The sequence below is a fragment of the Oncorhynchus masou genome, chromosome 24 (assembly GCF_036934945.1).
Source record: "Oncorhynchus masou masou isolate Uvic2021 chromosome 24, UVic_Omas_1.1, whole genome shotgun sequence".
NCBI classification, from domain to species: Eukaryota; Metazoa; Chordata; class Actinopteri; order Salmoniformes; family Salmonidae; genus Oncorhynchus; species Oncorhynchus masou.
In genome coordinates this window covers 49,336,689-49,393,763 of record NC_088235.1, presented here as the reverse complement: position 1 = coordinate 49,393,763, position 57,075 = coordinate 49,336,689, and the positions used below count along the sequence as shown (strand labels likewise).

The window sequence follows — 57,075 nt, the reverse complement described above, 5'->3', positions numbered from 1 at the left end:
GCATTAAAAACAACCCAATTTGGGTTACTTGGTAACACAGGGCTGGGTAAATATTGTACAGAACATATGCTGGGTTATTGTGACCCAGCCATTTGGATTGCGTAATCAAGCCTACCACTGTAGTGTCGACTGCAAACTTTATGATTGAGTTGGAGGTGTGCATGTCCACGCAGTCATGGGTGAACAGGGAGTTCCAGAGAGGGCTGAGAATGCACCCTTGTAGGGCCCCAGTGTTGAAGATCACCGGGGTGGAGATGTTGTTTCCTACCCTTACCAACTGGGGCGGCAGGTCAGAAAGTCCAGGACCCAGTTTCACAGGGCGGGGTCGAGACCCAGGGTCTTGAGCTTAATGACGAGTTTGGAGGGTACTATGATGTTAAATGCTGAGCGGTAGTCAATGAACAGCATTCTTACATAGGTATTCCTCTTCTCCTGATGGGTTAGGGCAGTGTGCAGTGTGATTGCGTTGTCTGTGTACCTATTGGGGCGGTAAGCAAATTAGTGGGTCTAGGGTGTCAGGTAGAGTGGTGGTGATATGATCCTTGACTAGTTTCTCAAAGTACTTCATGATGACCGAAGTGAGTGCTACGGGGCGATAGTCGTTTAGCTCCGTTACCTTAGCTTTCTTTTTAACAGGAACAGTGGTGGCCCTCTTGAAGCATGTGGGAACAGCAGACTGGAATAGGGATTGATTGAATATGTCCATAAACACACCAGCCAGCTGGTCTGGCCAATGCTCTGAGGACGTGGCTAGGGATGCTGTCTGGGCCGGCAGCCTTACGAGGGTTAACATGTTTAAATGTTTTACTCATGTTGGCTGCGGTGAAGGAGAGTCTGCAGGTTTTGGTAGCGGGCCGTGTCGGTGTCACTGTATTGTCCTCAAAGCGAGCAAAGGAGTTGTTTAATTTGTCTGGGAGCAAGACATAGTGCTGGACAGCTGTTTGTTCACCTGCACCCGCCCGCTATTGCTAATAACCAATCCGCAACCGCACAACTAGCCTATATGTGATAAAGTGAAAATGTGAAGCCCGCTCCCAACACGAACACACTAATATAGAAAATGCGCTGTAGGCTACAGTCAGATGGCGGAACATTTTTTGTTTCATTTATTATTTCTGACATTCTGTGAAAAAAGCTGTGAAAATGGCCCAACGTGTTTCTGATAAGATTACAGTTCGGCTTGGATGCATAATTTCTGATTGAAATAATATCCGTTTTTATGATGCTGATAAAGATCGCACCTCTACAGATGGTTTGTAACTGCGTTTGCATTATCTCAAAGAAAGAGCTGAAAGAAAGAAATCATATTTCTCCACTCCTGTTTCCGAGTCAAAATGTAGCTTACATTTGGTGTATCATTTTACTGCCAGAAATGTTTAAAACTGCAGGAGTTAATATTAAAGCTACGTGAGAGGTTATAGACCTACAGTCAGTGTCTAGAATTCAATTTCCATTTAAATCAAATTTTATTTGTCACATGCTCCGAATACAGTGCAATTCTTACTAACAAGCCCTTAATCAACAATGCAGTTCAAGAAAGAGCTAAATAAACTAAAATAAATGTAACATAATAAAAATAAGAGGCTACAGTGGCAAGAGAAATTATGTGAACCATTTGTAATTACCCGGATTTCTGTATAAATTGGTCATACAATTTATACAAGCAATAGACAAAAGGCTGTTTAAACTAATAACTAAACTAATAACGCACAAACAATTATGCGTTTTCATGTCTTGATTGAACACAACGTGTAAACATTCACAGTGCAGGGTGGAAAAAGTATGTGAACCCATGGATTTAATAATTAGTTGACCCTCCTTTGGCAGCAATAATCTCAACCAGTCGGGAGGTATTTTGGACCATTCGTCTTTACAAAACTGTTTCAGTTCAGCAATATTCTTTGGATGTCTGGTGTAAACTGCTCTCCTAAGATCATGCCACAGCATCTCAAATCGGGTTGAGGTCAGGACTCTGACAAGGCAACTCCAGAAGGTGTATTTTCTTCTGTTGAAGCCATTCTGTTGTTGATTTACTTCTGTGTTTTGCGTCGTTGTCCTGTTGCATCAGCCAACTTCTGTTGAGCTTCAATTGGCGGACAGATAGCCTAACAGTCTCCTGAAAAATGTCTTGATAAACTTGGGAATAAATTTTCCCATCGATGATATCAAGCTGTCCAGGCGCTGAGGCAGCAAAGCAGTCCCAAACCATCATGCTCCCCCCACCATACTTTACAGTTGCGCTGTGCCTTTTTTTCTCCACACATAGTGTTGTGTGCTCCTTCCAAACAACTGTAGTTTCATCTGTCCACAGAATATTTTGCCAGTAGGCTGTGTAACATCCACGTGCACTTTTGCAAACTTCAGACGTGTAGCAATGTTTTTTTTGGACAGCAGTGGCTTTTTCCATGGTGTCCTCCCATGAACACCATTCTTGTTTAGTGTTAAATATATCGTAGACTCGTCAACAGAGATGTAAGGATGTTCCAAATCAAATCACAACAAATCAAATCTTATTTGACACATACACATGGTTAGCAGATGTTAATGCGAGTGTAGCGAAATGCTTGTGCTTCTAGGTCTGACCATGCAGTAACATCTAACAAGTAATCTAACCTAACAATTTCACAACAACTACCTTATACACACAAGTGTAAAATAATGAATAAGAATATGTACATAAAAAATATGAATAGTAGATGGTATTGAGTGCAGTATATACATATGAGATGAGTAATGTAGGGTCTGTAAACATTATATGAAGTGGCATTGTTTAAAGTGGCTAGTGATACAGTTATTACATCAATTGGGAATTCATTTTTCCGTTGATGATAACAAGTTGTCCAGGCCCTGAGGCAGCAAAGCAGCCCCAAACCATGATGCTCCCTTCACCATACTTTACAGTTGGGATGAGGTTTTGATGTTGGTGTGCTGGGACTTTTTTCCCTGGACACACATAGTGATGTGTTCCTTCCAAACAAGTACATTTTAGTTTCATCTGTCCACAGAATATTTTGACAGTAGCACTGTGGAACATCCAGGTACTATTTCGCAAACTGCAGACGTGCAGCAATGTTATTTTTTGGACAGCAGTGGCTTCTTCCGTGGTGTCCTCCCATGAACACCATTCTTGTTTAGTGTTTTACGTATCGTATACTCGTCATTAGAGATGTTAGCATGTTCCAGAGATTTCTGTAAGTCTTTAGCTGACACTCTAGGATTCTTAAGCTCATTGAGCATTCTGCTCTGTGTTCTTGCAGTCATCTTTGCAGGACGGCCACTTCTAGGGAGAGTAGCAACAGTGCTGAACTTTCTCCATTTATAGACATTTTATCTTACTGTGGACTGATGAACATCAAAGCTTTGAGATACTTTTTTAACCCTTTCCAGCTTTATGCAAGTCAACAATACTTAATCTTAGGTCTTCTGAGATCTCTTTTGTTTGAGGCATGGTTCACATCAGGCAATGGTCCAAATTTTGGTCAAATTTTGTGAGTTTTTTTATAGAACAGGACAGCTCTAACCAACATCTTCAGTCTGGTCTCATTGATTGGACTCCAGGTTAGCTGACTCCTGACTCCAATTAGCTTTTGGAGAAGTCATTAGCCTAGGACAGCCTTTCTTAAAGGACCTGTTAATGGTGGGTCATGACATGTCAGAGTACATTTATACTTATTACATGAATTACTGGAATTGATTTGGTCATGTGCATCTGTGCTCTCTGCTTAGCAGTGGTCTCTGCTCAGTTTGAGAGGGAGATGCCCGTGTGCTTGGCGGTTTAACAGATCTTTTTTTCTGCAGTGTTCTTGAAGATTACTCCGCGACACACACAATGCAGCACTGTCATTCAGCAGCAGATGTGCTGTCTGCCACTGACTTGTCATTCCCAATCGCCATCACTCACCTCTGTCATGAAATGGATTGAGCTCAATTGTCATGAAACGCATATACCGTGATGAGTTTCTCTCTATTTCTTACAAACTTATAACAAGGAGCGCCCACAATGTGTTTTGTGCGGGAAAGTGTTTAGTATTGAGTCTCTCATAATGAACAAATTAATTAAACAACACGTCCTAACCAAACATACACAGCATGATGGTAAACCCAGGGAGTTCTTTCAGAATAGGGCAGAATGATTCAGGAAACAGCGCTTCGACATTGGAAAAGTCCGCTAGCAAGGCATTGTTGTCATTTTATAAAAGGTGATGATGAGCAGAATAAGGGAATACTAACTAACTGTCATAGTAGTAGATGTGAGTTTCTCTTTCAAACAATCCCCTGGCCTTGTACACAGCTAATAGCTAACATTCGCCAAAGCACGCTAGCTACTGATAGTGCAACCATAGTAACAAGTACAGATGAAGATGAAAAATGATCAGGCCTACTGTACATCTTACTGTAGAAATTATTGTTGAAAACTAGTCTAGGTTGGAACGGTTACTGTTAAAATACAATAATATGTTTTATTCTTAACTGGAATAAACTGATTGAAGCAAGATGTGTTTTTGAGGCAAACCCACTCACACAGTTCTAGGTTGCTCATCTACAGTAGGAAGCAGTCTCCTGCCTGAATGAGAAATCAGTAGATGTTCTGGTTCAGTTAGGCACCACATACCTATGCGAGTCAGGGTTCTCAACTCTGACATACTTAACTCTAGGATATGTGGGACGGTAGCGTCCCACCTCGCCAACAGCCAGTGAAAGTGCAGGGCGCCAAATTCAAAACAACAAAAATCTCATAATTAAAATTCCTCAAGCATACAAGTATTTTACACCATTTTAAAGATAGAATTATCGTTAATCCAGCCACAGTGTCTGATTTAAAAAATGCTTTACAGCGAAAGCACCAAACGATTATGTTAGGTCACCACCAACTCACAGAAAAACACAGAAATACTCATCATAAATGTTGATGAAAATACAAGTGTTATACACGGAATTAGAGATATACTTCTCCTTAACTTCTTCGATATAGGGGGTGCTCTTTTAATTTTTGGATAAAAAAACGTTCCCGTTTTAAACAAGATATTTTGTCAACATTAGTCAGAAATAGCATTATAAATATTCACTTACCTTTGATGATCTTCATTAGAATGCACATTAGAACACACAGTTCGTATAACTCTATTGTGTCTGTAAGAACTGAAAGTGGGCCTCTGGGCGACTTAATGCTGACAAAAGATTTACGATACTTTGGGTGATAAAACTAACAAGAACACATTCCATATCATGAGTTGGTGTTTCTGTTCTATAAGGTACCAGGTAGAGATGGCTCGGGCCAGACCCTGATTTTTACACAATGAGAACAGTTTTTAATAGCAGATACTGTCTGCTGTGAATTATAAGTATCTTTCATACAACTCTTAACCTTGTAACCCATTCCATACATCTGTTTGTCATGTAGACTAAAGGGAGTGAATCTTGGCTATAAAAGCTATAAGAGCTTCTTTTGTTGGCACTCCAATATGTCCCATAAACATCAAAATTGGTCCTTTTGTTCGATTAATTCCGTCCATATATATCCAAAATGTCCATTTATTTGGCGCATTTGATCCAGAAAAAAACAGCTTCCAATTTGCGTAACGTCACTTCAAAATATCTCAAAAGTTGCCAAAACATTTCAAACTACTTTTGTAATACAACTTTAGGTATTTTTAAACGTTAATAATTGATAAAATTGAAGACGGGTCTATCTGTGTTCAATACAGGAAGACAACAAAGTATTGCGCAACTCTCAACAGTGTTACACAGTTCCTAGATGGCTATACTTCTTCATTGCACAAAGGAATAACCTCAACCAAATTCCAGAGACTGGTGACTACCAGTGGAAGTTGTAGGAAGCGGTTTCCCAATGAGATCTCACTGAACAGACAGAGACCTCAAAAATAATTTCTGAACGGTTAGTCCTCTGGGTTTTGCCTGCTACATAAGTTCTGTTATACTCACATACATGATTCAAACAGTTTTAGAAACTTCAGAGTGTTGTCTATCCACATCTACTAATAATATGCATACCTTATAGTCTTGGCATGAGTAGCATGCTATTTATACAAAAGTGAAAATGCTGCCCCCTATACCTTAAGAAGTTAGCAAGTAAATTAAGATTTAGTTTAAGTATGACTCTGACTTGTGTGATAAGTTTGTCTCTCATTTGATAATAAAGAAATGATCTCCACATTTGCCGACAAGGATGGGATGTGAATCTTCACTTGGTGACCGCTCCTGACGACCTGGGTAAATAGTGCACGAGGGATCCCTCAAACTTGGTATCTCAGGGAGACCACACCTAGGGAAAGGAGCAGATGGACCCACCTTTGATCTGAGAGGCAGCGAGCCGAGTGGATACTCGGCTCACATCCCAAACTTAGTTTAAAAAAAGAAAGAGGTGAGCGAACACAAAAACTCAACTTTTTAAGAAAAGCCTCTGTTACGTAGGCTCTGAGTCTGTATTCCTATGTGAGGGGGGCACCTTGGAGGCGTAAACAGGGTAGAGTCAGTGGAGGATGATCTGAGAGTTAGTCGACTCAGACACTTATCATTGGTTCGTTGCGGGTGACATAGAGCCATTCTGACACTGAATTGATCACAGTGGGGATTGGTGTGGTCTGTAGGGGTGAGAGGCCAGGGTGACTGTGGGTTCTGTATGAAACACGGTACTTGGTGAATCCCTATTAGGTTTAAGTTGGTCCCTTTATTAAAACTTATTCGGGATTGGTGTACCATCCACGAGACGGTTGAGCTCACGCGATTAGCATGTGGTTGTAAGTAACAACAACATTTCCCAGGACATAGATACATCTGATATTGGCAGAAAGCTTATATTCCTGTAAATCTGACTGCACTATCCAATTTACAGTAGCTATTGCAGTGAAATACTACCATGTTATTGTTTGAGGAGAGTACACAATTTTGAACATGAAAAGTTATTAATAAACAAATTAAATGATTTGATTTGAGAGTGCACAATTTTGAACATGAAAAGTTATTAATAATAAAATTATGCACATTTGGGCAGTCTTGATACAACATTTGCATTTCTGTTAATGGTTCATTGGATCAGTCAAAAACCTTGCACATACACTACTGCCACCTAGTGGCCAACATCTCATTTACACCATAGCTGGAATAATACATTATGGCTTTTCTTTTGCATTTCATAGATGGTACAAAAAAAATGCAAAATAAAGTTTTTTTTTCTTTGTAGTGTTTCCTTTCAAATGGTACCAAGAATATGCATATCCTCACTTCAGGGCTTGAGCTACAGGCAGTTAGATTTGGGTATGTAATATTAAGCGAGATCCTGAAGAGCTCATCTTTGAAATAAATTAGAAAGGCCATAACGTATTATTCCAGCCTATGTGCAATTTCGATTTTGGCCACTAGATCGCAGCAGTGTTTGTGCAATGTTTTAGACTGATCCAATGAACCACTGTTTTTTTGTTCAAACTGTTGTATCAAGACGGCCCAAATGTGCCTAATTTGTTTATTACTAACTTTTTATGTTCAAAATTGTGCACTCTCCTCAAACAATAGCATGTTGTTCTTTCACTGTAATAGCTACTGTAAATTGGACAGTGCAGTTAGATGAACAAGAATTGAAGCTTTCTGCCAATTTCAGATAAGAAAATGTCCCAGTACATTGACATGTTACTTACAACCTTATGCTATTCGCGTTAGCATACGTTAGCTCAACCATCCCTGTGGATGGGACACTGATCCCGATGAAGATACATCTTCTTAGGGCTAGCCCCCCTTTTTTTAATTTTCTCCTCAGGCCCTGAAGCAAGGATATGCATATTCTTGGTACCATGTGAAAGGAAACAGTTTGTGGAAATGTGAATTGAATGTAGAAGAATATAACACAATAGATATGCTAGAAGAAAATACAAAGGAAAAAACCAACTGTTTAAAAAAATAATAATAATTCTACCACGATCTTTGAAATGCAACAGAAAGGTTCCAAATCTAGCCATCACTCTGGTTGTAATTCCGATAGTGTCCACAAAAGGGCAGCAGTGTATGTGCAAAGTTTCAGACTGGTAACTTGAAGTATGAGCAAGCGAAATAACATTTGGTGTGAAGTCACCCAGGTATATTTGGGCAAATCGTGAAGGACACAATTACATTTATATTACATTTTTCTGCAAGAATATCACCAGCATCTGCATACTTGGACTTTGAGCTTAGCTTTTCCAGTATTAGTAATAGACATAATGTAAGTTCAACACTATTAAAACACCCAGTGTTCAAAACTAAATAATTCTCCATATTCTTGTAGTTTTTGTACAAAAGCAAAAGGCTTGCTGTCGCACAAGGTTAGCAGCAAAAAGTGTGAGAGATACAGGGTTTCCGCATACTCCCGTAAAGCCCAGCTCTTTGGCAATCTAGCTAGCTGTTTGACCCCGATTGGTGCATATTTGACAAAGTTACAGTCGATCAAGTGAAGACCGCCCACGTCATTGGCGCACCATGAAGGAGTAGCGCTCTGACCAAATTTGGTGTCCTATAGGATATACTACACTCCTAATGATAAAGTGAAGTCTGGTTACTTTGTAGGATCTCTGAGGAATATAGTTGAAGTCAGAGGTTTACATGTCAGAATAATATTAGAGAATTATTTATTTCAGCTTTTATTTCCTTCATCACATTCCAAGTGGGTCAGAAGTTGACATACACTCAATTAGTATTTGGTAGCATTGCCTTTAAATTGATTAACTTGGGTCAAATGTTTCGGGTAGCCTTCCATGAGTTCACCCAAATAAGTTGGGTGAATTTTGGCCTATTCCTCCTGACAGAGCTTGTGTAGCTGAGCCAGGTGTGTAGGCCTCCTTGCTTGCACACACTTTTTCAGTTCTGGCCACAAATGTTCTATGGGATTGAGATCAGGGCTTTGTGATGGCCACTCCAATACCTTGACTTTGTTGTCCTTAAGCCATTTTGCCACAACTTTGGGAGTATGTTTGGGGTCATTGTCCATTTGGAAGACCCAATTGCGACTAAGCTTTAACTTCCTGACTGATGTCTTGAGATGTTGCTTCAATATATCAACGTAATTTTCCTTTCTCAATATGCCATCTTTTTTGTGAAGTGCACCAGTCCCTCCTGCAGAAGGTAAAAATCTGTCATTCTGCCCCTGAAAAAGGTAGTTAAACCACTGGTCCTAGGCTGTCATTGTACATAAAAATGTGTTCTTAACTGACTTGCTTAATTAATTAAAGGTTAGATAAAAAAATAAATAAAGCCTCCATAAAAACATGGTTGTTTTCTTGAGTAAGGCAGCTCTAAAATGCAGGTATTTCAGCCAAGCTCAGTGCTTTCTGTGGTGATGGGGCAGCCAGAGGAAAATGCAGAGCGCAGGGGTTGGTAATGTTCTCTAGGTGCACCATGATTGGCTCAGTGTCCTGTCACTTATGGGGACACTATGTCATTGCCAAATCTAAGGGTAGAGCTTGAAAATTCAAGCCCCTTGGGTGCTGCCATAGAGTTACATTAGAAGTGCCCATCCAAGAAGGCTCAAGGTCATTGGCCACAGATAAAATGTCAAATCACGTTATATCTACTGCAACTTTGATTGGACTGATCATGGTCAACATCATACTTTCAAAATCTTAGCTAGTTTTCATCATCATGTATCAAGTCGACAATCAACTGGCAAATAGTTTTTAATCCTTGTCATTTGAAGAAATATAATAAAGAGAAATGATAGATAATGTATTGTTGCTCATCGGCCATTGGACATAAACATTACACAGCAAGTTGGAGATCGCAAATTCAACAATGAGTGGTTTGGAAAGAATTAGTGGCTAACTGCAAGCATTGCAAAGCAGTCACAGGCCTGCTAGTCAGTGGATTGGGTGTGTGGCCCCAGTTCTTGGTTTAAGGGTCTCATTTCCAAGCTTAAAATTATAAACATTCAACATTGGCCATGCTGTCAATCCAGAATGATTTCTGCCGTGCTCAAAACAAATGTTAACTCGAAACTGTGAAATATGACTTCAGTGAGTTCAAGACAGCTGGGAACTCTGGAAAAAACTTGCGCCAACTGGCAAAATAAGTTTTGAACGGTCATCCAACTCAGAATTGTAAGTCGGAACTCAGGCCTCTTTCTCGAGCTCCAACCTGAAGATCACTGATGTCATCATGATTCAACGTAGTTTTTTCCCCCTGAGTTCCTAGTTGTCTTGAAAGCACCATAAATCCAGAAAAGGCCAGACTTTGATGACAAAGTTTAAAGACAAAATTTGCCCACAAAAGACCACCCTGCCACCTTCCTGTTCAAGTGAGCACAACAAGGTGAGTCAAAAACATGTATTGTATCCTGCTGCATAAATTATGTAATGTGGAGGGAGATATGTATGCTGTAGTTAAGAAAGTAATGCTAAGTGTATGTTGTGTAGTAAGCTATTAGTAGGCCATGTGCCTCACACTATTAATTTGGTGTATTTTCCTCTCTTTATTTCAGCTACTATTCTGATTTGGTAGTGCACATGTCTAAACCTGTTTTAGAGAAATGTAATAATTTGATTTGTCTTCTGACAAATCAACTGTACATTTCGGTGTTCCTCAAGGTTCCATTTTAGGACCACTATTGTTTTCACTATATATTTTAAATCTTGGTGATGTCATTCAGAAACATAATGTTAACTTTCACTGCTATGCGGATGATACACAGCTGTACATTTCGATTAAACATGGTGAAGCCCCAAAATTGCCCTCCATGGAAGCATGTGTTTCAGACATAAGGATGGCGGCTAATGTTTTACTTTTAAATTCGGACAAAACAGAGATGCTAGTTCTACATCCAAAGAAAAAAAGATATCTTCTGTTGGATCTGACAATTAATCTTGATGGTTTTACTGTCATGTCCAAAAGTTTTGAGAATGACACAAATATTAATTTTCACAAATTTGTTGCTTCAGTGTCTTTAGATATTTTTTGTCAGATGTCACTATGGATTACTGAAGTAAAATTACAAGCATTTCATAAGTGTCAAATGCTTTTATTGACAATTCCATGAAGTTGATGCAAAGAGTCAATATTTGCCTCTCATGGGCTTGTCATCCACTTATGCCATAATTTGGACATCTCCATTGTCAGTAGAAACCACATTTGTTTAAGCAAGTCAGCCAGGCATTCCGTCAACGGGACAGTTGTAAATCATGTAGCGCCGTGTGTCATGATCACACATTTTAGAGAAACAACAAATGTCGGTACATATACAGTGGGGAAAAAAAGTATTTAGTCAGCCACCAATTGTGCAAGTTCTCCCACTTAAAAAGATGAGGCCTATAATTTTCATCATAGGTACACTTCAACTATGACAGACAAAATGAGGGAAAAAAAATCCAGAAAATCACATTGTAGGATTTGTAATGAATTTATTTGCAAATTATGGTGGAAAATAAGTATTTTGTCACCTACAAACAAGCAAGATTTCTGGCTCTCACAGACCTGTAACTTCTTCTTTAACAGGCTCCTCTGTCCTCCACTCGTTACCTGTATTAATGGCACCTGTTTGAACATGTTATTAGTATAACAGTATACGGGCGGGCCAGTCCATAGCATCAATGCCTTCCTCTTGCAGGAACTGCTGACACACTCCAGCCACATGAGGTCTAGCATTGTCTTGCATTAGGAGGAACCCAGGGCCAACCGTACCAGCATATGGTCTCACAAGGGGCCTGAGGATCTCATCTCGGTACCTAATGGCAGTCAGGCTACCTCTGGCGAGCACATGGAGGGCTGTGCGGCCCCCCCAAAGAAATGCCACCCCACACCATGACTGACCCACCGCCAAACCGGTCATGCTGGAGGATATTGCAGGCAGCAGAACGTTCTCCACGGCGTCTCCAGACTCTGTCACATCTGTTACGTGCTCAGTGTGAACCTGCTTTCATCTGTGAAGAGCACAGGACGCCAGTGGCGAATTTGCCAATCTTGGTGTTCTCTGGAAAATGCCAAACGTCCTGCACGGTGTTGGGCTGTAAGCACAACCCCCACCTGTGGACATCGGGCCCTCATACCACCCTCATGGAGTCTGTTTCTGACCGTTTGAGCAGACACATGCACATTTGTGGCCTGCTGGATTTTGCAGGGCTCTGGCAGTGCTCCTCCTTGCACAAATGCGGAGGTAGCGGTCTTGCTGCTGGGTTGTTGCCCTCCTACGGCCTCCTCCACGTCTCCTGATGTACTGGCCTGTCTCCTGGTAGCGCCTCCATGCTCTGGACACTACACTGACAGACACAGCAAACCTTCTTGCCACAGCTCGCATTGATGTGCCATCCTGGATTAGCTGCACTACCTGAGCCACTTGTGTGGGTTGTAGACTCCGTCTCATGCTACCACTAGAGTGAAAGCACCGCCAGCATTCACAACTGACAAAAACATCAGCCAGGAAGCATAGGAACTGGGAAGTGGTCTGTGGTCCCCACCTGCAGAACCACTCCTTTATTGGGGGTGTCTTGCTAATTGCCTATAATTTCCACCTGTTGTCTATTCCATTTTCACAACAGCATGTGAAATTTATTGTCAACCAGTGTTGCTTCTTAAGTGGACAGTTTGATTTCACAGAAGTGTGATTGACTTGGAGTTACAGTGCCTTGCGAAAGTATTCGGCCCCCTTGAACTTTGCGACCTTTTGCCTCACTGAGCTCGAGCTGTTTTGCAAGGAGGAATGGGAAAACATTTCAGTCTCTCGATGTGCAAAACTGATAGAGACATACCCCAAGCGACTTACAGCTGTAATCTCAGCAAAAGGTGGCGCTACAAAGTATTAACTTAAGGGGGCTGAATAATTTTGCACGCCCAATTTTCCGTTTTTGATTTGTTAAAAAAGAAATTTCCAATAAATGTCGTTCCACTTCATGATTGTGTCCCACTTGTTGTTGATTCTTCACAAAAAAATACAGTTTTATATCTTTATGTTTGAAGCCTGACATGTGGCAAAAGGTCGCAAAGTTCAAGTGGGCCGAATACTTTCGCAAGGCACTGTACATAGTGTTGTTTAAGTGTTCCCTTTATTTTTTTGAGCAGTGTATTTATTTCTATGCATAAGACTTGTATCTTTCATCAAAGTTTATGATGAATATTCCTGTAAATTAATGTGGCTCTCTGCAAAATCGGAGGCGAAGCATTACTGAACATAACGCTCCAATGTAAACTGAGATTTTTGGATATAAATATGAACTTTATCGAACAAAACATACATGTATTGTGTAACATGATGTCCTATGAGTGCCATCTGATGAAGATCATCAAAGGTTAGTGATAAATTCTCTCTTTATTTCTGCTTTTTGTGACTCCTCTCTTTGGCTGGAAAATTGCTGTTTTTTGTGACTAGGCGCTGACCTAACATAATCGCATTGTATGCTTTCATCGTAAAGCCTTTTTGAAATCGTACACTGTGGTGGGATTAACATGTTTATCTTTAAAATTGTGTATAATACTTGTATGTTTGAGGAACTTTAATTATGAGATTTCTGTTGTTTGAATATGGCACCCTGCACTTTCACTGGCTGTTGTCAAATAATTCCCATTAACGGGATTTCAGCCATAAGATTAAGGACAACAAAGTCAAGGTACTGCACCATGATCTTTAAAAAAGAGCAAATTGCTCATGTGCATACTTTGCATCCTCTTCTACCACGGCGGTCAGGGATATTTTAGGACTTTCCTGGGGGACCGCAACATATTACACTTACTATAAGCATACAAATTGGCATAATATGGGCGTGAAGGATACGACAGAACAGTAACGCACAATAAAATATCTTTGACAGTCAGAATCTACAAAAAATGTCTCATTGTCTATGTCAAATGTCTCAACTGCTCACATTTACTTACCAACTGCAATGAAACACAGACAAGTGGTAGCAAAGGCAAGTTTGCTCCTCTGTCCCTTTATATTGAAGTGGGACATTAACTCATTGGTCATCAATCTCAAACATTTTAAGAAAGAGGATATCAAAATTAGACTGTTGGTGGATAATGGAAATGTTCACCAGTGTTGGAATACCTGATGGTCCAATGCCGACCTTTCAACCTCCCAAGGGAGTTTTTAGCTGTTATCGTGACATTCCACCTCAGGTCAAGAAACATGAGACATAGGTCTGTGATACAAAGGTTTAATCTTAGTCACATGTAAAGTGGGATGTATACATTGGGTGTGGGGCAACAGAAGGTGAACAGCAGAGGGGGTAATTATCTTGGTTATGGGGAAAGGGCCAATAAAACGAGGGGAATGTTTGCAGGACTCTACCTGGAGGGGCAGATCCTGAGTGGACAGCCATACCTTCTGCCCAAGACTATAGCGGGGAGTGGTCCGCCTGTTGACGATACCTGGAGGTGGTCTTGAGAAGAGCAGACCAAGCTCTCTTCCAGGTACGCTGACAGAGGTGGACAAATATCTGGGCAGATGGTATGTTGACCTCTTGCTACGGGACGAGTGGGGGCTGATAAGCTACAGAGCACTCGAAGGGCAACAGTCCAGCGGCCGAGCAGGGAAGGGTGTTCCGAGCAATCTCCACCCACATGAGTTGCTGGCTACAGGTGGTGGGGTTGGCCGAGACGAGGCACCAAAGTGTTGTCTCCAGGTCCTGAATGCCACGCTCCAACTGGCCATTGGATTGGGGATGAAACCCGGAGGCTGGCCGACAACCCAATGAGTGTGCAGAACACCTTCCGCAACAGGGACTAGAAATGAGGACAACGGTCAGAAACCATGTCCACCGGATGTCCATGGATCTGGAAGACGTGCTGCTCCATGAGCTGGGCCATCTCCTTAGTAGAAGGTAGCTTGCGGAGGGGAATGAAATGGGCGGCTTTGGAAAACCTGTCCACCACTGTGAGGATTGTGGTGTTTACGTCAGACGGAGGGAGACAATTGGCGAAGTCCAGGGATATATGTGACCAGGGATCGGTGAGGGACAGGAATAGGTTGAAGGAGGCCAGCCGGAGCTTACCGTGGAGTCTTGTTCTGAGCACAGATGGTGCAGGCGGCGACGAATGCGGAGACGTCTGGAACGATGGCGTGGTCGCACAAAGGCGAGGGTCCAACAAGACCAAGGGTGGCAGGCAAGCCTGGATGAATGAGCCCATTCCAAGTCAGGGGAGCGGCCAGCATCTGGGACAAACCCCCACCACCCGGGCTCTTGGACCTGGTTCTCTATTCACCAGACGAGGGTAGCCACCAGGCACAAGGTAGGAAGAATGGTCTCGAGGGTGTAGAAGCGGGGAAATAGTGGTGTGAAAGTGCGTCCGGCTTAACATTAACATTCTTAGACGCACTGCTGACAGCGGTGTTACTGGGGGGCTGGAAGGCTACTGTCGTGGCCAGCTTCCTCACAGATAATCCACGGAATTGCTGCAGCAATGTATTCAAGGCACAGTCATGGCGTTCTGCCAAGGTCTGGAATCCGTCCAGAAGACCTCGAAGTAACTCTTCGTGTTTACCAATGGTGGCTCCTTGGGAGGAGATGGTATTACGGAGCTGGTCCGAGTCTGCTGGGTCAGCCATGGCCACACTAAGTTGTTACTTTGGTGAGTAAAAATTAATGCTTCCTAACCTTTAAGCTAGTGGGGTCTTTTTAGGACAAGCATGGTCAATGATAAAGATTTATGACAGGACTGTCAACACAACATTGGTGGCCAATGAATACCTGTACAGACATGGGTGCTCCACAACATTCCTTGAAAACCACAGGAATGAAGCCTCCATATCTACGTTTTAAGTGCCAAGTCTAATTTCTCTATTCTCTATTTCTCTATTCTGTGCGCCCGTAACAGATCAGTTAGTATATATCATATCAGGTGATGTGCTTGAAAGAGCTTTCAGGTCAACACAAAACAAAGCTCAGCCTCAGACAGTACACTCTTACAAAAAAGGTGCTATCTAGAACCTAAAAGGGTTATTCGGCTGTCTCCATAGAAAAACCGGTTGAATAACCCTTTTGGGTTCCATGTAGAACTCTTTCCACAGAGGCTTCTACATGTAACCCCAAATAATTCAAAATGGATCCAAAAAGGGTTTGACCTGCAACCACAAACGTTTTTCCTGTGGGGACAGCTGAAGGAACCCTTTTGGAACCGTTATTTCTTCGTGTAGTCTGAATCGAAAAATTAACATCATACAAGTTAAGCGCTAAAATGTGTGTGTGTGTGTGTGTACCAGAAGGCTCACTTTGGTCAGACACAGGAAGGTATTCTATTGGCATAGGATGTTGCCACTTAGTCTGGTTATCCAAGGTCAGTCATGACTAGGGCTGTGGTGGTCACAAAATTTTGTCAGCGAGCCACTGGTGCTTCCTGCTTTAGTTTTTGCTTGTAAGCACAAATCAGGAGTATATAATTATGGTCCGATTTGCCAAATGGAGGGTGAGGGAGAGCTTTGTATGCGTCTACGTGTGTGGATTAAATGTGGTCTAGAGTTTTTTTTCTCCTCTAGTTGCACATGTGACAAGGTGGGAGAAATTATGCAAAAAGGATTTAAGTTTGCCTGCGTTAAAGTCCCTGGCCACTAGGAGCGTTTCTAAATGTGCATTTTCTTATTTACTTATTGCCTTATACAGCTCGTTGAGTGTGGTCTTAGTGCCAGCATATGTTTGTGGTGGTAAATAGATGGCTACTAATAATTTAGATGAGAACTCTCTTAGTAGATAGTGTGGTCTTCAGCTTATCATGAGGTATTCTAACTCAGGCGAGCAATACCTTGAGACTTCTTTAATATTAGACATCGCACACTAGCAGTTATTGACAAATAGACACACACCCCCGCCCCTCGTCTTACCAGACATAGCTGCTCTGTCCTGCCGATACACAGAGATGCCAACCAGCTCTATATTATACGTGTCGTCGTTCAGCCATGTCTCGGTGAAACATAAGATATTACTGTTTTAAATGTCCCGTTGGAAGGATAGTCTTAATCGTAGATTGTCCAGTTTGTTTTCTAATGATTGCACGTTGGCCAATAATACCAAGGGTGTAAACCACCAAACCACTTGAACTACAATAACATTATCAGTAACAGTTACATAATTTTTTTATTCTTGCTTTGACTGTGATATGTGGTTGTTTATCTACCTTAGTTGAATGCACTGACTGTAAATTGCTCTGGATGAGTGTCTGCTAAATGACCAAAATGTAAAGTAAAAACAAACAATTGCAAAGCATGCTGGTTATTATTTAATGTCCTCCACCCCAAACAAGTACAAATGTGACCGACCTGTTCGATTCGGTCTTATGTAGCAAAATTTGAAATCGTTTTCTTTTTTACATTGTATAAAAGTAAAGAAATGGCTTATCATACACTGTTGTAGAGGAACAATGGAAAAGTAATTCTGCTTTGAATGTTCAAATGTGTAATCACATGCTTCACTAAGTCAGTTATTTATCTTATAACTTGTCCTTGTGGTAAAAATTATGTGGGTAAAACAAAGCACAAATTAAAGGTATGGTTTTCAGAGCATCATAGCACCATTAAGTGCAACAACTTGACTTACCTAGTTGCTGCCCACCTTTTGGAAGAAAACCACTCGATTTCGTCCCTACGTTATATTGGCATCGCACATGTCACCCTCCCTAGGAGAGGGGGTGACCTCGACAATTTATTGATAAAACGAGAGGCTGCCTGGATCTTTAATTTAAAAACTCTTGCTCCCTTCGGGCTCAACGTAGACTTTGATCTGAAGCCATTCTTGTGATTCTGCTATTCATTGTAAATGTTTGTAGGCCTATGTAGAAAAATTGTATCTATGATCGTATGCTATCCATTCATGTTTTAAGTATGTTATTTTTATATCTGAAAATGAACCAATGATATCAGGCCACACCCGGCCATGACTACAGACACCTGTGTGTGTCCTTTGACACTATATACTGTAAACTTGTCACCCCGCAGTGTTTGTCATTATACCCCGATGAAGACAGCTTTCCTGTCGAAACGTTGGTTATTAGGTTATTAAATTATTGCCTCTGAGCTCCTAGAGTGTGCGGCTCTCCTTTAATTTTTCAAACCTTAGCTTTTTAACAGTACACTTTAACTTGCAATGAAAATGACTTTCTGACTGAATATAAACGTACAATAACTAAAAATGTCGCTACCTAGACTCTCTTACCCATATACATGGATGAACACTTCTCCCTCTGTCACGGATGCCATGGTTGCCCTTAATTTGAAGATGTATAAAACACCCGTCTCCGGATTACAACAGCCTTCTGTGTGTCCTCTTTTCTAGTTTCTCCACATATTTGCAATCAAACGCCTGAATTTTCTCCACCTCCTATCATACTCTGCTTACATTCCAACCCATCCATTATCTCAGCCAATCATGACTAGTGGGAAGGTTCATGTCTTTTTCCGTGGCTAAACCAACTAGGCTCATAATTTAACAATTGTATTCGTATTTACAGGTTTGTTCTTAAGGCACATGAAAGTTCACATGTTCCAGAATAATTTCTGCCAAAAACTAATTTTGATTAAAAAATATATATATTTACGTTCAAATGCCTCTCATGTGAAGTAGTAACGCGAGACATACGCCTAGGGTCCTGAAACATTGGGGCGGCAGTGTAGCCTAGTGGTTAGAGCGTTGGACTAGTAACCGGAAGGTTGAGAGTTCAAACCCCCGAGCTGACAAGGTACAAATCTGTCGTTCTGCCCCTGAACAGGCAGCTAACCCATTGTTCCCAGGCCGTCATTGAAAATAAGAATGGTTGCCTGGTTAAATAAAGGTAAAAAAAAAAAAAAAAAAAAAAAAAAAAAATCACAAACGTTCATCAGTCCGGACGAGACGAAATCTAGACTAATCATAAATATCTAGGCTATGTTTCACAAGTTTGAACAGCACAGTTTAGTACAGTTGAGTACAGTACGGTACAGGACAGTAGAGTTTTATTTAGCAGAGTACAGTACAATATGGTACAGTACAGTACAGTAGAGTTTAATTCAGTAGAGTACAGTACAGTAGAGTTTAATTCAGTAGGGCAGAGTACATTAGAGTAAAGTAGGGTACAATACAGTTCATTATTCTGTTCCATACTCTCCTGTGCTGTACTGTACTCTACTGTACTGAACCATACTTTACTGTATTTTCCTTTACTTTTCTGTTCTGTTCTCTACTCTACTATCCTCTACTGTACTGTGCTGTACTGTGCTGTCCGAACTTAGACGTCTATGTTTGTGACTAATCAAGGCCAGCCCACACTGGACCTAATCTGAACCAATTATAGACGTCTATGTTAGGGCCAAATATAGGCTAGTCTAGACTGGACGTCTGTGGACGTTGAAATTAAGGCCGGTGTGGACCGCACAAAATAAATAGCCTAAAAAAAGACTTCCAAAAGACGTCGACATTGGTCCGTGCTTAGTGCATTCTGTCATAAGGGAACTACCCTGTAAATCATGACTTTTTCTAGTACATTAGCTGATAGATTATTTGAGTGAAAAAACAGCATACATGCACTGTCCTTCTTTCACTAACCCTCATTCTCACCTCCTCTTTCTTCCTCTCTCTGCCTCCCCTCCTCTCTCTCTTTCTCTCTCCTTCACCTCTCTCTCTCTCTCTCTCTCTCTCTCTCTCTCTCTCCCAGTATGTCCAGGATGGAGTGACGGTGTTTACCGGTATTGAGCAGCCTGCTCCAGACTTTCTCAGCCCATTGTGACTTTTACACATCCATCGGTGATGCTCCGCCCTCTCCTATGAAATAGAAACCGGTTTGGTCTGCCCTTAATGCCCCAGTTTGGTCTGCCCTCACTGCCCCAATGAAATAAATTCTCTGGCTGTCTGAAATGTCAAGCACATACTGTGATTGTTATCTACTCGGAAGTTGAATTATACAGTACACAATGTATTCCTTATCTCTATGTGTATTATTGGTTTAGATAAACTTTAAATAAAGTTTGATAATGTGTGTGTGTATTTTCCTCCCTGAGGTCACATGACAAATCTGTTGTGCACAGAGAAAGACTTCACTGAAGGATTATATCACGGCAGAGGAGAAGAAGCTGAAGCAGGTCAAACTGTGAGTGTCCGGACACACACACACACACACACACACACGCACACACACACGCACACACACACGCACGCACGCACGCACGCACGCACGCACGCACGCACGCACACACACACACACACACACACACACACACACAGTTGCTGAATTGCGTCTCTTCTCCCAAACCCTCTCCTAGGTGGGCAGAGAAGCTGGATGTGGCCATGCAGGATCCCGAGGGCTTCCTGGGACACCCGGTCAACGCCTTCAAACTGATGAAGAAGCTGAACACAGAATGGGGAGACCTGGAGAGCCTGGTGCTGAAGGACACCACAGACGGTTAGACATTATTACACAATGAGGGTCACATTAGAAGGGATGAAAAGGATGTTGAAAGTAGTCACAAAGCAGCAACGACAGATAAGTGTTAATCTTAGAGATTTGCTGCAATGTTTGTTTGTCTTTTGTATACTCACAGTGAGCATCCTCATCAATGAGGATCTCTATCTTTCTATCAGGCTTCATCTCTAACCTGACCCTCCAAAGGAAACACTTCCCTACAGACGAAGACCAGACAGGCGCAGCCAAGGCCCTTCTCAGACTGCAGGACACTTACAGGCTGGATACAACATCATCTCTACAGGAGACCTGCCAGGTAAGGGGTTAGGGAGTGCTAGAGAGAGAACTTGAGGCCTTTTATAATTTGTACATTTGTAACCACTGACTCATCCACAGGAGTGACGCACAAGAGCCCTATGACGGTGGAGGACTGCTTTAAGCTGGAGAATATTGCCTACAGCGAGGTGGACTACTACCACACTGAGCTGTGGATGGAACAGGCCCTGAAGCAACTGGACGAAGGAGAGGAGTCCACCATGGACAAGGTTACCGTGCTGGACTACCTCAGCTATGCCATCTACCAACAGAGCGAGCTAGGCAGGGCCCTGGAGCTCACCAAGAGGCTGCAGCCCTAACATGGCTCAGAATTAAACTATGCACACTGGGGGTGGGGTCAAACTTAGGACACACAAAGAATGTTAAAGGGGTGAAAATGAGAGCACACTGAAGGACCTGAACTGTTAACAAGTTCTGAGGGAATATGATGTCCTCCAGGTGAATCATTGAACAACAGATACTGTCCTGTATGCCCAGCATAAACTGGGATAGAGGATTACTCATAAAATGTCCCAGGTGGCAGTAGGATCTGAAGTTAGACATCCAGATAGTCAGTAGCGCTGAGCATGAATCTTAAAAATGAGATGAAGTTTTCCTTGTCTTGTTACTGTATGAGCATCAGCATTTCATCTCACTGTCCCCTCTCTCTCTCTCCTCACTCCAGACCCGGAACACCAGCGTGCCAACGGCAACCTGAAGTACTTTGAGTTTCAACTGATAAAGCAGAGGAAGGCCCAGGCCGAGGAGGCCCAGAAGGCCCAGAATGAGGGCAAGGGGCGAATGAAGAGACAGATGAGTGATGCCTCCAAGGAGAAGATGCGCTTCCTGGAGCCTGTCCCAGAGAGGAAGATTTATGAGATGCTCTGTCGTGGGGAGGGCATCAAGCTGTTGAGGAGGAAATACTCATACACACAGTGAAAGGTTGAGCTCATATAAATGGGTTTAGAGTGTGTCATGTGGTTGTGCATATGTGTGTGTGTTAGTTGAACACAAGTTGTCGTCATCAAAGAGTAAAGTCCAGTTTCTAGCTCCATATCTTCTTATGTCTTTATCTCTATGTCAATCTATCTGTCAATCTATCTGTTTTCTTACCTCCACCCTCCCCATCTCTGCCTTGTATACCCCCCGCAGACAGAGACGGCTTTTCTGCCATTACTATGACAATCACAGTCACCCCAATACCTGTTGAGCCTGGTGAAGCAGGAGGACGAGTGGGACCGGCCCTACATTGTCTGTTACCATGACATCATCTCTCACAGCGAGATCAAGAAGGTCGAAGAGCTGGCCAAGCCCAGGGTCAGTTCCACTCTCTGTCGGGTATGTGTGTGTGTGTTACATTGAGGTAATAATGGTTCAGAAGGGTGTCATGGCCACACAGAAGTGTGTGATGGAAGGGTTTCATGGTCCTACAGAAGTGTAATTTCTGTGTCGTTGCTCTAGGGTAATCAAGATACTCATACTAGTAACTGTCTGACCAGCTGCAGCTGTGTATCTGCAGCTTCGAGGCCATTGGAAGGCAGAACAAATGGGCAATGTTAATGCTAAACATAAACACTCTTGACACAGTATGCATTGATCGAGTCAATGAGAATTGAGTGGGAATAAAACGGGAATAAAACGTATGAGTGTAAAGATGTAGTTGTTTATATTAACATAGTTGCTTTTGGCCAACTAAGGGTGCATCAGGAGCAGTCCTTTCACAAATCCTCTGTTCCTTTTATCACTAATGTAATCACTAGTTTAGCATTCTCCTAATCTACAGCATAAACCATTAAGTCATACTAACCTTGGGTGAAAGGACTGGCACTGAAACAACCCCTGGCATAATGTCGGAATAACATTGACCAGATCTGCTTATCTTTCTCCTCTTTTTGTTTCTTTCACTTCCCGTTTCCCTCTACTTCCTATATTGTTGTGTTGTGTATGTTACACCTCTCTCCCTTTCTTTTGTTTCCTTCCTTGTTTTTTCTTGTGCCCGGGGAACTAGCTAAGGCGTGCCACAGTACATGACCCTCTAACTGGGAAACTCACCACGGCCCTGTACCGAGTCTCCAAGAGGTAAGGGGTCAAAGGGCACAATACATTAGGGGCTCCAGAGACTCCCCATCGCCTCTGGTCTCTATCCATCTCATACCACCCTGACCTGCATCCCCAGCATGTCCTATCCAAGTTTCGGCAGGTCTTTGAGTATATAGGGCCACCTCATCACCTTTTCCTGCAGTGAATCTCTCTCTCTCTATCTCTCTCTCTCTCTCGTATATATACAGTGCCTTGCGAAAGTATTCGGCCCCCTTGAACTTTGCGACCTTTTGCCACATTTCAGGCTTCAAACATAAAGATATAAAAAAGCAGGCCCAAACCATGATGCTGCCACCACCATGTTTGACAGTGGGTATGATGTGTTCAGGGTGATGAGCTGTGTTGTTTATAAGCCAAACATAACGTTTTGCATTGTTGCCAAAAAGTTCAATTTTGGTTTCATCTGACCAGAGCACCTTCTTCCACATGTTTGGTGTGTCTCCCAGGTGGCTTGTGGCAAACTTTAAACAACACTTTTTATGGATATCTTTAAGAAATGGCTTTCTTCTTGCCACTCTTCCATAAAGGACAGATTTGTGCAATATACAACTGATTGTTGTCCTATGGACAGAGTCTTCCACCTCAGCTGTAGATCTCTGCAGTTCATCCAGAGTGATCATGGGCCTCTTGGCTGCATCTCTGATCAGTCTTCTCCTTGTATGAGCTGAAAGTTTAGAGGGACGGCCAGGTCTTGGTAGATTTGCAGTGGTCTGATACTCCTTCCATTTCAATATTATCGCTTGCACAGTGCTCCTTGGGATGTTTAAAGCTTGGGAAATCTTTTTGTATCCAAATCCGGCTTTAAACGTCTTCACAACAGTATCTCGGACCTGCCTGGTGTGTTCCTTGTTCTTCATGATGCTCTCTGCGCTTTTAACGGACCTCTGAGACTATCACAGTGCAGGTGCATTTATACGGAGACTTGATTACACACAGGTCGATTGTATTTATCATCTTTAGTCATTTAGGTCAACATTGGATCATTCAGAGATCCTCACTGAACTTCTGGAGAGAGTTTGCTGCACTGAAAGTAAAGGGGCTGAATAATTTTGCACGCCCAATTTTTCAGTTTTTGATATGTTAAAAAAGTTTGAAATATCCAATAAATGTCGTTCCACTTCATGATTGTGTCCCACTTGTTGTTGATTCTTCACAAAAAAAATACAATTTTATATCTTTATGTTTGAAGCCTGAAAGGTCGCAAAGTTCAAGGGGGCCGAATACTTTCGCAAGGCACTGTGTATATATATATATAAATATATATATATATATAAATATATAAATATATGATCCTGTTGAACAGTGAGTGCCCCCTTGTGGAGATCTAATACACACACAACCCAAATCTATGGTCAGACTACTGATTGTACAGGAACATGCCAGTCTTAAGTCAAAGAAACTTAAAAAAACTTCATCTTTTTAATAATTGAACCAACTATTCCACCACCCCACATCACTTTGTTTTTTTTGTCCCTGCCTATTACTGCAAATTAGTGCTTATTTGTGTGTGTGTTTGCTAGAGTGTGTGCATGTGTGTGTCTGTCGGTGTCTGCTTCTGTGTGTACATGTGGAAGTATGTGCAACTGTGTGTGTGGTGAACTGAGCGTGAACCTCATTTGAATTGACAACGAGGTCAAAGTGGGAAAGCAGTCATAGCAGGGGAGAGAATTTGTAGGAAGAGAGCCTTTTTGACCTAACCAGCACTGTATCATGTCCGATTAATTGTTTTACTGTCTTCACTCCCCCAACAGCAACTTCTAATGAATCAATTTACTGAGACATCACATAGACTAACACTCATCTTAGTTTTGATTTTCAGTATTAAGTAATACAGACAGTGTATTGCACTGGGGAGGATGAGTAATTTTATTGGCTGAGAGATTCAATAATGTATCTAATAAAAATGTATGGTGTGTGGAGAACAGATGTCTGAACCCAAGCCTTTGGCCTGGACCTCATCCCGATGCCGTAAACTCAAACTCCAGCCTCCTGGCCTTGAAAACATTGCGACCGCAATTGCTACAACTCTCACTTCACGCAGTGTATGGCAAAACTATTAAGCAGAGAATCCACCATTTGAACGCTATTGTCTGTGGTTTTACCATTTTTATTTGCACACTGAGGCTTGTGGTGCATGACCCAGAAAAACAAATTTTTTAATTTTACCTTTATTTAACCAGGCAAGTCAGTTAAGAACACATTCTTATTTTCAATGACGGCCTGGGAACAGTGGGTTAACTGCCTGTTCAGGGGCAGAACGACAGATTTGTACCTTGTCAGCTTGTGGGTTTGAACTCACAACCTTCCGGTTACTAGTCCAGCGCTCTAACCACTAGGCTACCCTGCCACCCCATATAATGTTGTGGACCATAAAATGAGAGATCTAAGAAATGGTGATGTCTTCATATGATACATGAAAGAGGTCATTGCCATTGACACCCAGTCAGAATGGCTCTCTCCCTATTGGAGTTTGCAGTTTAAACTACTGGGCCTGGGTGGATGGTGAAAGACTCTCCTCTGGTGCCCCTTAAGTCATCAACCAAACCTGTGACCTAAAGAATTGTCCCAGGCCACATTATTTTTTTTATTTTTTATTTAACTAGGCAAGACAGTTAAGAACAAATTCTTATTTTCAATGACGGACTTACCAAAAGGGAAAAGGCCTGATGTGGGGACGAGGGCTAGGAATCAAAATAAAAAATACTATAAAAATATAGGACAAAACACACATCACGACAAGAGAGACAACACAGCACTACATAAAGAGAGATCTACGACAACAACATAGCAAGGGAGCAACACATGACAACATGGTAGCTACACAACATGGCAGCAGCACATCATGGTAGCAGCACAAAACATGGTACACACAGCAGCACAAAGGTCAAGAAGGTAGAGACAACAATACATTACACAAAGCAGCCATAACTGTCAGTAAGAGTGTCCATGATTAAGTATTTGAATGAAAGGACTTCTCACATTATGACTGCAAACTGAAAGCTTTGACCTATAGAAGGCATACGTTCTTGAAAGTAGATAAAGAAACACATTACTTTATTTAGTTACTCCTAAACTTCAGACACTCCCACCACTGTATGCTGAGCTGATTGGAGACTGTCGGGCTGCTTTCTCAAGTCCTTCCTCTTCCTCTCTCAACGCTCCTCCCACCGCTCATCTATCGAATGCAAGTGACGCATTAACCTACTGTAGTTTATATATTTCCTATTCAGCAGTAGCTTGCAGCATGGTTTGTCTAGTTTCTCTCTCTTCTATACTGTTCATCAGTAATAACTGCTGTCCTATAGTGACTCTACTGCCCCCCTGTGACAATTTATATACCCTGTATTTGACCTGTTTTCCATGAACCCCTGTGTCATTCCCCTGTCCCAGTGCATGGCTGACAGGGTATGAACACCCATTGATTGACCAGATCAACCAGCGGATTGAGGACCTCACAGGACTGGCTATGGACACTGCAGAAGAGTTGCAGGTAATATGTGTTTGTTTGTGTCATTGTTTGGGATTGTTGACGGTTACTTTTCCAAAATTAATGATCTCACGATTCAAATTTTTGTTGCTTTTCAGGTTGCAAACTACGGTGTGGGAGGGCAGTATGAGCCACACTTTGACTTTGAACGGGTTAGTATTGCCCTGCAGCCCTGATTTATAACTGGACACATTATTGCTGTAAGACGTTTTTGGATTACACATAGGATGTGCCATTTTTGCTCATATTGATCATGTCATGATAACCTAGTCTCTCTCTCTCTACAGAAAGATGAGCCTGATGCCTTGAAAGAGCTGGGAACTGGAAACCGCATAGCAACCTGGCTCCTCTATGTGAGTATCTCTATATGCATGGGACTGCTTCCGTCTTTACCCCCACCCACCTAAAATAAATACATTAGGGAAGATTCCAATAAGATAACAGTGGATGACTAGTTCTTGTTTTCTCGATTCTAGATGAGTGATGTGGCAGAAGGAGGAGCTACAATTTTCCCAGATGTGGGTGCTGTAGTATGGCCGAAAAATGCTTATGAGTGTGTATATTTGCGGCCAATGTGTATGAGCGTAGTTACATCATTCCCTGTAACCTCTCTCTGCTGTGTGTGATGTATTACAGGGGACTGCAGTGTTCTGGTACAACCTGTTTCCCAGTGGAGAGGGAGATTACAGTACTAGACACACAGCCTGCCCAGTACTAGTGGGCAACAAGTGGGGTGAGTTTGTGTATTGAAACCACCTAAATGAATCTCTGTAAGTACTGTAGACATTTTACCAAACCAGGCTATGGCAGCTAACATCTTTCTCTATCCTCCTTGTCAACCTCAGTATCAAACAAATGGATCTATGAACGAGGGCAGGAGTTCAGATGACCCTGTGGCCTGAATGAGACTGCATGATGAAGGGTGAAGGCTTTCCTTCCACACCCCTCCTCCTCTTTCCTGCTCCTCTTGAACCCCGGGACCTGAGAACACTTCTGCTAACACTTCAGTCTATGAAGAGGGCCATGGGCATCCCTCCTCCTCCTCTTCCTCCCTCTCTCATTTGCTCCTTACCCCCACTCTGTTCCCCTCTGAGCCCAGGATGTTTCGGGGCTTGCAGTTTGGACAGTATTAGTGGTGTTCTGACTGACATGGTGCCCTCAAGGCTGTTGGATATGTCTCAAATGAACACGTTGTGTGTTCATCCTTATGACTTTGTTTGCACTCGTTATGGACTCTGTGTGTACACAGCTCAAATGGTTATTTCAGAGTGAAGGTTCTGGAGATGACTGCAAGTCTAGCTCTGTTCTAGTGTAATTCATATATAGTCTCTGCTCCTCTCTTCGTGAATTAGTCCATAGTAAGCCATGGACTTTTTTGTCAATTCAGGTCAATGTTCATTCAACGTCTTATGTCAAGTCACTCCAGTTTGTACTAACATAACTCTTTCACAAACACAGCACACACACAGACATACACTCCAACACTCCCACGTACTATACAGACAATCTTATCTGATGTTTATCTGTTTATAGCTTGGGGTGTAATTTGTTTATAGTTTTTCTTTATGCAATACTATCCGGGGGCTTCAAGGAAGAAAGATTATATCTATATCTGATACAATTCACCCATTTTGTGTTTGTATGTCCTTTCAAATGTGCAGGAATCTTTTTGGAAGTGTGAAATTAATGTTTTCTACAGAAATCAAGTATATTGCTGCCCACCTGAGTAATGTTTTTATTTTTTGTTCCAATTTGTTGACCTGGGTATTTTGTAGGCCATTTTCACTCAAATACCCGAAATAAGTTTGCTTTGATGATTTATAAAAGCATCTCTGGATGTGAGAGATGCTATGTACTCTCTCATGCAAAGAAAGTGTGTGTTTAGGGCCTCCTGAGTGGCACAGGGGTCTAAGGCACTGCATCGCAGTGCCACTAGAGATTCTGGGTTCGAGTCCAGGCTCTGTCGCAGCCGGCTGCAGTGATATCAATTCGCACTATCGACTCCTGTGGCGGGCCGGGCGCAGTGCACGCTGACACGGTCGCAAGGTGTACAGTGTTTCCTCCGACACATTGGTGCGGCTGGCTTCTGGGTTGGCTGGGCATTGTGTCAAGATGCAGTGCAGCTTGGTTGGGTTGTGTTTCGGAGGACACATGGCTCTCGACCTTCGCCTCTCCCGAGTCCGTACAGGAGTTGCAGCGATGAGACAAGACTGTAACTACTATCAATTGGATACCACGAAATTGGGGGGAAAAAAGGGGTGAAAAATGTGTGTTTACATGAGAGACGTGTTTGTTGTCAGCTGTTGGAACACGGGGCCACGTCAGAACACTGGCCTGCTTGATTGGAAGAGGGGATGCTTTTATGGAACAGTTAGGGAGGAGGCCTCGCTGTGCATTTGTGAATGAGAGATGTTTGGTTTCATCAGAAATACATTATTGTGCATACGCATGTGTCACTGCTAGGACCTGCTTGCAGAATCACCAGAATCATATTCCTTAGGTCTCCAATGTTGGAAGTAACAGTGTCCAAACCTGGGAATCAAATTCCAAGAGCAATGTCTTCTCATCCTAATGACTTCAGTTATGCTGTGGTGTCCTAGAGCACCTCTGTGTGTACTCAGATGTGAAAGCACTTATTGTTCCAGAATGTATTTTCACGGATGATAGCATTTGAAACTCTGAGTTATCATTACAACAATATAACTATCCATCTTACAATCATACTGATATTATATTAATGAAACAAATACTTATCTGCCTGCCTGCGGCGCGCTCGTGCCCGTGGGTCTGTGAACAGTAGAGCAGTGATACAGTAGAGCCCTGATACACAACGCGCCTGTCACGTGACCTGTCAGTACTAATTGATATCAGCACTTGTCCGGCTGTGGCAACTGTGGCCAGACAGAACACAGGCAAGCGTGAGTGAGAGAGAGAGAGGGAGTGAGCTAGAGAGGGAGAGTGGAAGTTACCCATCTCAGGTCAATAATTCAATTATCAGAGTCAAAACACATGAGGATATTGGAAGACAAAAACGCAGTGAATTTGGGGAAATAGAAATACTTAGGACGCAATGATGACCCAAATAGAGACGACGGTGCATTATGATAACGGATTCGGAGATGAGGAGGTCTACATGATACAGGAGGATGAGTGGGACAGGGACATGTTGCTGGACCCTGCCTGGGAAAAACAGCAAAGAAAGGTAAATCGAGAGAAGATGACGACATGCACATAACCAATTCAACAAATTAACTTTATGCACTGCAGTACTTTATGCACCGGTTTGGGAGTTTACATGACAGCAAATTAACATTTGTTTGCATTTCCAAATGGTTTGATAATTAAATATTAAGTTATTCACGTTGAGCTCAGACTCCAAATCTTCTCTGGTTCCTGGTATTGGGTTCAGACGGAGCCAGGGATCTGTCTTGGCTCAGGTTGACGGGAATATTGACGGACAGATGCGATGGGTACCAGCTAACAATAGCTCAATGAGCGGCTCTCGAACTGCTGCCATTCCACTGATACGCGAGGAATGTGAACTGTCAACAGATGCTTCTTAACACACGATGACATGCTTTGGATTAGAATGGATGCTATATCTAATTTTAACCTCGACACCAAAAGGCATTATAGTGGGTTAATCAAGTGTCCTTGGTGTGGAATTAATTTGTATATAGAAACCACAAAATACTGTACCAAGCATCTGAATATTGGACCCCAACTCAGTAGCCTATCTGTCAACTGGTCTAATACAGAAGGAGGTTACAGTATGTCTTTTTTCAGAAATGCTCACACTTTATTGTCATGGAAGAGGTTGAACAGTGTCTCAACTATCTTCATTTAACAAGGCAAAGCAAATATTTTTGGGGTGGATATTTTAGGTACATGCTAATTAAGACCTATAGGCCTACTGGGTGCCTTCTGCATGGTATAAGCATGGTATAGTTGGATAGCAGTGTTGACCACGTGAGATTTGTTTGCAGATCTCAATAACTTAATTGGCATCTTAATTAAGGCTCTTTATGAGCTTTCCCTCCACCTTAATCCTATTACCCAGTAAGAGCCACCAGGGACGACAGGGCTGCCATTGAATGAGACCTGCTGGCACACTGAAATGTCCTTACCTTTGTACACTAACTTGCCAATTAGGCTACCATGTTCTAGCACAGGCTAGGTGTGCCACCTGACTGTACCAGGTGCCAACTGATTCAGCCGGGTTTGGTGAACGGAGGCAAGTTGGGCATGATTCTTGGAACCAAGAGTGAAAATAATGAATAAACAACCTTCAACCAGTTCATAGGTTTGAACACCTCCTTCAATAACAGGGTTGGTCCCTATTGGACATGGTTCATGTATATATTTATCTCTGAATGTTAGGGCTGTTGGAGGGAGGAATGAGGTTGGCGGGGTTAGGTCTGGAGGACTAGCCATGTTGAACGAGGGGGCAGCAGTCCAATGTCACATACACTTTGGTCTGTTTTGTCATGCTGCGTCCTTTGTTCCAAAGCCTCTAATATTCCTAATTTAGACCGGCATTCCACCGGGCAACCTCTCCAGGCAGGTGGCGTTAACCCACAGTCCTCTGGGGGACCAGGTTAGATACTATAAGAACTTAAGGTTCTTAAGGGCCAGAGGATCACTCCCCCAGTCATGCTGTGTGGACTGGAATGGCTTGAAAATACATGTCTCTGACACATACAAACATTCTCTGTGTTTATGCACAGTACAGTCAACATTGTGTAGATGAGAGCTGGAAGCAGATTGACAGATCACATTCCTGAATGGATGTAAGGAGTCTAATTGAGGCTGATCCAGTAAGGCATTTTGAGAAGGGATGTTCAATGTATCCCATTCAATAAACTGTAGATCGCTCTCAGTTTGTAACACGTGCAAGAATTGACACATTTGAGTATTTCAATTAAGGCCCATAGCCCGTTTTAGCCTTTGCTCTTTCGGTATTCACATACAGCATCTGGAAAGACTGGATAGATAGTGAAAGCAATATGGCTATAGTTCCACTTATCCTTTTTGATTATCATATACTTGTGTTCATTTTAGTAAAAGTGTGGCTTTTTTCTTTTCAAAGAGAAACACATAAGAGAAGAATGCACTGTATGCATGTGACATTTTCTCCTCATTTTGAAATTCAGTTAAAATGTTTTCTTCCTGTCTCTTATCACAAGAGCCACCAGAGCAGGCTACATTTAACACCTTTTATCATCAGCAGTGGTGTAAAGTACTTAAGTAAAAATACTTTTAAGTACTACTTAAGTAGTTTTTGGGGGATGTGTACTTTACTCTCTATTTATATTTTTGCCAACTTCTACTTCACTACATTCTGAAATAAAATAATGTACTTTTTACTCCATACAGTTTCTGTACTACCCAAAAGTACTCTTTACATTTTGAAAGGAAAATGGACCAATTCACAAATTTATCATGAGTACGTCCCTGGTCATCCCTAATGCATCTGATCTGACGGACTCACGAAACACAAATGTTTCGTCTGTAATTTAATACTGTGTGACCTTGGCAATTCGTAATTAAAAAAACAACAAGAAAATGGTGTCGTCTGGTTTGCTTAATATAAGGAATTTGAAATGATGTATACTTTTACTTTTGATACTTAAGTACATTTTAGCAATTACATTTACTTTTGATACTTAAAGTATATTTAAAACCAAATACTTTAGACTTTTACTCAAGTAGTATTTTACTCAGTGACATTCACTTTTACTTTAATCATATTCTATTAAGGTATCTTTACTTTTACTCAAGTATGACAATTGAGTGCTTTTTCCACCACTGATCATCAGGAATGTGAGCTGGGATCTTCTCAAAGCTTTTATCTATACAGTGTTGATTGCCTCTGGGCTCTGTTTGCTATTGTAAGATCGAGTGACTTAATATAAGCAGGAGAGAGTTGTAAAATTTAAGTCATGCATAAGGATACAGTAGAAAGCATGAGCGTTATCGGATAACAAATTATTTTATCCTTTATCCTTTGTAGGCAGTAGGTTGGTTGGAGGGAAGGTGAAATTTGAAACCTAGGGGTTTGCTGACCCTCGACAAATAGGTTCATCTCAATATGTGGCACTTGCCATAGGGACCACAGTCAACACAATTGATGGCCTCTGTCTAAGTCATGCTAAGCTGTTATCTTATAGTATGTTACAACCAAGCGATACACTTACAGTAGCTACCTTCATAAAGTATAGATGGCAAACACTTTCAACTGGGAAGGGTATATTGGAAAATTATGTAAAATGGACTGTAACGTTTTAAAACATTGTGGAACATTCTACCTTTGATGAATAAGACCCTTGATGGAAAACTCACTCAATGTTCTCTGATTAGCTCACAGAAAGTCTCTCTACCATCAATGCTCAAACCCATCCTAAGTTATGTGACATGTACATTGTCCTATTTGTATTTTACTCACCAAAATTTCATTTTATTTGTAGACCTTCACAGCTTGGTGTAATTCCCACCTGCGGAAAGCAGAAACACAGATTGAGAACATTGAGGACGACTTCAGGAATGGCCTCAAACTCATGCTTCTCTTGGAAATTATTTCAGGTACTGTTTGTTGACTAAATAGTTGATAGTTGAATACATTGATTGGTACTCACAGAGAGTTTAATGCTGTTTGCTCCTTCCCTCAGGTGAGAGGTTACCTAAGCCTGACAGAGGGAAGATGCGTTTTCACAAGATTGCCAATGTCAACAAAGCCCTAGACTTCATCACCAGCAAGGGAGTGAAACTCGTCTCTATTGGAGCTGAAGGTGATATTTCATTTGGCCTGTACTTTACCTGTTGGCAGCTCAGTATCTTTTGATTCATTTGAATAATCCATTATCTAATTCACTGAAGCAGGTCTCATTCATCAAAGGTAGAGTGTTCCACAATGTTTTAAACTTGACAGTCCATTTTACATGAACTTTTACAATTATGTGATGAATCTGATGGTAGTTGGATTTTTTTCTCTTCAGAAATTGTGGATGGTAACATTAAGATGACTCTGGGAATGATATGGACCATCATCCTCCGCTTTGCCATCCAGGACATCTCTGTAGAAGGTAATATAGGACAATTCTAACAAAATAGCGTACTTGAGGAAAAAAAACCTGCCTTTGTTATTATTGTATAATAAGTTATGTCCTGCATATGGATTCCGAGTGTTTTTATACTGCAGCTACCTTCCTGGTTTAATGAAATAGAGATCTCACTGGGGAATATTGCTGTTGAACATATATTTCTCTCTCCTCTCAGAAACCTCTGCAAAGGAAGGCCTTCTTTTGTGGTGCCAGAGAAAGACTGCCCCCTACAGAAATGTCAATGTCCAGAACTTCCACATTAGGTGAGAACACTCTTGAGTCTTTTCCTAACCCTTTAGAGTCCAAGCACTGTCTACCCCGGGTTGATGCTGTTCTACTTAGATATATGGAATTGTTTTAAGAAGGTCATACCAAGGATCATTTTGTTATTTTGATTTTGAATTTTAAGACTCCTTGAAGTTACCTAATATGTATTTTTCTATTTTATTATTTTCTATACTAATGTGTTAGTACTAAGTAATAAGAGATGCAAAGCCTGCACACACTATAGTTCTCTAGGACCAGTGTTTGTGACCTCTGCTTTACTCAGTTATCATGCCAATCTGACCTCTGACCTGGTTCTCTCTGCTGCCTGCTGGTGAAGCTGGAAAGACGGACTGGCCTTCTGCGCCCTGATTCACAGACACAGACCTGACCTTATCGACTATGCTAAGCTCAACAAGGTCTCTCGTGTGTCCCAATCACTAACCATGATGGTGTCTGGTGCCTCCCACATACTAACAGAGAAGGGTTCCCTATGTCCATAATATTAACTCCAGTCTTTCCCACAGCGTGGATTAATAGAACGTTATGATGTGGGTGGGTTGACTTTTGAGAAGCAGAAATAAGAGAGTGTTTCATTATGTGTAACTCAGGGGTTCTCAAACTCTTTAGGGCCAGGGACACCTTTTGTGTTAGCAAATTCATCAGGGACTCCCTCATGATCAGAAAACAACTCGAGTGTGTTTAAATTGGCCAACAAGGACTTTTACACTACATGGCTGGACAAACCAATTCTCAGGCCCGGGAAATACCATTTAAAAGTCCTGCCTCTTGGCATTGGAGAGAAAATGTTGCAGTTTTCAAGTTAATTTCCTGCAATTCTACACATTTTGTCTAAGGCAGAGATATTTTTTGTTGTTGCAGCTTTAAAGCTAATATCCTTCAATTCTACACATTTTGCCATGAGGCAGAGATAAATCTGTGCATTTTTAAAGATTCAATTACAGTACATTTATGTCCCAAAAAATGTTGCGGGGGTGATAGTATTGAGTTAAAAAAAATGATAATTGGTGTGGTACTGTGGATACCAATATCTTATTATCTTAACTTATTCCATTTGCCCCAAAAAATGAACCCCTGATTTAACTCACCCAATGTATTCCTTACTGATTTCTGCATTCACTGTCTTACTGACACGCTCACCTGAATGACCCACTATTGTATAAAGCTGGAAGGAAGGTTTAGCCTTTTGTGCCCTGATACACAAACACAGGCCAGATCTAATCAACTATCAAAATCTGAAGGTATCATATGTGTAGGTACAGCAGTGTTTGAAATCTCATAAAAGTAGACTTTGTTGTGTGTAGAATTGTGTGTGCAGTGTGTAGTAGTAAGGCTCTGGAGCAGCATGTGTGCATGCTGTGTCTGTGTGGAGTCTGGTGTCGCTAGTGCAATGGGCCTGCCTGCTCTGCTTGGAGAAGAGGGCGGAGGAGCAGACCAAGGAACCGAGAACAGAGAGAATAAAAACGCAAGGAAATCAAGATAGCAGTCGCAGCTGTACAGATAACTAATTCAAAGCACTCTATGATGTCCTGTCTCTTTGTTAATTCAGCCACTTAGCTAACTAGCAAGTCAAACCAAATACTCAGCTGGACTCACCATCTGCCACATTCTCCCTTTGTGCTATTTACAAACAAACACGTGACTGGCTCGACTGTTCTGAGAAACTATGGTAATCTTCATAATGTAAAATAATGTTACAGGTGAAGTTCCTCTGCGTCCACATCACTGAGAACCTGACACGGTCCCTCAACAACACCACTCTGGTGAAGAAAGTGCAACATTGCCTCTACTTCCTCAGGTGTTTGAAGAAATTTGGCATGTCCCTCAGGACACTCTCCAATTTCTACCATTGCACCATTGAGAGCATCCTGACTGGCTACCTCACGTCTTGTACGGAAACTGCTCCGCTTTTGACTGCAAAGCCCTTCAGCAGATGATGAAGATGGTCTAGTCCATCACTAGGGCCAGGCTCCCACCCATACAGTACATTTAGTCCAAGGCTCGTAACATCATCAAGGACCCCACACATCCCCGCCACGGACGGTTCTCTCCTTTACCGTCTGGCAAGTGGTATCAGAGCATCGGATCTCAAACCAGGCTCAGAGACAGCTTTTACCAACAAGCCATCAGACTGCTGAACTCCTGAACCGGGACCGACCACCTCCACACCTTGCACTGACTCTTAGTACACATGCACTCGCTCACACATTCACTCACACACACTTGTACATATGCATAAACATATGCATAAACACATACACACACACACACACACACTCACACACACACTAACAAGATCTCACGGTCTTACTTCAATATTCAACGTTTGTCCAGGGGGCGATAAATAACTAGGATAAACATCCTGCAGGATCATACTCTAAAACATCATGAGAGTACGACCCTACTGCACACAGGAAGTAGCGCAGGTCCTAATCCAGGCAGTTGTCATCTCCCATCTGGAGTACTGCAACTCGCTGTTGGCTGGGCTGCCGGCTTGTGCCATCAAAACCCTGCAACTTATCCAGAATGCTGCAGCCCGCCTGGTTTTCAACCTTCCTAAGTTCTCACGTCACCCCTCTCCTATGTACATTCCACTGGCTTCCAGTCGAAGCTCGCATCCACTACAAGACCATGATGCTTGCCTACGGATCAGCAACCTACCTTCAGACTATGCTTAAACCCTACACCCAAACCCGAGGACTGAGTTTTGCAACTCTGGACTCTTGGCCCTCCTACCCCTACAGGAGAGTAGCTCCCGCTAAGCCCAGTACAAGCTCTTCTCTGTCCTGGCACCCCAATGGTGGAACCAGCTTCCCCCGGAAGCTGGAACAGAGTCCCTGCCCATCTTCCAAAAGCACCTGAAACCCTACCTCTTCGACGAGTATCTTAAATAATCCCCTCCTCATCTTGGCTATTTCCAAATACATTGGTATATGGTATACACAGTATAACGCCCAAGCCTAGTACACACTGGGGAATTACATATATTATTTATTTCATTTATTAGTGTGCTTTAATTGCTCTTATGCAAGCTTTTATAGAACTGGCAGCAGATCTGCTCAAAGTTGAATTAGAATAACCGTAGACCACTTAAACTGGTGCAAAACTTCCACTCAAGGGTGGCCAAAAATAACTTACTGTAAGCCACACCCTCATTAAACCACGCCTCCTATTTAACGAGGCCCACCATTACAATGCACAAATCCTGTCAATAAGATGGCACAGGTGGATTCGATTCATCATTGTATCTAATGGTGGGTACAAATATCTACCTTCAGCAAATGTACAGATCGGTACCATCACTAATCATTAGTGGACCCTTGGGGGTACATAAAATAGGTTTGTGTCCTGGGAAACAGAAATGTACCCTAACTGCCTCCTGGGTGGCACAGTGGTTAGGGGTGCTGTACTGCAGCGCCAGCTGTGCCATCAGAGACTCTGGTTTCGCACCCAAGCTCTGTCGTAACCGGCTGTGACCGGGAGGTCCGTGGGGCGACGCACAATTGGCCTAGCACCGTCCGGTTTAGGGAGGGCTTGGCCGGTAGGGATGTCCTTGTCTCATCGCGCACCAGCGACTCCTGTGGCGGGCAGTGTGCGCTAACCAAGGTTACCAGGTGAATAGTGTTTCCTCTGACACATTGGTGCAGCTGGCTTCCGGGTTGGATACGCGCTGTGTTAATTAAGAAGCAGTGCGGCTTGGTTGGATTGTGTATCGGAGGGCGCATGACTTTCAACCTTCGTCTCTCCCGAGCTCGTACGGGAGTTGTAGCGATGAGACAAGATAGTAGCTACTACAACAATTGGATACCATGAAATTGGGGAGAAAAAGGGGTAAAAAAAACAAGTACCCTGTAACTCTACGTATTTTTGGGAGAATATGTGATGATTGTAACTTTAAAGAGTAGACTACTACAGTGTGGAATATACAGATTTGTGTCCTTCCACCGTGTAAACTGTGGCCTCTATAATACCGAATGACATTTACAGTACATATCCATCCTTGTTAATCTAAAAAAAAAGTAACATAGTCCATTATGGTTTTCCCAGGAGGCGGAACTGACTTAGCCCTGACTGTGAATAGATGAAGAAATATGAGCCACATCCCAATAGAGCCCAGGGTTTACCTCAGCTGTGGTGGGCAGATACCTCTAAAAAGAGGCAGCTCTTTATAGGGCAATCACTATATCCACTGTTTGGGAATACACATAAACATGGATAGATCTGGGCAACCCAAACCATTCAGAATGTTGTTTAATACAGAAAAGAGCCAGTTTTAGTAGAGGTGTCCCCCCTCTCTCTCATAAAATATGCACGTGGACACACACATACACACACACACACACACACACACACACACACACACACACACACACACACACACACACACACACACACACACCTCTGCCCCCCCACCCCCCCCCACCCCCAAAAAAAAAAAACTCTCCCATGCATGCATTGGACCCAGACAGGCCCTGTCAGCTGTCATGTCTGGCTCCAGGTGAGTGGGCTCAGTAAGCCATGAGTGTTAGCTTGCTGAAATGGCTCCATGTGGGGAACAGGCCCATGGGTATCTGCCCCCCCCCCCCTGAATCCCTGCAGCTGCCACTGTCCTGTAACAGGCTTTTCCCCTTCATCCGGCATCAGTGGAACAGACTTAGGACAATAGTAGCAGCATGAGCCCTCTCCTCCCACTAAACAAACTGACTCACCCTACCCCATTAGTGAGGAGACACTTACTGACTGTCTGTCACATGTTTGGTTAATACATCACTGGGTGCAGGACAGTTTGAAAATCTGGTTTCAAATACTGTACATGTGCACGTTTCTTTTCATGTTAAATGTAAACGAAAACATGACTGTATCTTAGTTTTAAAAAGTGTAATGGTGTTAAGGTGGCGTTGAAAGACAGCTATATGCTAACTGCTATGTAACAATACAATTGGAACGTATGTTTTCTAGGATGATCCTATGGGGAACCTGAACCTGGCCTTTGAAATAGCAGAGAAGCACCTGGATATTCCTAAGATGCTGGACGCAGAAGGTAATGTCTTCTAAGGAAACAACGTTTGAATTCGGCATTAGCTATAGGCATCTTGTTTTGCTCAATACGAAAACATAAACCATCTTATTTGGTACTGTAATGGTGGGAGTCAGACTATGGGCTTTGTTGCAGGATTGTCTGGAGGAGATTGCCAGGAGGATTGTCTGTACTTGTATGAACGTTTTAATGATAAAGTCCTATGTACCTGGTATCCCACAGAGTTGATAAGTGCAGCAAGGCCAGACAACAGAACTGTTATGACTTATGTGTCCAGTTTGTATCACACATTTGCAATGGTACAGAAGGTGAGGGCACATTGGTCAAGCTTTAGGTCCTTGTTTAGACCCCTTGGCCATAGACCAACCCACTTTCCTTCCAGGATAGCCCTGGGCTAAGACGTTCAGGTGTGGAGTCTCTATCTGTGGTCCTTTTCCTCTGTCGGTACTCTTGTGTTTTCTGTCTCCAACTTGAGTGTCTTCCTCCTTCTCTACTTGTTGTCCGTCACCCTCTTCTGTCCCTCCGTCCACACTGTAGACATCATCAACACTCCTAAGCCTGATGAGAGAGCTATCATGACCTATGTTTCCTGCTTCTATCATGCTTTTGCTGGAGCTGAGCAGGTATACAGCTCGCACCATGAACAATTTGAATCGAGTTTGTGAATGCAATATGTTTTATGTACAATATCCCCAAATCATTTGATGATGGTTACCATGTGTCAATCATTCCACTTAAAATAAGCACATGATAATCCAATCATTCAAATTTTCGAAGGTCTTATTTCCCCGTCACTACCAAAAACACATATCCTGGTCTGTTCTCTTCGCTAGCCTGAAAGTTGTTTGACATCATACTAAGTTGGTCAATTGTGAGTTTGACATTGACATGCATGTTTTTGAAATGACACACACAGATTGCTTTAAATGTATGATTTAGATGGTGTGCATGTTGGTGGGGTGGGGGGTAATTGTATGAGGAATTGCATTAGATATGCGACAACACCCTCACCTCACCTCTCTTTCCTCCCTGACCTCATTTCTCCATCCTCCCTCCCCTTGGTAGGCTGAGACAGCAGCCAACAGGATCTGTAAAGTGCTGGATGTGAACCAGGAGAATGAGAAACTTATGGAGGAATACGAGAGGCTGGCCAGCGAGGTAAAGCATACTTTTGGATATATGCTTTCATATTGGTGAACTCTCTTAGGGACATAGTTCTACCCCACTTGGAAATGTCCAAGTATTCAAATCAAATTCAAAGTCCAATTCAACTTAATTGATTTGAGAGGAATAACAACACACAAACCCCATAGCTCCACTCCATCATTACCTTCTGTATTCCGTAGCTACTGGAGTGGATCCGCCGGACCACCCCATGGCTAGAGAACAGGGCCGCAGAGAAGACCATGGTTGAGATGCAGAGGAAGCTGGAGGATTTCAGGGACTACCGCCGCATGCACAAGCCCCCCAAGGTGCAGGAGAAGTGTCAGCTGGAGATAAGCTTCAATACCTTGCAGACCAAGCTGCGCATAAGCAACCGGCCTGCTTTTATGCCTTCTGAAGGAAAGATGGTATCTGTAAGTGTTAACACCCAACATTCAATGATGAATCATATGAAACTGATGAAACACAAGCCACCAGTCAAAGTACAGTAGCTATAGATAGCTATGGATATAGGTCATCCAAAAGACCAAGGTAAAGACCAAGGCACTCTTACCAGAATATTGAGAAAGTTAAAAAAGCTATTTTAATAGCATATCAACTGAGTGTGATGAGCGTGTCTTTGTGTCTCCATGTTGCTGTAGGACATAGCCAGTGCATGGCAGGGGCTGGAGGGGGCTGAGAAAGGTTATGAGGAGTGGCTTCTGACCGAGATCCGCAGGCTGGAGAGACTGGACCACCTGGCTGAAAAGTTTTGCCAGAAAGCCACCACCCATGAGACCTGGGCTAGTGGTCAGTCTGGGCTATTATTGTCTGTCTGTTCAGTGTTTACTTATGTCTCTGGTATGTCTAGAGTTTGACCTTTGAATGTAAGTGATTAGCTCCAAATTCTTTGAGATTTTTCAATGGGAAAATGTCAGAGTAAATCTTCAGCATTTGTTTTGACTAACGGGAGATTCATGGCCATTGCTCTCGCTTTCACTGCCTCTGTCTCTGTCTCTCTCTCTCTTTCTCTCTCAATTCAATTCAAAGGGCTTTATTGGCATGGGCAACATGTTAACATTGCCAAAGCAAGTGAAGTAGATAATATATAAAAGTGAAATAAACAATAATCTCTCCTCTCTCTCTGTGACCAAGGTAAAGAGCTGATTCTATCTCAGAAGGACTACGAGACTGCCACCCTGACGGAGGTGCGGGCATTGCTAAGGAAACATGAGGCATTTGAGAGTGACCTGGCTGCTCACCAGGACAGGGTGGAGCAGATCGCTGCCATCGCACAGGAGCTCAAGTGCGGACTTTTCCTCTAACCCTCACTCCTAACCATCATCCCTACCAAATCCTATTCCTAAAATGGCGTTGACAAGGAATACAATCTGCATTCTACTTAAAGGAAAATTCCACCCAAAAACCAGTCCATTGTTGATATAGTCCCCAAATGTTTTGCATGTAAGCAATCACGTTTTTTAAGATATAGAACTTTCAAAATACATAAATATGGTATGATGCACGTTATCTGTGATTAGGTGTGGCAACAAATACATTTTAAGTTATGTTATTGGGCTTTCTCCATTCTGTTAATTTTCATCAATTTCCTGAACTAATTTCCACACTGTACCACATTTGTTTTGTCTTTGTGTGCCTCTCTTTCGTAAATAAGTCACTTTTCCTTCATAAGAATACTTATTCTCCTCTGTGACCATGTTTTTTCAATGGATTCACTTGCAATTTTTATTTCAGTGGAGTATATTGCAGTCGGATGATTTCTGGGGGTCTCTAATTGGCAAGCTTGTTCTCTCTAAGTTGTTGACTTGGTCTGCTAGTAAGTTAGCTAGTAGTTGTCAGCTGTTAACAGTTTCTTACTGGCAATAAAAATGCATGATTGACATATTTTTTCAGTCATTGCTAAATTATTTAATGTAACAAATAAAAAATGTAAATACTGTTAGAGAAGGTACAGTAAAAATCCAAACTGGTCCATGCATCAATACCAGTATTATGTTAGTAAAACACAGTACACTTCCAGCCCTAGATTGACCAGTATGTTTCCTGTGGTGTTGTGCAGTGAGCTGGACTATCATGGTGTGGCTTCTGTCAACAAGAGGTGTCAGAGCATCTGTGATCTGTGGGATCAACTTGGTACATTGACCCAGAAGAGGAGAGAGGCTTTGGAGGTGAGTGGAGGGGGTTGAGGTTAGGGACAGGACATGCTATGTTCTCAGCTAAACTGCGCTAAACCCAGTGAAAAGCAAGCCGGCACAGTACATCTCGGTAGTGTGAAAAGAGAACCAGTTCCATCAATCCAGTTGAGAACTGAGGAGGTAAAGCAGTGAATGACGTAACCCTGGGTTGGGGTGGAGTGTTCACAGGTCAGCTTAATCCATAATAAAGTTACATCTCATGTATTTTCTATTGCGATAGCTAGGCATTGGGTCTTGGGAATGAAGACACAGCTGATTATTGGTTGCCCACTAAGTCTTCTGACCGAAATAAGGGGAAGAACTAAAGGCACAATCATGTAGATATGGCAGTATCCAGCTGGCAGGATGCCCACAGTCCCCTTCCTCTGAGCCCCTCTGATCCATACTGTACGCTCATGACTTGCAAATGTCAAAAGACCTTTATCCAGGCCTGGGATTAGGGTGACTGACATGGGCTGCTGTCTGCCACCTGCCCCTGCCCTAATCCATGTAGACCATCTTGCCAAACTCAGGGGTCAATTGGGTCACGTCAATGTGATGCATCCTGGGATTAGCATCCCAAACAGGTGAAGCAATATTAATGAATTGTCAATGAGATGAATGGCAAAGTTCTTTCTCGCTCCTGTTTTCCAGAGGACAGAGAAGCTGCTGGAAACCATTGATCAGTTGTTCCTGGAGTTTGCCAAGAGATCAGCACCTTTCAACAACTGGATGGAAGGGGCTATGGAGGATCTGCAGGATATGTTTATTGTACACACGATCGATGAGGTCCAGGTACGTAATACTCACTGTTACAATTTAATCATACTACCGTTGTTACAAATGTTGCAGCCATGTAATTTTGGTTCAGTGCCCAAAGTACACTGCAACCTCTCCTCCCCTTCTCCCCTGCAGAGCCTGATCTCTGCCCATGAGCAGTTCAAGGCCACCCTCCCAGAGGCAGACGGAGAGAGACAGGCCATCCTGGGGATCCACAACGAGGTGCAGAAGATCTCCCAGAGCTACGGCATCAAGGCCAACCTCCTCAACCTCTACAGCACCATCACCACAGAGGAGCTCCTTGCCAAGTGGGACAAGGTACAACCTTGAAAATGTACATACATAAACTTGAGACACACATGCACACATATGCATTCACACTCAATGTTAGTGGTGGCTGTTTAACAGTCTGATGGCCTTGAGATAGAAGCTGTTTTTCAGTCTCTCGGTCGCAGCTTTGATGCACCTGTACTGACCTCGCCTTCTGGATGATAGCGGGGTGAACAGGCAGTGGCTCGGGTGGTTGATGTCCTTGATGATCTTTATGGCCTTCCTGTAACATTGAGTGGCTGCTGCCAACACACTGACACTGACTCAACTCCAGCCACTTTAATAATGGGAATTGATGGGAAATGATGTAAATATATCACTAGCCACTTTAAACAATGCTACCTTATATAATGTTACTTACCCTACATTATTCATCTCATATGCATACGTATATACTGTACTCTATATCATCGACTGCATCCTTATGTAATACATGTATCACTAGCCACTTTAACTATGCCACTTTGTTTACATGCTCATCTCATATGTATATACTTACTCGATACCATCTACTGTATCTTGCCTATGCTGCTCTGTACCATCACTCATTCATATATCCTTATGTACATATTCTTTATCCCCTTACACTGTGTATGAGACAGTAGTTTAGGAATTGTTAGTTAGATTACTTGTTGGTTATTACTGCATTGTCGGAACTAGAAGCACAAGCATTTCGCTACACTCGCATTAACATCTGCTAACCATGTGTATGTGACAAATAAAATTTGATTTGATTTGGCATGCACATACACAGCCAATTTCTGACAGATTGATGTATGCGTTGTTTCCATGTTGTTGACCAGGTGAAGAAGCTCGTTCCCCAGAGAGAAGGCTCCCTCCAGGAGGAGCTAGCCCGGCAGCATACTAATGAAAGGTTGAGACGGCTGTTTGCTACCCAGGCTAACCTCATAGGACCCTGGATACAGACAAGGATGGAGGTCAGAGAGTCAGCCATCAGTTTAGTGTCTAAGGGTACCCTTGGATCCGGAGCAAAAACCTGGTTTGCTAATTTGTTTGGTTCTAACAGGAGATTGGGCACTGCTCCCTGGAGGTGGGCGGTACATTGGAGGACCAGATGACCCAGCTGAAGCAGTTTGAGCACATCATCGTTACCTACAAGCCCAACATCGACAAGCTGGAGGGAGACCACCAGCACATCCAGGAGTCCCTTGTGTTTGACAACAAGCATACCAACTACACCATGGAGGTACTGCAGAGCAGTACAGATAGCACAGAGAGACGGTCTCTACATGTGGTCTATATAGATTAGATGTGGTCATGGGGATAATGATGATGGATGTCATCAAGACCCCAAAGTGCATTTTTGGAATATATTGTTGACAGCTGATTAATCTGTCTGTCTGTGTCTATATCTGTCGGTGTGTTTAATCGTCATGGTAAAAGCACATCCGTGTGGGCTGGGAGCTCCTCCTCACCACCATCGCCCGCACCATCAATGAGATCGAGACCCAGATCCTGACCCGCGACGCCAAGGGCATCAGCCAGGAACAGATGCACGAGTTCCGCTCCTCCTTCAACCATTTTGACCGGGTATAGTACTCTATCCACACCCTGGGCGCCCGGTTCTCAGTCTCATATAATAACACTTAACCTGAATGGCATGTTAAGTAGCATAATACCACTGACAATAGTTTTTTTACTGTCATGCCTATCTTATTCAGAAGCTGCGTAAGGAAACTGGGGTAATATGTTGTTGTTGATACTGTAATAGAATGGTCACTGCTCTGTGGCCTTAAAAAATAATACCATTCCAATTTGTCTGTATAATGTATACAATTTCTATTTTTTATATTGGTTCTACATTGTTGTAATGCTGCATGTTATGGACAGTGGACACTTGTGTGTGTTTGTGTGTGTGTGTGACACCTCTGAGTGAACTCTAACACCTGATCCCAGGAGAACACAGGAAAACTGTGAGGAGATCAAGACCTGTCTGATCAGCCTTGGTCATGTGGGCAATGAACATCAGGTACTCACCCCTACTGACCTCTAACCTTTCATGATTCCTGACTGACTCTCATTGACGACTTAGCCTTCTTCCATCCTTCTAGAACAGACCAAATTTGCTGCTACCTCACATATTTCCCAGTTCTATCTATTTTTTCAATAGTGGGCTCTAAATAATACACTACATTATGACTATGTTGGCGGTAGCAGCTTTCGTCTGTGGTTGTGTGTATGTGTCCATGTTTCTGATGTTAGCTTTGGTCTTCTCCCCTACCGGATCTCCACTGCTCTACCATCCACTTTCTCTTGGTCTCCCTCCCTCCTCTCTATCCCATCCCCTCCCTGTGAGGTGACCTACTCCCAACCTCCACCCTATGACCCTTGACCTCCGACTACAGAAGAAACACGGGGCGATGGACACTGATGACTTTAGGGCCTGTCTGATCTCCATGGGTTATGATTTGGTAGGGGTCTCAATGTTCTCACGCAGAATTACAGTATGCAAATAATGCATACTAATACCAAGAGGTATTAATTCTATGTGTAATAACGAACAAAGATATCAGTGCTCTTGTCTCTGATCTCGCACTAATATCTCTCTCTCTCTGTCTGTCAGGGTGAAGTGGAATTTGCCCGTATCATGATGCTGGTTGACCCCAGTGCCACTGGCATGGTCTCTTTTCAATCATTTATTGATTTTATGACCAGAGAAACCGCTGACACGGACACCGCCGAGCAGGTTGTGGCATCCTTCAGGATCCTGGCAGCCGATAAGGTGTGTGTGTGTGAGAGAAAGTGAACAGGAGTGTGACAATTGAGTGGAACATGTCAATCAAACAGATGGGGCAGATTCAGTACAATGGTCAACACGCATATTATTCTGTCAGATTATTAATATTTGCTAAAGCGGATTTACCTACATGAGCCCGTGTTCTCTCTGTTTTTCTCCCGACTCCACAGCCCTACATCCTGGTTGAGGAGCTGAGGAGAGAGCTCCCCCCTGACCAGGCAGAGTACTGCATCTTGAGGATGCCCCGCTACAGTGGCCCAGGGGGATCCGCAGGGGCGCTAGACTACACCGCCTTCTCCACTGCCCTCTATGGAGAGAGTGACCTCTAACCCTGCAAGATGATGCCCAAAAGTGACCTCTTGACCCCACCCAATACGTCTGGATAAAATTCCCTTTAACCAAACACACAAATGAGAGGTGGTTACCTATGTTAGAGTCACAATAGGTAGATACATTTAGCTACTTATTGTAACACAATAGTTTCCCTCATATGAGTTCTGCGGTGAAGTGAAGACAGAATAACAGTTTTTCTTATCTGCTTTAAGGAGTAACATGATTATATAACCTACAATAGTTCAATATAATATGTTTATTGACCACAGTAATAGGGGCAGTTGGATATGTAGCTCGAACAGAAAAATAGCAGGCTAATAGCATTTTCTCCTCATCTTCTTTCAGTGCCTTATTAGGAACTACAGTATGAGTTCTAACTGGTAATAAGACAAAAACATTGAAGTTAGATGTTGAACTGATGCTGGTTTCCAGTGGGATGTTGTTTATGTAACCAAAATGTACTTGTGGTAAAATCATAGCTCATGTTTCCTGCTCCATGCAAACCTTTCTCGCATCACATTTTACCCAATATATATATATATATATATATATATATATATATATATATATATAAAGAACAGTTATAGGCTATGATTGATTGATAAAATAATAGGTTGAATAGTTAACAAACAATGTACAGTATATTTCTCACACCCAAAGCTAAGAGAAATCATTGTTACATTTTCTTATTTGAGAACATAAGGAGCTTGGAACAACGTTGCCTTTTTGATGATATTGCTTATTTCCTTAAATCCTATGAGATTCCTACATACTTTGAATCAAACCTCAAAGAGGGTTAAGCCCTAAGTTAAGCAGTTGAGATTTCCCATTTGAAGACAGGGTGGGAGAAGAGAATCCATGTACTATTCAATCCAAAGCAACAAAAAGAAACATTTGACAGTTTGAGAGACTGTTGACAGTAAACTTTGTAGTTTCAAGTGATTTGATTATTCAATAAACCCTCTTCCTGATCATCACTGATGTTTATTTTTCTTTACATAATAAAAGAGTGAAGTTAAATACAACATTGTGTTTTTCTATTCTTTAGGCCTAATCTGTAAAAGCCATATTTCCTTTCATTGAAGTTGATTAAAGTAGGCTATATGAAAATCACAGTCACAATTCAAACATGGATATAATCAAATAAAAATGATCTGCAAAATCTGATGTGAATATCCTACATTTGATAAGATTGGCAGGGCAAGGGCTCTCAGTGGTAGCATTCCTGCAGTCAAAGGCTACTGTATGAGTGTGATTATGAGCCCAGACAGGCTATATTGAGCCGTTTTGTGCCAAAATGTAGGACAAAAGTGGGGATAACGTAGCCTAGTTACCTGACACCACCTCTTTAAATGTAGTAGGCATATATTCCACAAGCATAAACCTCCTGACAAAGAGGGGTATTTATTAAGTCAGTTCCCACTAATCACTGACAAATGCTGATGTCTTTTGGACGTTTGAGCAAGTTCGAATCCAGCAAAAGAAAGTTGTTTTTGAGATTTTTGTTTTAAACCTATCCAAAACCTTAAAACTTACCTTAACCATTCGGAGTTAATGCCTAACCTTAAGATTTCTGAGTTAATGCCTAAGCTTAACCCTATCCTTAAAAATGTGTAGTTAATGCCAAAACTTAATCTTAAACAACTTGAAATTTGACATTAGCAACAACTTCGAAATTTAACATTTCAGAAACATGGATGAACCTCTATTCTGGAGTGAGACTGAAAGCTAGTTGAACTTGAAAGCCCTGATCGCTAAGTTCATTTTAAGATGTCAGGCTCACTACCCAAACCAGACACAATTTGTTTCAAGTGCCCAAGAGATGTCATGTGATCTCCTACTGCTCTCTAGTGGATGAACTAGGAATCAGACAGAGGATATACATCAACAGTTGAGTAGAGACTTCAGCTTTCTCCCCATACAGTGAATTCGGAAAGTATTCAGACACCTTGACTTTTTCCACATTTTGTTACGTTACAGCCTTATTCTAAAGTTGCTTAAAATGTTTATTCCCCTCATCAATATGCAAACAATACCACACAATGACAAAGCAAAACAGGTTTCAAGAAATGTTTTCAAATTTATCACAAATAAAAAACTGAAATATCACATTTATATAAGAATTCAAACCCTTTACTCAGAACTTTGTTGAAGCACCTTTAGCAGTGATTACAGCATTGAATCGTCTTGGGTATGATGCTACAAGCTTGGCCCACCTGTATTTGGGCAGTTTCTCCCATTCTTCTCTGCAGATCATATAAAGCTCTGTCAGGTTGGATGGGGAGCGTATTGTCTGCTCTTTCCAGAGATATTCGATCAGGTTCAAGTCCGGGCTCTGGCTGGGCCACTCAAGGACATTCAGAGACTTGTCTTGAAGCCACTCCTCCATTGTCTTGGCTGGGTGCTTAGGGTCGTGGTACTGTTGGTAGTTGAACCATTGCATCTGTCTGAGGTCTTGAGCGCTCTGGAGCAAGTTTTCATCAAATATATGTCTGTACTTTGCTCTGTTCATCTTTCCCTTGATCCTGACTAGTCTCCCAGTCCCTGCTGCTGAAAAACATCCCCACAGCATGATGCTGGTACCACCACGCTTCACCGTAGGAATGGTGCCAGGTTTCCTCCAGACATGATGCTTGGCATTCAGGCCGAAGAGTTCAATCTTGGTTTAATTAGACTAGTTAATCTTGTTTCTCTGAGAGTCATTTAGGGGCCTTTTGGCAAACTCCAAGTGGTCTGCCATGTACCTTTTACTGAGGAGTGGCTTCCATCTGGCCACTCTACCATAAATGCCTGATTGGTGAAGTGCTGCAGAGATGGTTGTCCTTCTGGAAGGTTCTCCCATCTCCACAGATGAACTCTGGAGCTCTGTCAGAGTGAACATCGGGTTCTTGGTCACCTCCCTGACCAAGGCACTTCTGCCCCGATTGCTCAGTTTGGCCGGGTGGCCAGCTCTAGGAAGAGTCTTGGTGGTTCCAATCTTCTTCCATTTAAGAGTGATGGAGGCCACTGTGTTCTTGGAGACCTTCAACGATGCTCTACGGACAATTCATTCGACCTCATTTCTTGGTTTTTGCTCTGACATGTACTTTCAATTTTGGGACCTTATGTAGACAGGTTCCTTTCCAAATCATGTCCAATCAATTGAATTTGCCACAAGTGGACTCCAATTAAGTTGAAGAAACATCTCAAGGATGATCAATGGAACCAGGATGTACCTGAGCTCAATGTCGAGTCTCATAGCAAAGGGTCTGAATTCTTATGTAAGTAAGGTATTTCTGTGTTTAATATTTTATACATTTCCCCAAAATTCTAAAAACCTATGATATTTTTGTCATTATGGGGTATTGTGTGTAGATTGATTTAAAAAAATAATATATATTTTTTAATCCCTTTCAGTATTTGGCTGTAATTTACCAAAATTTGGAAAAAGTCAAGGGGTCGGCATACTTTTTGAGCTATTTCTCAGGTTGTTTTTGGGGTCATGTAGAGTATATTCTACCAATCAAATTATAGCACTGAAGGTGCACATCCGGTTGATTATGCCACACAGCTTACCCCGACCCCTACATTCACTAACCAAAAAACAATAGCGACCCCATTTGCTATAGCTAACCCATGGCCTACCTGTCACATTCTGACCTTTATTTCTGTTGTTTTTGTCATTATTTAGTATGGTCAGGGCATGAGTTGGGGTGGGCAGTCTATGTTTGTTTTCCTATGATTTTGGGATTTTATGTTTCGGCCTAGTATGGTTCTCAATCAGAGGAAGTTGTCATTAGTTGTCTCTGATTGAGAATCAAACTTAGGTAGCCTGGGTTTCACTGTTTGTTTGTGGGTGATTGTCTATGTTGATGGCTTATGTCAGCACAGTTCTCATTAGCTTCACGGTCGTTATTTTGTTTATTGTTTTTGTATAGTGTTTCAGTGTTCAGTGTTTTCTTTATTAAAATTCATGATGAAAACATCCCACGCTGCATTTTGGTCCGCCTCTTCTTCAACAGAAGAATCCCGTGACAGAATCACCCACCAACCAAGGACCAAGCGGCGTGGTAAAAGACAGCGACGACAGCAGCAGCAACAGCGGCCAGCTGGGCACAGGCTGGGGAATATCGCTGCCCCAAAGCAGATCTGGAGGCAGCGAAAGCTGAGCGGCGGCGATATGAGGAGGCAGCACGGCAGCGCTACAGGTACGAGAGGTAGCCCCCAATTTTTGGGGGGTGACACACGAGGTGTGGGGGTAAGCCAGGTAGCAGACCTGAGCTCACTCCTCGTGCTTATTATAAGCAGCGCCTTACTGGTCAGGCACCATGTTATGCGGTTAAGCGCACGGTGTCGCCAGTACGTGCCCATAGCCCAGTGCGCTATAGGGCAGCCCCCCGAGAGTGTCATGCGAGTGTGGGCATCCAGCCAGGGCGTATGGTGCCTGCTCAGCATGTCTGGTCGCTGGTACGCCGTTTCGGGCCAGGGTATCCTGCGCCGGCTCTGCGTGTGATGTCTCCGGGTCGCTGGGAGGGTGCAGTGCGTCCTATGCCTGAGCTCCGCTTGTACCGGGCAAATGTGGGAGTGGAGCCTAAGGGAGATGTGCGCGTAGTAGGCACTAGATCTCCCGTGCTTACCCGCAGCCCGGTTCAACCTGTGCCTGCACTCTGGAGGGTCCGGGCTAGAGTAGTTATCCAGCCTGGGGAAGTGGTGCCAAGGCTACGCACAAGAGCTCCAGTGCTCCCCCACAGCCCGGTCCTTCAGGTGCCTCCTCCTAACACCAAGCCTCCTGAAGGTCTCACACCTCTGGTGGAATTTTCGAAACAACACATAATATTGTATACTACCCTCCATAAGTCCTAAAAACACATGGTTAGTATAGGAACAATATACAGTTGAAGTCAGAAGTTTTCATACACCTTAGCAAAATACATTTTAACTTCTCTAGGGTAGGGGGCAGCTTTCGGAATTTTGGATGAAAAGCATGCCCAAATTAAACGGCCTGTTACTCGGGCCCAGAAGATAAGATATGCATATAGATTTGGATAGAAAACACTCTAAAGTTTCCAGAACTGTTCAAATAGTGTCTGTGAGTTTAACATAACTGATTTAGCAGGAAGTAGTTTTTTTCAATGCCATTACAGTATCCATTGACTTAGGACTCCATTTGCAGTTCCTATGCCTTCCACTAGATGTCAACAGTCTTAAGAAAGCATGATTCATCACTGTATAAAGTGCACTGTTCCAGACCGGTCTGCACATTTTCAAGTTTGAATAAAATTTCTATTATTAACAGTCTAAGAGTAGCAGAATTGCCCAGGTTGGTCGATTCATGTGCGTGGTTGTGGACAAATGGTGGACTGTAGCCTGCCAAGCACATGCTGGGTCAGAATGATAAGGGGCCACCCAATAAGAGTCGGTCCATCTCATTGATTATTTTTCAACTATGCTTTCTACAGACAGTGAACTGTTTTACATTTTCAGACATGGCTGAATCGGGAGAAAGCGAAGATAAAATCACATTTCTTAATACGGTAAGTAGGTTAATGCTAATGAGAATTTAACACAGGTGGTGGCATTGGCGGGAGAGTAAGGTTGTGTGCCGCATACCCTATGTTGGGTATCAATACGGTAGCCAGAAAAATAACCATTTACAGTAGGCTACTGTAAAATAATCACTGGTACTTTTGGCCACAATGGTCAGGGGTATGATAATACTTTTACTTCTTCACCTTTTCCCACTGTCACACACTCTTGAAAGTTACTTATAAAAATTACAAAAGCCAAACCTTCGTTTTCAGGATAGAGAGTTTAGAGTACACTATGAAACTGTAACGTTTTTTGTCTATTTGAAAGTTACTAGACTGTGTTGAATGGCTATTACTTGTTTTTAAAGGTCCAATGCAGACCTTTTTTTCTCTCAAAATCACAACATTTTCCGGTAACAATTAAGTACCTTACTGTGATTGTTTTAAATTAAAATAGTCACAAATCTACTAAAATAGTTTCTTAACAAAGAGCAATTCCTGAATAAATAATTTTGCTAGGACTGTCTTGGAGTGGTTTGAGTGGGAAGGGGAAAACTAAAAATTAGCTGTTATTAGCAGAGAGGTTTGAAACTCTTTGTTATTGTTTTATTAACTAATTTACTGCCTGTTTATGTCATCCCATCAATACATGCTGACATTTTAGGCGGTTTTTCAAACAGCTCTCCCTTCAAACAGTTCTCCTAACCTCCTAGTGTGGAAATATATATTAAACACAGGGAATCATGTTTTTGACTGCACTGAGCCTTTAAAACTTACTATTTTTAGGATACCATGACATGTTTTTATTTTGCTAAGAAAAGACAGTAAATTACAGAATGTCACTCTCTCTATTGCTCTCCTCTCATTTGAGTGAATAACAGCCATTTATCCCTTTTCTTTAGTCACTCTTGCAAATTACTTGCTGACTTTTCTTACAAACTCTAAATAAACATTAGCCTACTTCTGTAGAAATGTTAGTTTATTTAATTTTTTCTGTGTTTAAATATATTATCTCTCCTGAGATAACGGAGGCCTATCATTCTCTGTGGTTGTGAGTCATCCTCTCACTGTAACGGGTGTTGTCCTCGGATGAAGAGGAATCGGACCAAAGCGCAGCATGGTAAGTGTTCATTACTTTTTATTTAAACTGAACACTAAACAAAAATAACAAAGTGAATAACCGAAACAGTCCTGTCAGGTGCAAACCACTAAACAGAAAACAACTACCCACAAAAACCATGTGGGAAAAGCTACCTAAGTATAGTTCCCAATCAGAGACAACGATAGACAGCTGTCCCTGATTGAGAACCATACCCAGCCAAAACAAAGAAATACAAAACCATAGAAAAAAGAGCATAGAATGCCCACACAAATCACACCCTGACCAAACCAAAATAGAGACATAAAAAGCTCGAAGGTCAGGGCGTGACACTCACGGCTTGGTATCTCAGCCATTTGATAAAGACATGTCACTGGTGGAGTGTTGGCTGATGCTGTGTGAGACAGTCACGTGCTTAGATGGACTATTTAGGGCCATGGTGACAGGTACTGCTTCAGGCATTTTGGTCTCTCAGCCCACGCTAGAAATCTCTGAAACTAAGTTTGCAGTTAATTTTGCTGTGGCCTTTATCTCTGCTCGCAAATAACTTGAGATGGGCCAAGTCAATCCCCCTGCCCTGCCCTGACCTGACTCTACAATGCAAGATTAAGCTCAGTAACAATTTCAAACCTTTCAAATCCCATGGGATATTGACAATTTTAAATGTGTGGCCTGAGTGGAAATGACATTCTTCACCCCAGCCAGCTCTTCACCCCAGCCTGCCCTATTCCTTACTCAGTTAGGTCCCTAAGTGGTTCTACTGTGCAGTGTGACTCATAAAGTCCAGAGGCTGCTCATAGTAGGGTGGAATGGAGGTTGAGGCAGGGATCAGACACCACAGTGGCATCATGCCCTGGGCACAGAGAGGTGTTCCAGCCTGGCTGCTTTCCTTATATGGCTGTGACCTGACTCCCTTGGTGTGCACTTTTTAAAGGAATCTTTGCTACAATGTTGAAGTAGTATCTAAGCAGTGTTAATTTTGGCACTCTTTTTTAAATTGAGTTTAGACTTAGTCATTTTGATTAAAATGTAATAGAGTCTTAGTCACATTTTTGCCATTTGAATAATGATTTTGTGTAGTTATTGTCGAAATTATGAATACAGATATGCATCTGTTGGTGACAGATATTATACATAACATTTGTTGGGCGTGGATCAGAAAACCAGTCAGTATCTGGTGTGACCACCATTTGCCTCATGCAACGTGACATATCTCCTTCACATAGTTGATCAGGCTGTTGATTGTGGCTTGTGCAATGTGGACATTTTCAGCTTCCAGGAATTGTGAAACATAAGGTGATAGTGATGGACAAATGGCACAAAAATGGGCCTGTAAGGGTCCTATGTGGAGCTGGTGTAGGGAGTCAGGCGCAGGACAGCAGATATGAGTAATCAAAGTACTTTACTCAAACAATATAAATATACAAGGCAACAATGATAGCCCACAAACACGGACCGAATTACAAATAAACAATCACTCACGAACACAACATGGGGAACAGAGGGTTAAATAATAAACAAGTAATTGCTTGAGTGAAGCCAAGTGAGAAAAAACAAAGACAGAACAAATGGAAAATGAAAAGTGGATCGGCGGTGGCTAGAAAGCCGGTGACGTTGACCACCGAACACCGCCCAAACAAGGATAGGGACCGACTTCGGTGGAAGTCGTGACAGGGCCTCAGGATCTCGTCACGATATCTATGTCATGACTGTCCTGTGAGGTTCCAAAGATTAGGACAGTAGATCAGCGGGAGAGGGGGGGGGGGACAAACAATATATTTCAACATCCAAATGTTAGAAATGATGAGAGATGGAGTATGGAAAATGTATGTCTATTTTGTGATGTCATTAAAATTAGTATAAAGATGTTATAATGAAAATATTGTAACTTGAAGAGCTTTTACACTGGGTATATCAGGTTTACATCCTTTATGTTGTGTAGAAAACATCAAGGATAAACAATGTTTTTCTAGTTACTTAATGAGATCATAGTAATTATGATACCTAGCCTCATAACTAGCCACACCCCATGGAGCCCAGAGAGCATGACAGCATGACATTTATACCAGAGGGTATAAAAGCTTGAGTTAAAAATGAACATATCAGACTAAAAAGGACCACATGCTGCAGCTAGGTATACATTAGTCACGACCCTGAAACGCCACACGAGGTTGGTGAAGAAGAAACCTCTAACAATCCAATGCTACGGTTGAGTAGCTGTTCTAAGTACGGTATCCAAGAAAGTGAACTTTAGAACGATCCGGTTATTGTCTTCAAATCATCGTCTCCTACTGTCATGCCCTGACCTTAGAGATCCTTATTATTCTCTATATTTGGTTAGGTCAGGGTGTGACTCCGGTGGGAAAGTCTATGTTTTCTATTTCTTTGTTTTTGGCCGAGTGTGGTTCCCAATCAGAGGCAGCTGTCTATTGTTGTCTTTGATTTGGGATCATATATAAGTTGTCATTTTCCTTTTGGATTTTGTTGGATCTTGTTTTCTGTTTAGTTTCTTAGCCTTTCAGAACTGAGCACTTTCGTTTTTTTGTCCTTGTTATTTTGGTGTCATCAATAAAAAGACGATGTAGGCCTACCACGCTGCACCTTGGTCCACTCTTTGTTCTACAAACAAGAGCCGTTACACCTACACTGCTCTCATCACCACTCTGAGGATCATTGCCATGACTGATTAGCCGTCCTCAGAAGACCACTCTTTCAGAACGAGTGCAAGTAAACAGACAACTAAGAATAAGAACATTGTGACCTCTTGTGGACAATCAGAGACATACACCTGAGAACGAAGGAGAAGTCCATCTGAAGAAGAAAGCCCAATCAAACCCTTCTCACAAAGCAGAACCCATCCCACGAAGGCCTGGGCCCAACAGAGACACTCGATGAAGACGTTCAACACGTACATTACCTTTCAAAAGTTTGGGGTCACTTAGAAATGTCCTTGTTTTTTAAAGAAAAAATAACATCAAATTGATCAGAAATAAAGTGTAGACATTGTTAATGTTGTAAATGACTTGTAGCTGTAAACGGTTGATTTTCTAAATATAATATCTACCATAGGCGTACAGAGGCCCATTATCAGCAGCTATCACTCATGTGTTCCACTGGCACGTTGTGTTAGCTAATACACGTTTATTGTTTTAAAAGGCTAATTGATCATTAGAAAACCCTTTTGCAATTATGTTAGCACAGCTGAAAACTGTTGTTCTGATTAAAGAAGCAATACAACTGGCCTTCTTTAGACTAGTTGAATATCTGGAGCATCAGTATTTATGGGTGCAATTACAGGCTCAAAATGAAACTGAAGATCTCATACAACGTTGTGTACTACTCCCTTCACAGAACAGCACAAACGGACTCTAACCATAATAGAAAGAGGAGTGGAAGGCCCCGGTGCACAACTGAGCAAGAGGACAAGTACATTATAGTGTCTAGTTTGAGAAACAGACGCCTCACAAGTCCTTAAAAACTGGCAGCTTCATTAAATAGTACCCGCAAAATACTTGTCTCAACCTCAACAGTGAAGAGGCAACTCTGGGATGCTGGCTTTCTAGGCAGAGTTGCAAAGAAAAATAATTATCAAGACTGGCCAATAAAAATAAAAGATTAGGATGGGCAAAATAACAGACACTGGACAGAGGAACTCTGCCGAGGCCAGCATCCCAGAGTCGCCTCTTCACTGTTGATGTTGAGACTGGTGTCTTTTTCACTTATCAATCTACACACAATATCCCATAATGGCAAAGCAAAAACAGATTTTGACATTTTTCAAATGCGTTGTAAAAACACCCAGAAATTATTCAGACATTTTACTCAGTACTTTGTTAAAGAACCTTTGGCAGCAATTACAGCCCAGAGTCTTCCTGGATTTGACACCAGAAGCTTGGCACACCTGTATTTGGGGAGTTTCTCCCATTATTCTATGCAGATCCTCTCAAGCTCTGTCATGTTGGATGGGGAGAGCATCACTGCAAAGCTTTTTTCTGGTCTCTCCAGAGATGTTCGATTGGGTTCAGGTCCCGGCTCTGGCTGGGCCACTCAAGGACATTCAGAGACTTGTACCGTAGCCACTCATGTATTGTCCTGGTTGTGTGCTTAGGGTCGTTATCCTGTTGAAAAGTGAACCTTCGCCCCAGTCTTAGGTCCTGGGTGCACTGGAGCAGGTTTTCATCAAAGATCTCTCTGTACTTTTCTCCATTCATCTTTCCCTCAATCCTGACTGGTCTCTCAGTCCCTGCCGCTGAAAACATTCCAACAGCATGATGCTGTCA

General features: G+C 42.4%; 1 protein-coding gene and 1 pseudogene across 1 annotated transcript; both read left to right on the top strand.

Moving 5' to 3' along the window:
- Positions 1-15,509: 15,509 nt before the first annotated feature.
- LOC135511393 (prolyl 4-hydroxylase subunit alpha-1-like) lies at positions 15,510-27,785 on the top strand (annotated as a pseudogene).
- A 1,346-nt stretch (positions 27,786-29,131) lies between these two features.
- Positions 29,132-47,155, top strand: LOC135512293 (alpha-actinin-2-like). Its single transcript, XM_064934173.1, has 21 exons — positions 29,132-29,429; positions 32,695-32,809; positions 32,896-33,015; positions 33,223-33,309; positions 33,503-33,590; positions 33,932-34,010; positions 38,572-38,653; positions 39,188-39,273; positions 39,716-39,808; positions 39,997-40,227; positions 40,456-40,603; positions 40,949-41,099; positions 41,874-41,982; positions 42,643-42,783; positions 42,904-43,086; positions 43,902-44,036; positions 44,126-44,305; positions 44,503-44,649; positions 45,465-45,530; positions 45,683-45,841; positions 46,027-47,155. The coding sequence occupies exons 1-21, from the start codon at positions 29,298-29,300 to the stop codon at positions 46,183-46,185; spliced, it is 2,691 nt and encodes an 896-aa protein (XP_064790245.1). The 5' UTR covers positions 29,132-29,297; the 3' UTR covers positions 46,186-47,155.
- The last annotated feature ends 9,920 nt before the right edge of the window (positions 47,156-57,075 follow it).

Bases quoted from the DNA above. Each gene is read 5' to 3' on its own strand.
- LOC135512293 (XM_064934173.1), top strand. From the start codon at position 29,298: ATGATGACCCAAATAGAGACGACGGTGCATTATGATAACGGATTCGGA. The intron at 32,810-32,895 runs GTACTGTTTGTT...TCCTTCCCTCAG, and splicing joins TCTCTTGGAAATTATTTCAG to GTGAGAGGTTACCTAAGCCT. The intron at 41,983-42,642 runs GTGAGTGGAGGG...CCTGTTTTCCAG, and splicing joins AGAGGAGAGAGGCTTTGGAG to AGGACAGAGAAGCTGCTGGA.